General features: G+C 40.1%; 1 long non-coding RNA gene across 3 annotated transcripts; it reads right to left on the bottom strand.

The window, feature by feature from the left end:
• Window positions 1-30,677: 30,677 nt before the first annotated feature.
• On the bottom strand, window positions 30,678-56,503 carry LOC112981642 (uncharacterized). 3 transcript variants are annotated; one of them, XR_003258767.2, is made up of 4 exons: window positions 55,974-56,503; window positions 44,720-44,850; window positions 32,531-32,649; window positions 30,678-31,690 (listed from the first exon to the last, which is right to left on the bottom strand). It is a non-coding gene; the product is annotated as an uncharacterized LOC112981642 (long non-coding RNA). The 3 variants fall into 3 exon arrangements; XR_010386106.1 differs by having other exon boundaries at window positions 56,090-56,503; XR_003258769.2 differs by lacking the exon at window positions 55,974-56,503 and adding an exon at window positions 45,011-51,627.
• Between the last annotated feature and the right edge of the window lie 15,586 nt (window positions 56,504-72,089).

Genomic DNA, 72,089 nt, shown 5'->3' with positions numbered 1-72,089 from the left:
ATAACCCTTTCATAGAGATGCTACTTGTTTCTCTTATCTGACACTATTGCCAAAACACGTCTTAAGTGGTTGTCCAAATAATTAGGTTGAGAAAAATTATTGCTTTGTATTTAAGTATCACAGAATCACAGAACACTTGAGGCTGGAAGGGACCTCTGGAGATCATCTACTCCAATGCCCCTGCTCAGAGCAGGGCCAGCTGCAGCAGGTTGCTCAGGGATGTGTCCAGTCAGGGTTTAAATATCTCCAGGGATGGAGACAGCACAACCTCTCTGGGCAATCTGTTCTTGGGTTTGGCCCTGCCATCACAGTAAAAAGTTTTTCTTATGTTTATAGGAAATTTCTTGTATTTCTGTCTGTGCCCATTGCTTCTTGTTCTGGTTGCTTCTGGCTACCACTGAGAAGAGTCTGGATCCATCTTCCTTACACATACCCCCAGTTCAGGTATATATACACGATGATAAGATCCCCCCTGAGCATTCTCTTCTCCAGGCTGAACAGTCCCAGCTCTCTCAGCCTTCTCTTGTATGACAAGTGCTCCAGTCCCTTAATCATTTTTATGTCCCCTCACAGGTCTTGCTCCAGCAGGTCCATGTCTCCCTTGTACTGGGGAGCCCAGAACTGGACCTAGCACTCCAGACATGGCCTCGGCAGGACTGAACAGAGGGGAAGAATCACCTCCTTCCCCCTTCTGGCAACGATCTGCCTAATGCAGCCCAGGATAGCATTAGCCTTCTTTACTGTAAGGGCACATTGCTGGCTTGTGGTCAGCTTACCCACCAGGACCTCCAAGACCTTTTCTGTAAAGCTGCTTTCCAGCTCATTGGCCCCTAGCATGTATTACTGCATGGAGTTTTTCTTCTTCAGGTGCAGAACTTTGTATTTCACTTGGCATTTCCCTTTGTTGAACTTCATGAGATTGCTCTTGGCCCATTTCTCCAGACTGTTGAGGTCCCACTGAGTGGCAGCACAGCTCTCTGGTTTATCACCCACGCCTCCCAGTTTTTTTTCATCAGCAAATTTGCTGAGGCTGCACTCTGTCCCATCATCTAAGTCATTAATGAAGATGTTAAACACTATTTGCCATGATATTTACCCCTTTGAGATACCACAAATGGCTGGCCTTCAGCTAGACTTTGTGCCGCTGATCCCAGCACAGAACTTTTAGACTGGCAGTTCAGCCAATTTTCAGTCCACTTCACTGTCCCCTTATCTATCCTGTTCTTCATTAACTTGACCATGAGGATGTTATGGAACACAGTGTCAAAAGCCTTACTGAAGTCAAGATAAACAACATCCACCACTCTTCCCTCATCCAACATGCTAGTCATCTCATCATAGAAGGCTATCAGGTTGGTTAACCATAGTTTCCACTTCATAAAATCCATGCTGGCTACTTCTGATCACCTTCATATATTTGGAAATGGCTTCCAGGATTTTTCACTCCATTGTTTTCCGCAGAATAGAAAAGCTGGCTGTCCAGCCTATAGTGCGCAGGTCCTCCTTCTTGCCTTTCTTGAAGATCGGAGTGACATTTGCTTTCTTCTAGTCCTCAGGAACTTTCCTCCCATTACCATGACCTTTCAAAGATAATCAAGAGTGGCCTAGCAATGACAACAGCCAGCTCCCTCAGCATTTGTGGATACATCCCACTAGGGCCATACGACTTATTTCTTTAACTGCTCCCTGAGGTGATCTTCCTCCACTGAGGGTAAGTCTGCTTTGCTCCAGACTGCCCCACTGCTCTCAGGGATCAGGGATGCCTGACAGCCAGTTGTACCACTAAAGACTGAGGTTAAGAAGGCACTCAGTACCTCAGTCTTTTCTATGTCCTTTGTGGCCAGGTTTCCAACCCCATTTAGAAATAGGCCCACATTTTCCTTAATCTTCCTTCTGCTGCTGATGTATTTGCAGAAACCTTTTGTTGCCCTTCCTGTCCCTTGCCAGATCCAATTCCTAGCAGGCTTTGGTTTCCCTAACCCCACCCCTGTATGCTTAGGCAGTTTCTCTATATTCCTCCAAGGTCACTTGTCCCTGCTTCTACTTTCTGTATCCTTCCTTTTTACATTTGAGTTTAGTCAGGAGCTTCTTGTTCATCCATGCAGGCCTTCTGCCACTTTTGCTAGTTTTTCTGCTTATCAGGATGGACCATTCTTGAGCTTGGAGGAGGTGTTTCTCGAAAATCGACCAGCTTTCCTTGAACCTCTCCAGGGCTCCCATGGGATTCTTCTAAGCAGGTACCTGAACAGACCAAAGTCTGCTGTCCTCAAGTCTAGGGTGGTCATCCCACTTTTTGCCCTTCTCACTCCTCTCAGGATCCTGAACTCCACTATCTCATGGTCACTGCAGCCAAGGCTGCCCCTGACCTTCACATCCCCAACCAGTCCTTCCTTGTTTGTAATTATGAGGTCCAGCAGAGCCGCTCATCAACTGGTCAATCGTCTGTGTTAAGAAGTGTCATCGGTGCATTCCAGAAAGCTCCTGCATTGCTCGTGCCCTCTTATGTTACCCCTCCAGCAGATATCGGGGGTGACCAGGGCCTGTGATTGTGAGGCTTCTTTCAACTGTCTTGTCTACTTCCTGATCAGGTGGTCTGTAGCAGACACACACTGCAATGTCACCCACGGCGCTCTGCCCTCTAATCCTGACCCATTAGCTTTTGACTGGCCCATCACCAGGCAGAGCTCCAGGCATTCCCCCTGCTCCCTCAAGTAGAAGACAGCTGCCCTCCTTGCCGTCCTGGCCTGTCCTTCCTAAATAGCCTGTGTTCATCCACTGCAGCACTCCAGTCATGTGAGCTATCCCACCATGTCTCCATAATCCTAATGAGATCATAGCCCTGTGACCATGCACAGACCTCTAATTACTCCTGTTTGTTTCCTGCAGCGTGCATTACTGTACAGGCACTTCAGGTAAGTACCTAGTCACCCTGATTTCCCAGAAAGCATAGGAGAGCTTTCCCCATCAAGCTGTTTCCTCAGCACTTCCTTATTTGTTCAGATACACTTGGTGTTGTCCCCATCCTGCCCCCTGCATCACCCCACACCCCACACCCCAGTCTGGCCCACCCCTTCTTCATTGATTGTTGGTCATCCTCTCCCTCCCCGTTCTTCCTGTTTAATGCTCCCCTCCCCAAGCTGACCACCCTACTGGCAAAAGTGCTTTCGCCCCACTTAGTCAGGTGGATCCCACCTACTCCCAGCAGTCCCCAGTCCTCAAAGAGAGCCCTGTGGTCATAAAACCCGAAACCCTGTTGCCAACACCAGCTGCACAACCAATTGTTGACCCATAAGTAATGTTCCACTTTCACCGTATGATAAATTCTGAAGACTATATCTTCTCTCAAAACTAACTGTTGTCTATAAATGCAGGTATCTGATGATGGCATGGCATTTGTTACTAGTTCTTATTTTCCATGGAGTTTTTAGATCCTACGTGAAGCCAGCAGCTGCTTCTAAACCTTTTGCACTGTGTTGTGCTTCATACTACTTTTTGTTTCTAATCTGTGGGTTCAGGAAGAATGTCTCCTGATGGGAAGTCATCCTAGTGAAACTACTGATACCATTTCTTTACAATGTAGGGTTTGTCTTAATTGAGAAAATACTTTGATTTCAAGGCAATTTAAAAAATACCGAGGATTCTCCAAGGTTTAAGTAGCTGCATATTTCAGAAGGGATACATATTCACACACAGCACATACTGCACTGAATATAGCTGTCATACTAGAAAAAAAACACAGAGCTGAGTTTACAGTGCAGAATCCATGAATTGTGAATGCTTCATTTCACTTCTAGCCCCCTTCTCACACATGTGTAGTCAAAAGACAATGTTTTATTAGGATTTTGAAGTATGATTCTAACGCGGCACATAAACACAATTGACCTTAACCTATCTAGTCCTAGGCATATGTTGTATTACCTTTAGTAATTTAAATGGTGGCCTTTGAAAAAGAATAGTGAGAGACCTAGAAAGGAAGACATTTAGCAGATGGAAAAGTCAAGTTTGCAGAAAAATGTTATAATTCCATTTTAAATGAATACTTTGTAAATCTCAGGAAAATTCACCTTTTTTGCCTGTCCTAGTCTAGCATAAATAAAACCTGGAGATTCTGGACAGCAGTGGGAGTCTGTAAATGGAAAATATTTATTCCACTCCAGTCCAATGCTTCTGGCTGACCTGATCAAAATCCCGTTCATGTCAAATGAAACACACCCCCTCCTTTCACATCTCCCAGTTTCAGCAAGTACTCAGAGAGCCTGTAGTGACCTTTTCCAAAGAGGAGTTGTAACGGTCCTCCAAGAAGCAGATCTAGGAGAGTGAAAAAAGTCTGATGGGGCTTGGAAAAGATGCTTTGGACCATGTGAATGTTTGTCTGGGGGAATGCATTCACTGCTTGGTGTAGTGCCCTCCCGAGAAGGCTGTGTCCTCAGGACAACAGAGGCAGCCGGGTTATCCTAACCAGGGTAGATTACTGCAATACACCTAGCACAGCTCTACTGCTTCCTGTGCCTATGCTAGCTTTATTGTGCTTAAGGCACAGAAAATAACTGTTCAATGTCAAACCCAGTGCTGTCTTTGGCCCTTGAATCCACATGCAGAAAGAAGCAGCACAAGGTCAGCTGGGGTCATTTTCCAGAGCCCTGGGAATCTGTTCATGTTCACAATTTCTGTGGAAAGGGGGGGCAGCAGATTAAGCACACTGCCCTTGCGGCACTCCATCACAGTGCAGGGAGGCTTTTCAGCCCTTAGCAGAAAAGCACAAAGAAGGAAATAAAAATCTTCGGTTTGAATGAGAAGATGAGGGCAAGAAAAGCAGCTGCCAGAATTGAGCCCAAAGGCAGGAGGTCTGCTAGTGACAGAAGGTAGTTACCAAAAGCACTGCTGGAAGGAGAGAGCATATGTAATATTTATTTGAGGCTTAACAGTTTTTATGTCTGCTCCTAACAACTTGCCCATGACCAAGGTTCCCTTGGATATGGCTTTAATGATTCCTGCCCATCTACATGTCTTTGGTAGTGTATGCAGCGTCTGGTAAATGGAAATCCTTCTTAGTAAGAATTGTTGAACAGTATCTTAAGACCAGTTAGCCTTTAAGATCAGAAAAAATGGAGGCCAAATCACTGGTGCCATCATCATCTTTAGCAGCGGTATGAAAATATCCAGACCTCAGGTTCGCTGGCAGGAAGTCGACTGTAGGCCGAATAAAGTGAATGCTCCTACCTACCCCTCTGTTGTACAAAGCACACAGCTGTCATTGCATAAAATTGTGTTTATCTTGGTCAAATTTAACTATATTAAGTGTCATTTCTGGTCTAACTCCACCTAGATTTTCCTAGGCCCATAGCTCTCTGACAAAAGCCGTTTGAGGCTGGGGATGCTACACATGATAGGGCTGGGCTATTGGAACGGGGCAGCAGAGATTCTGTTGGGTCTTTGAATTAGTGAATTCTGCTAAATCCCTGCAACAGGCAGAGCTAGCACATAAAGTCTTACTTTAATTGATAGGTAAGATGATTTTAGTATGGTTACGTATGTCCGTTTCACAATTTTAACTCATTAAAAGAGAATCAATTAAAAAAATGAAAATTTTTATCCAATAGCTATCATCCTCCTGAAACAAAGCATTTAAAGTGCCAGCATACCTAACATACCATTTGCTGGTTTAGTTTTACCCAGACTTTTTGCTTTTCTAATCACCCTTTCAATTACCTCCTCTCCTGTGAGGAATCTCGAATCAACATCACTAAGAAGAATAAGAAAAAGTAATTGGTAGTTGATAGAATTGAGAAAATAATAGTGCTAACATAGGAAATAACAATGCTATTTCATCTTTAATTTATTACTTCTCTAATGTGCTTTGGTGATAGCCTTACTTACAGATCCCACTCCAAAAATGCTTTATCTAAGTGGTGGACATGGCAACTATTTAAAGCTTGCAAAACTCAACATGAGTTCTCAGTGGGAATTCAGAATAGCTTTGCGATTCAAATGACAGGTATATTTCACATTGACAGAATGTAATTTCATTGTGTGGAGTTTGGCCAAGATATCAGGGTCATGCTCTTATTCTTACAAAAAGAGTCTTGGGATTTTTAATCATTTCAAGCAGTTGGGAGCTTGGTTTTATTCCTGAATTAAATTTAAACACTTCCCTCAGGACCCTAAGACAATGCTGAAGCACCCGTTCGGTAAAGACTCAAACGCACTAGCAGAGCATCTCAATCTAACACTTCCTTCACTTGCTGAATTTTCATGCATGGTGCTGTTTCCTATCTTTACCAAGTGTGACCATACTCTGTATATGAAATCTGTGGGAGCAGCCCAGCATACCTGCAAGCAGAGGAAGCACATGCTGATGAAGATTTCTCTGCTTTCCACACCTAGCTAAACCTGCCTTTCAAACAGAGAAATTTTATTAGCAAGAGTCTCAAAATAAAAGCTCTATACTCCCAATTTGGCTAATCAGTACTAGCACAAACAAAGTAAAAATGCAGTCAGGCACAGCAGAACCAAGAAAGCGCATGCAATATAATGCTGAGAAATAGCACAGTGTGTCTTAGGGCAAAGAATAAGAAGAGGAAATATTTGTCAAACGGAAAGGATCTTCAGCATGCTGATCAAGAGCCCTTTTTGCAGTAATACAGGGAAAGGCCCTCAAGCCTTCAGCGCAATGTGCAGCTGTATGATGAAGGGAAACAGAAGGGTGGGTTGTACTGCTGGAGGAATACATTATCAATCAAAGCAAGGGCAAACCCAGGACACCTTCTGGGGAAATGCAAGTGCAGAGCAGACTCTCCTCCCTTTTCCCTGAGCTCCCTACCTCGCTCACTCATGAAATCCTTCGTAAAAACCTTCATCTTAAGCCTATCCTTTCTTTCTGGCAACAGTGGAGGTCAGCCCATGGTTTACACTCAGCTTCATCTCTGCTGCTGACTAAGAAGAGAAATCTGGGTTTTGGGGTATTTACTGCTCAGCCTCGCACCTCTGTCAGAGGTCCTGGGGGAGGGATAGAGAACATTTTTGCTATGTTTTAAAAGGTGTTAAACTAAGATAGTTTCAAAACCAGCCCAGATCATAGTACAAATCTGGTTATACCAGCAAAGTCCCATTTAAAACATAGTATTCAACAAGTAGAGCACTATCTTGGTACATCATCCATATGGTAGTAGTGCTGGATCATGTTAGTAGCTTAGTCCCTGCGAAAAGTGGGATACTTTGATGTGACATAATTCATAAGCTTAAAGAAACAGTTGACTTTGATCCAAGCAAAAGCTCCTTATATCAAGAGTATTAAAAACTCCCAAGGGGATGTCTGTGATGTACGAGACAACCAAGGACGAATGGTTTATGTATAAAAAGTAGTAAATCTAAACACACAGTTACTGGAAAGGGGATGGGGAGAATGACATGAATATCTGAATGGGCAAAGGAAGGAGCTAGGAAGTCTAAGTAAACATAATAAAGGAAATAAGATACTCCTCAAGACCAGCAACCTCTGTCCCTAGGACCTGATATTCTTTCATAGTGAATGTGCTTAAACCTCAGCTTTCAAAGGAAACTCCAAACAAGACCCGCAGACCCAAAGCTGTTTCCTGGTTATTAAGTTACCCCAGTGACACACTGATGGCACATAAGTGGACTATTTTCCATGCTCTGCAGAAGAGCTTTGAGGAAAGAGATTGGGGAAGTGGAAAGGAAACTGACTGCTGGCACTTCTTAGCTTAGCTATATAGCTACGTCGATGAGCAAAGAGGCAACCTGCCTTCACCCGCAGTGTGGGAAGGTAACCCTTTGTCTGATGGTGACTTGAAGAAAATGAGAACTCAGGTTAGGGAGAAGGATTTAAAAGACTGTTCTCAAGCCAGGCGGTAGCAGCTCACACTGAACAGAGATGGACAGGAGAGAATGAATCCATGAACTTAGTAGGAACATTTTGCTTGATCTATCCGAAGATCCTCCTTGCTGATACACATTAAGTTGGTAAAAATAGGCACTGAAGTATTCCTGTCACTCACAACTTCATGAGTAAGCTGGCCCTACTTGTCTTCAGGATGAAATAGGTATGGACTGACATCCTCTCAGCCCCTCAGAAGGAAAGGGGGCAGACATATTATTGAAGTTTGACTGTAAAGAGCATCTGGGGAGTAAGTTTATGCACGCTGATCAACTGAGCCTCTAAAGAAAATCTCATAATGGAAGGAAAAGCGTTAATCTGGGGAAAATGGGAGGGGACCACTGAACATAAAATAGGTTGCAGAGTAAATTTAGACCCTCAGCCTGGATCCCAAGTTCATAATACGCTCCAGCCACATGGCATCTGATTCACTTCAGACTCAGAGAGTTCTCAGTAAAACATGCAGTTAATAAGAGTCTAAATAAGAGGCAAACTGACTGTATTAAGGGCCAACAGAGCCCTTCTGAAATGATCTTGCAGTTCAGTCGTGCATTAAAATAAATATTAACATTGTGATCTATACTGTTTATATAACTTGACATTACACACATGCACTCATCAGCATCAGAGATGATGAAATGCAACATTGTCTCCAGGAAGCTTTTCTCAAAACTGCTGTTTTTCTGGAAAACACAAGCTAAGAACCCTAGCTTAATATACCAAATACCAAATACATCTACCCATTGGCTAAAAGGATACTGCTGGGATGCTGGCCTAGCTGTGAATGACTAGATCTGTCCTGTTATACCAACCAACCAAATAAACCATCCACAGTATTTAGGAGGAGTAAGCGCAGCAGTCTAAGAATTAAATTTAATGGGCAAATAATGAGCTCCAGATAGTAGTACTGACAATTTCCATATATTTTTTTTGCTGCCAACATCTTTTTTAAAGTTATGTCAGTGAGTCAGGATGGAATGAATAACATTTCTGGCTCACCTAGGTTGCTTCACACCTTCCTTCCAATCAGGGAGAATCCCAACCACTTTCAGGAAGCCCAGGAGAATGAAAGGGTTACAGTCCTAGTCTGGGCCCTGCAGTTCCCACAGAGGAATTGAGGGGCTGTGCTCACAGTCATGCAGGCATGGGCTTACAGTTGGTTTAGGATTCATCTCTGCCTCTTATGCTGCGATAGATGGATCCACCATAGTCTGGTCTTCCTTGGTGTATATGGGCCAACAGCAGGAACGTCTCTGATGGCCCAAAGGTGATTCCACGGCTGTTGCAGGTCTTCACCTCAGGAGAAGGTGGGAGCCCTCATATAGGAGATTATCTTCTTCCTAGATCCTCAGCAGTGTTTTAGACAGGTCCACAAGACCTGACCTTACACAGTGTTTGGAGCAGCAGCACAACTGGCAATGCAAAGAGCTATCTGCAGAGCTGCCTTCACATTGTAAACAGCTGTTGGGTCTAGAGATTTTTCCCTGCATTGCTCAGTGGAATACAGGGAGCATCCTTCATTTCCTCTTTCTGACCAACTTTCTGCAAAGCTCTCTAAATAGCTATACTCCAGGCCATACCACTGTTTAGCACTTCAGTATAAGCGGTCAGTCATTGTAATAACATTAACCATGACAAATTCTCTTAGTATTAGTGGATATAATACTGTGTACGATTCCACAGGAACTACCCATTTGTCTTGCTGATTGACACCTTTGAAATTCTCCGTATCATGCATTTTTCATGTGTCCTGATAAGCTTTGTAAATACATATATATATATATATATATATATATAAAAATTTCTCTGTTGAAAAAGAAACAGACACGCACACAAAACACAAAAACACACCCCAACATGTGCTCACACACACACACACACACACACACCAAGTCACCGAAGGAAGGGAAAAAAGGATGGGTAGTGTTGCTTATTTTTCATTCTTATAAATGATTATTTTGTGCTGTCAGATCCAATAATGGGCTCTAAGCTGCTGTCTACTTCTCCATGATCCCTTCATGAATCAAAGGAAGGAGGGGAACAAGCACAAAAATGCCACAGCCCTTTGCCAGCTTTTGCTACCCGCCAGCTTTTTTCTCAGAGAGGAACAATATGTCCAGGAATGAACTGCTGTCTCCTCTCTCTTTGAACCCCTCCACAGGCCGCTCTTCTTTCTGCAGGATCAAAGACAAGTGGTCTTTCCTCATGTTCAGTGCATCTCATAGTCTCGTACCACCTTACCAATCACACCTCATCCAGGCTGATTCCTACCCCTGGCTGGCCTGTGACTCACCCTCATGTCGCTTGTGCTACATTTTAAAAGAAGTATTTTCCTACTTTTTTCCACGCTGCTTCTTGCACTGGGGAGGAGCTTTTCCTTGGATGTCCATCATGTGGCTTCCTCATCACCTTTCAACTATTCTCATCAGACATGGATTTGAAACTTTATCATCTTTTGTTTCCCAAAAGAACAGAAAACAACACTTTACATTGCAGATGTGCGGAGACCACTGCCTCTCGTGCTCATTGTATCACTGCTTCCTTGTATTCTCTCATCTGTCTGTATCCATTCAGAGCATTATAAGTCCTCTGAGGCAAAAACAATCTCTTCGATTTTTGTTTGTACAATGTCTGAAACAACAGAGCTTCAGTCTGTGACAGCAGGCTAATACAAATAAGCAAATAAACAATAACAATTTATGAGGTGAGGACTTCTTTCTCATCCTGCCATACCTGTGATATGTGTAGGACATGAGTAACAAATGTCACAAAGAGAAAAATGTCAGCAAAATAGTATTCCTCTTCCATGAAATCTTTTTGTGTAAAAATATTTTTTTCTTTTTCTTTTTTTTATGCTGGATATTGTATGTGTGTCTGCTGTTTCTTGCTGGGATGCTCCCTGCATCCAGAGGAGGATGAAGGTAGTGTGGTAAGTGGACTTGGAATACAAAGAGGGAACTGATCTGTTGCATAGAAAATTGCTGTTTTAGCATAGCTACTTTTTGGAATAGAACTGAACTAGACTGAAATCACTGTTTTTATATTTTATCCCATTCGTCTCCTTCAGTACTTACTAATATGCGTACTGCTGCTGAAGATGGAAGTAAGAAAGAGTAATTTCTGCTACAGGAATTATAGGTGCTTTAAGAATGCATTTCCTCTGACAAATTCAAATCAGCAATTAATTAGCTATATATGGTAATTTCAGTTACTTAACCATTGTCAATATTTGGAAGCTTCTTTTATAGATTTGTGATTAACTTCTAATTATAGACTAATTACACTGTTCATTGTAATAGAGGATCTTGTGGGTTGACAGAGAATCTATAAATGATGCCCAGGAGACAGCAGCAGGTTTAATACATTGCAGTCCTGCCATCTCCTTTTACTAACCAAGAAAGCCTCAGGACACCTAGCGCTGGATTTGGAGAGCTATTCTTGCCTCCATTAAGGAACTGAGGAAGGATTTCACCTGCCAGCAAATGACATAGGTGAACTTTCTGCTTCCTTCAAGTTTAAGCAAGGTGATAAGAAAGAAAAAAAATGGGATACACTGACAGACAGCAGTAGCAAAAGTGAATTGCTGTAGTATGTGGTAGGGAATGGACTCAATGTGTCTGCCTGAAAAAGAGAGTCATCATTCCCCCTACTTTTTTCCCAGGAAAATAAAGCTGAAGGTTCGAAAGAACTGGGGATGATGTTATCTCTAGCAAGGGTGGTATTAAATCATATTTGGTATATTATTTTCTACTTTCTAACTTGCTACCTTACTCATTTTAGCTTATCTTCTGATATGTTCTCTTTTATTTTGTAAATATTTCCATCTACTGCTGTTCACTCTCTATTGCCCTAGAAAGTTTTGCTCTCTCTAAAACTTATATTTTGCTTCATGTTTCAATTAGCCTTCTTATAAATACTGTAGCATTTTGCACTCTCATTGGATCAGAATGCAAAATCATTGTCCTGCACTGGTAAGAACAGTTTGCCATTTTTAGCTTGGCAGCTGGTTTTGTTCCTCCTCCACGTTTGCAAAATATTGGTGCGAGTACATCCCTCTTCAGACTGCAACTAGAAAGTGTTTCTCATAGTTTGTGATGGTCTAAGGGCAAAGTCAGCAAAAGACAATGGGGATAATCATCTCTGAAAGGAGGACACCCAACAGATACCCAGTACGATCGTAACAGGCTCAGATGAAGCCTCATACTGACTAGGTAATAGCTATGGACCAGCTGTAATAACAGCTTCCACAGACTAGCGTGCACACACACTGGGACACTGATAAGGAATATATTGAAATTAAAGATTTGCTGGTTATGTCTACAGCTGTCTTAGGAAAAAAGGGACAATCAGACTAAAAAAAGGAAAAAAGCAAACATGAAACAGAATCCTACTCTCCACGACCTGCTCTGCAAATCATACACTTCCCATAGGACAAAAAACCACACACCCTTTTGCGGTGACAAAATTAAACATTACACAAACTAAGGGCAAATTAAGAGGAAAAAGGGCAAGTTAGGGGACAGATAAAGTGTCTCGGGCCCAGGAGCCCTGCCTGGCAGGGTGTGCACGTTCCCACCTGGCGCAGGAATGGGGCCCCACCTCTGCAAGCCCTGCTCACCCCTGATTTAGATCAGGGCTGTACCTTGGCCACAGACTTAACGTAAAGGGTACACGTGTTGTGGGGGCTACGTTTTGAGCCTGGCAAAGCTCAAATCTGTGAGTTTTGAAGAAATCCCATGTCTGATGGGCTGATCACTCTGAGGCTTTGACACTTGACTTGTCACTATGGGATAAAGAACAAATGCCTCGCCCTTCTTTGACACAGAAAAGCATGATAATACCTGTTTTGTCTGAGACACCACTAACAATGCTAAAATTTGAAGGTGCAGAGGTATATCTAATTCATGTTCTTCTTTCTGCTATGCTTTGATCACTAACAAAGCACGAACAATTCACTCCTCTGTGGTATATTATTTTGGCCTCTTTAAAAAAGCAAGCAGATGCTGCTGTTATTAGTCACATTCAATTTAGATTAGTATTGCCTCTTTTTTCTTCTCTCCAGATGTCAAGACTAATGGTGTTTTGGGGAAAAGAAAAAAGGTTTTTGTGCCAGAAGACTGGTTCTACTGTGGGAGACAGTGCTCGCATGCTCCTGGGAGAGGGAGCAGACTGCAAACCCCTTCAGTTCGAATACTTTGCTTCCTTTGAAGTTACACACTCTAACAGAGTGTATCTAATAACAGTATTTGCTAAGCCTGGCACAGCCTGGGATGTGCAGTCCCAGGGGACTCTCAGGCTTGACCACTGCACTCTGCTCAGCCAACTCTGGAGTTTCAGCTGGTGAACCTCATGAGAGGACACAGGCAGCGCAAGTCCTTCACTCTCACAAGACCAGGGAGGGGAAGCTGGCAAGAGAGCTTCATCCTAAATACTCTGCCTGGCAGCTTTCTCTTTTGTCAAATTACGTCCTGTTTGTAGGTCTTTTCAACCCCTTCCTCTCGGATCAGTTGGCTACTATCACTCTAAGTCAAACATCTGAAAGTAAAGAGACTATCCAACATTCAGGAAAAACCTCAAAAGTAACCAGGAGGACAGAAGGAAATGTATAAGAGGAATTAGAGAAAAAAGAATGATCTTTTATCTGGGGAGGAAAGAAAACCATAAATATTTACTTTCGGGAGAGGGAGAAATGTAACTGGTTAGGCAGTAAGAATAGATATTCTGTTTTGGCAAGGCAAAACATTTCAGTACTGAAAAAAAAGCAGTTCAGAAGAGAGGGCTGTCCTTGACTTTTGTGTGTCTTTGTAATGTCCTTATAGTGTCGAAGATGGAGGTACTTTTTAAAAACTATTGTATGCACAGATATCAAAGATATTGTCACAGAGGGATCTGGAGCAAAATCAGCCACAAGAGCAGAACCCTACCACTTCAGCCACATAAAGTCTAAGATTTATTTACTAAGTGTGATGGGTATAAAGGGGCAGAATGTGATTTCTGTTCTATCACATAGGCATGTACACACAGGCATGCTCTGCACAGAACCCACTCACACCTACCAACACCACCAGTCCAGCCTTGACCAGTACCCAGAGTTGGTGGAGCAGGACACTGGCTCTGACCTCTCCACGCGTCCGAGCCCAGCTGGCAGCCTAGCTTCCCCAAGCAGCAGCTCCACCTCAGGCTCAGCCTTCCGCACGCTGCTGGGTGTCCCTGGATTTGTTCTCCCGAGGCACTACTGTTTTCACTATTTTCTGCTTTCTAACTCAGGTGGCCAGAGCAAGCCTCCAATGTCCTCATGAGTAACATTATCCCAAGCAAGTTTCTGAGACTTTCTGCATGAATGCAGCCTATTAGTGGTTGTTACATGGGTCATTACTTGTTCCAAGGATGTCACTTGTTGCAAGGATATAAAGCTGCTAATGTCCAGCTGTGCTTCTTTGTTTCTCCCATGTCATACCCAACCATTACAATAGGGCAGGTGTAGCCTGGAGCAGGTGTGAGCATTCCCCATAACAATTATCTTCCCCACACTTATCAAAATCATCTAATGAGTTACAGCCAGGCAGATGTAGTCAAGGTCTCACTTATCTGAGTGGGGCTTTCATTTAGACAGTTTTCACCTTGGAACAGATATCCACAGTCTTTTAAAAAATATATCATCACTCCCATCTATGAATACCTCATACTGCAAAATTTTCCTCCTCTGAGGTTATTTCACCATCCCACTAGTCATACAAATTATTCACTATTTAGAGGAGTTATGAACTGTCAGTTGGCACTTGCCCATTGAGCTTTGGCTCAGAGTCAGTTTGCCATAGTTGAGAGAAATCAGATGGGATCTGATTCAAACTACAGATACTCAGCTGAGATTGAGTGCTGCACCTGTGACATGACATAATGTGTGAGGGTAAACTCAGAGAGTAATTAAAACATAAATCCATCAATAAAGTGTCTCCAGAGTTAAATAGACCGGCTGTTTGAAGTTACAGAGCATTTGATAGCATGAGAACCAGGTGGCTTAGCACATGTATGCAAGGCAAAGAACACCATTTCAACACTCTTAAATCTTATTCATTCAGGAGTTTCAAAAATATCTGTTCTTCTTCTAACAAAATGTTCAGAACCCCCATTGACCATCCATCTGTACCCTCTAAAACAGCAGAATTTCAACTTTCAGTCTTCACCTAACATTACATCTGCTAAGAGGAAGTATTGATCCTTCCTTCCTAAGGGACCAATTCTCTAAATATCACAGAATCACAGAATGGTCGAGGTCGGAAGGGACCTCTGGAGATCATCTAGTCCAACCCCTCTGCTCAAGCGGGGTCACCTAGAGCACATTCCCAAGGACTGTGTCCAGATGACTTTTCAATATCTCCAGAGAAGGGGCCCCACAACCTCGCTGGGCAACCTGTTCAAGTGCTCAGTCACCCTTACAGTAAAGTTTTTCTCATTCTCAGATGGAGCTTTCTATGTTTCAGTTTGAGCCCATTGCTTCCCATCCTATCTCTGAGCACCACCTAGAAGAATCTGGCCTCATCCTCTCTACAACCTCCCTTCAGATACTTATACACATTGATAATATCCCCCCTCAGCCTTCTCTTCTCCAGGCTGAACAGGCCCAGCTTTCTCAGCCTTTCCTCATAGGAGAGATGCTCCAGTCTCTTCCTGACATTAGCAGCCCTTTGCTGGACTCCTTCCAGGAGCTCCATGTCTCTCTTGTACTGGGGAGCCCAGCACAGGACCCAGCACTCCAGGTGTTGCCTCACAGGGCTGAGGGGAGGGGGAGGATCACCTCCCTCAACCTGCTGGCAAGGCTCTGCCTAATGCAGCCCAGGATACCATTGGCCTTCTTGGCCACAAGGGCCCATTGCTGGCTCATGGTCAGCCTGCAGTCCACCAGGACCCCCAGGTTCTTCTCTGCAGAGCTGCTTTCCAGCAGGTCAGCCCCCAGGATTAAGAAATCTGGCATTTAGAGTTGTCCATTGTTTGCATAATGTGCTCTCTCCTTAGGCTGAGGAATTGAAGCTTGAGATACCCCACAGAGATGCCTGTTGCACATGACTGTGGAAGACACTGAAAGATTTGTGCCTACCTGTGCTTACCTGATAGTTTCATTCCAATATTTAAACACAGGTCTTACTGGCAACTACCTGAAAAGCCTTTTTCCAAATGGATCCTAATGCACTTGTCAACATACAGCATGTATACTCCATTATGAAGAAGTAGAACTTTAGTTTTTGAATGTTTGATTGTGGGAGCCGTTCTTCGCAAGGACGTATTGAAGTCCCAGGTCCACAAGATAGCCCTGTTGTCTGATATACTCTATACGGGGTAAAGACACACCAGTGGTTAAATTAAAAAAAAAAAAAAATGAAGAAGAAGAAGGCAGACAGACCTAATTTTCATGGCTAATCACAAGTGTATTGAAATTTGTTTTTCCTGTGAACATTCACATGAACTGAAAGCAGTCTGAGGAGGAGACAGCAATGTCTGATGAACAGCAATTCATTCGCTTATGATCAGGTGTTGCAGGTGTTGACATTGGAATCAGCAATAAAAAAATGAACTGTGGATCAGTAGCACAAAAATAGTACATTAATGAAACATACAAGTGATACCACAAAATTTTTTAAACACCAATATTAAAGAAAAATGGTATCAGAAGCTACATACCACTTCTACTCTTCCAGTGATCTGCAGCACAGAGATTTTTGAAGCAGAATTTATATTGTTGTGCTTGACAGACCTCTCTGGATTTTTCACCCATTTATTTGTTTAAATGTTTTTGAACCAACAGAGACCTTGAGCAACCACAACACCCTATGACAGCCAGGTGTTTAGTCTGAGAGTCTCCTGCATGAAAGGGTGCTCCTTTTGTTGATTTCCAAGCTGCCACCCAAAAGATTAGCTTCATACCTGTTTTACATATGGTGGAGGAAGCACGACAAGAGGGTAAGTCAGGAAGTGATGAAGTTGCCACAGAACTGAGTGCCAAGAGATGGATTAAGGTGAGCTCTGAAATCACATGCTTTGGGTGCACGCAACTGCGAAAGAAAAGCAACCGAGAAGCTCTGAATACCTTCTTTCTTTCCTCTGCCCACCTGTGCCTGTTTGTACTCAGCTGGAGAAAACATCTTGAGAAGTGAAACAAAGAGATTTCAGATAAAAGAGACAATGACAAGGAAGTTTCAGAAACGTTTGCTGGATGAAGGATAGCTATCTGCGCAAAGCATTCCTCAAATCAAATTCCTATTTGCAGAGGGAAGCAGAGCAAGAAATGGGCTGTTCAGGAAACGACTGAAGAACAGTGGGAAACAAGACTGCAAGGTGCGATTAGCCCCTTAAAGGCCTTAGACAGTGAGAAGGCAGGATATAACCAGTTTTAATGCAAAGGAGCCACAAAAGTAAATGATAAAAACAAATAAAATTTCTCTACAGCAATATTCACTAGATCCCAAGGAAAGCCTGGAATTCCTAGCTTTTGTGTGTGCCAGTGCTGATGGTAATACTATTTTATATTATTCTGTAGAGAATGGTATTACTGTGACAAAGAAGGAAGCCCAGTACCTCAGAGTTTCTTTTAATAGTGTGAGATTTTTATATCCTCTTTGGCCATAGGTGGTGGAGATGGTGGAGATGGCTGTAGATGCTGGAAATACCGTGTGTGCAAAATGTGTAAAGCATATTGGGTGAACACCTCAGAACATGCTGCTAAAAACAAATTATCTATTTTAAGCGGAACCTTTCCAGTGACAGGAAGAGAGAATACAGCAAAGATTTTGTCTTCTGAAGATATCTGCAGGAAATTATAGACTGTGAAAATACTTGCTCAGGAGATACAGAGTCAAGAATTACCTATCTGTCAATCACACACACACACACTGGTTAATGACAGTTCCTGAGACAGAGGGTTCGCTAAGATCTGAGGATACAACTGTGGTTTGAGTCATCTTTTGTTGCATTCTGGAACAAGAAAAGTGCTTCAGCAAGTATAAGCAAATCTATGAATTAATTTCATCCATGTGATTCTGTAAATTAAATTTCTACTTCCATTTTTCAATGATGTATGGTATTTGCCCATGTAAATAGCACTAATGAATGCTGTTAAGCAGCCTCTCAAAATTCAGTTTGCCTGTTCACCAGGGATACATATATTCTGTTCAAGGAAAGTAAAATGTAATTCATTTCTGTATTATTGTTATTGGTGTAGCAGTATGGGGAGAACATTTTGAGCCTGGACTTTTTGTTGCAATAGTTGTTTTTCAATGGATAAATTCAGCTCATCCATTTTAGAAGCTGCTTTTCAGGTCATCCTGTCTTAACAGAAAAGGATGTAAAAAATCCCAAATTGCTCAGCAGCGCATAGTGAAATCCTTATCCTATTTCAAAATAATACAGTTAGATGTCATCACTGTGTAATGAACTAAGTTCCTGTGGACATACAGAGGAGTTCAAAAGGACACAGGCAAACTATGAGGCCACCCAAGAGACAGACAGTAAAAATGATTTATTCCTTTATAAAATAAAAACATAATTTAGCAAAATTGCACAACCTTTTTTTTTTTAAACTCAAAGACTCTTAACACAAATCTTTAAAGTCTCGCCTCTTGAATGATGGACTCAGATCTGCTGAAATAATGCTTCCATTGCTCAGATAGCGTGCTTGGAAAGAGCAGCTTGGAACCAGCTAATAGAAACAAGTTTTGCTCTGAAAAAATCACAATCTATCTTCTTAAAAGTTAAAACCTGTGAGATACCATTTCACTAGCTTCAGCTCTTAGAATCAAGGGGTTGCAAGGTGAATAACTTAAAAACAATTTTCCAGATATCCCAGTTTTAGAGAAAATCTGTAAAAGGTAATGAAACATAGTCAAAATTACACAAACAAAAAAGCTTTGAATAAGGAGATTTAGTTATAAAAGAGAAAAAAAAACCATGACTTTTTAAATTCATGTCAAGATTTTGGGAGTTTAATTTGTGATTCTTTTAGATGAATGTGAGGGCTGGGTAAAGGGAGGCTCATGGCAGGGTTAGCCTGGGGTTTAGTGTTGAACTCCTTTGCACTCCATTCCTGTAGGTTAGCTTGAGAGATGCAGGACCTTGCTGTGGTGTTGCAGACAGCAAAGGTTTGAATAGCACAGTGGAGTGAAGGCAAAGCAGTTCACAGTGAATAGCAGGAAAATTTCTGCATATCTGTGTTATGAAAATCCTTCCAGAGGTATTTATGGTCACTCCATTCTTAACTGCTTCCTTAAAGACACTCAGCAGAAAATTAGAAAAATCTACCAATATAAGAAAAAAAAATATATCAATGAAATACTGATTAAAAGCTACAATTTTCCTGAAACCTTGCAAATACATGTAAATGTGCATGGTGTTTTAAAAAATAGAAATTCAAGTTCTCTGGGCCAAAAGCTTTATATGATCTTTTGTTTCCACATTGCTTAGCATGATGTTTAGCAGTGACTGACCTCTAGCTAGGAGCACATAGAAAGCACAGGTCCCTCTAATATAATGGACAGCACGGCTGGACCAGACTGCACATACCTTCTTCTAGCACAGCTCTTGCAAATTGCATGGGAAATTAGTTTGAGCCTTCAGTGAGTTCAAAAGGTGATGTTACCTGTGCACAGTGGATTTTACACACAGATTGTTCAGGATCATTCCAGTTCTTTACAACATTAAGCACCAGCCAGTCTTACTTACAATCAGCTTAAAAATCCACTGGACTTTCATATCTTTCACCGTAATATTGTGATTCTATTACTGTTTCAGTCAAGTATTTCCTCACAGAAACAGCAGCAGTAAATACAGAAAATTTCCTGATTTTTTGTATTCTAGATAACTAATGTTTTTCTTCTCTTTTTATCCCACACACACTTAGCTAGGTTTGCACTGGCTTTCAGTTAAAACAGGCCTGTGTTATATTATGACTCTGCTATAGTGACTTGCTATAGTGACTTGTGTGGGTTCCTGTTGTGTGGCATTGCAACAGTTTTCTTCTTTTCTTTTCATTTTGACACAGAACTGAAGCACGTAAAACATAGTTACTTCATTAGCTTAATGCTGATAGCTGAGTCAAATTGAGAATATTCTAGTATTCATCATACATAGTGCAGAAACAGCAGTACTTGCCCCATCTACTAATCTATAAAGAGGCTGAAAGAGAAATGCATTATATCTGCTTGTCCTAGGTAGAGTTAGTTCGGCAGAAAATATTTTTTTCCAAAGTATTCAAACACAGTATATTTTCTCAACTTAGTCCAGAACTTAAAGTCCCAAATACAGGAATGACATCAGCTTAAAACCAATGTAAGATACATGTAGACCTCTAAGTCACTAATAAAACTAGATAAATTTGTTATTTAGTAACTAAGGAGCATAGAAAAGAATCTATATCTGAGAAAGCTGAGCCATGGTTTTGGTTACAGCTATGTATTTCCTATCATTTTTGTTTTTAGTTTTCCCTACCGGGTACATGTTTTGCCACTTACAAAAAAGCAGACTAATAAGATGGAGGCCATTTTTGAAATTATAATGAGTTACTTTGAATGTTTACATCTATTAATGGCGTTGGGATTATTTAAAGAGCTGTGATACTTCCCTTTCCAAGTACATAAAGCCCCTACTTCTAACCCTGAGAAATCATGAATATTGGAACTCAGATCTGTTTCCAGTCCAGGCCTAAGTTTTGTCCAGCCTGGGTGCATTCCAGTGTAATTTTGGTTCAGGAAAAGAAAACATTCCTCTAGCAAGTTTATATTTAAAGAGTGACAGCTGTTTGAGGATACTTCAGGGTGTAGGATGAATCCCATGAGAGCTGCATTCGTGGGCAGAGGGACAGTGATGGAGTCAAAGCTGCATGACAAATACACATTTTCATATGGCTCTGATATTTATTACGTGGATATTACACTCACACGTGCTATCTGCACACACGTGTAGAATATAATTTTAGGCAGTGAACATTTGCTTTATCTTTTATCTTTCATATGTTTTCCATATCTAAGTTTTCTTACTCTCCTCCAGCTGTGAATACTTTTCATGCCAGAATTTCAGTACCTTTCTAATGGACACCTCGATGACATATATCTGTGACATCTCTGAATAATGAATCTTTTATAAAGTCTCAATTAATAGGAAACACTGCACAAGCTGAGAACTCATTGAATAAATCTTTTAATGTGAGATTTTCACTGATTTATTTAGTTTTTATGTATACACCAATACTTTGGAGAATGAAATTGGAAGAAAGAGGGCATATTATATTCAGCCAACATTCTGTTAAAAATAATTTCTTTTGAGAATTTTTATAGCTGCAGAATCACTATCTCATTTTATACTGTACAGTTTTCACAAGGTTGTCCCCTGAAATTCAAGATAAGGATATGCATACATACACTGCTTCTCTGACATATGAACTAGAACTGACAGAATTCACTGAATCAAAAATTAAAATAATTTAGGAAATATTCATTAATTTTATCATACAGTATTTAGCGCACTGGGTTGTGTTGAATAGAGCCATTAACAATGTCAATGTTTAGAATGTTTAGAATGTGTGAAGCCTGGAAGGTTTGAAGTCTGAAGAAAAAACAAATGTGGTTCCTGTCTTTAAAAACATAAAGAAAGAAGGGAAGTCATGGAATCAGACACCAATCATTCTAACTTCAGAACCCAGAATAACATGGAAAAAAAAGAAAAAGAACAATCTCATAGTAAATAGTTGAGGTATAGCAGGCCTTTTTCATAAGGAAAAACGAGAAACAGTTGTTAACAAATGTCCTGACTTTAGTAAGATTTTTTCACCCTATCTTTCCTGGCATTTTCTCAAAGAATCCAGGAAAATGTAATCTATTTGAATCTATTATTGTGTGTGTGACAAAATGGCTGAAAAATCTTAGCAATTTCCAAATGAAAAGTTATACTTCGTGGGTTACAGGTCACTTGTCCTAGATTTGGGCCTATTGAATATTTTATCAATGGCCTGTATGGAGTAGTAGTAATAATATGCTTATTAAATTTGCTGATCACACTATAAATATGCTGGGGAATGGGATTTAAATATAAAGTAGTCCTGACAAATTTGAGAACTAGTCTGTAAAAGCAGTATCCAGTTCACGAAGCTTGATAAATTCATAGAGAATAACTTCAGGAATGACACAGTCATTATTCATTAACTACCTGGCACAGCACTTAGGCAGGATCTGCAATAACTGACTAGACAGAAATTACAGAGAAATGATTTAAGAGCTACAGAAGTTGTATATGGGTAAGCCATGCAGTAGGGCTTCAGCAAAAGCATATGTTACCCTGTGAAGCTTTAGCAGGAACATAGGCTGTAAGATGTGCAAAAAAATACTTGCAGTGTACTCAGCAAGGCACCTCCACTGGCACCTCATGTGCTTTGCAACACCATAGATGGAACATATCAAGAACAAAATGAAAAGAATCCAGGAGAAAGCAGCTAGACATATAAGGGCTACAGAAAGCATGCAAAAAAAAAGGATTAATGGGATAGGGTTGTTCAACTCCAAATATACCAGGGAAGGACTTACTAACTGTGAGAACGGTGAATTACCAGCATAGGTTATCCTGGGAGGCTGTGAAGTTTCCAACCAGTGAAATATCTGTTGAAAATGACATGAGGTAGGTTGATCCTGCTGTAGGGCAAGTAGATGAAATGCATGATTTTCCTGAGATCCTTTCCCATAATTGGTTCTTCTACACGGCAATGCTTCCTGTATGTCTTCTCAGAGGAGGAGTAATACTCTCCTGGCATGACCATCAGAAGGCAAAAACTGAAGAAAAACCATGCAACCAGAGGTAAATGCCAACAGTCCAGTTTCTCTGTCACTCTTTATGTATGCATCCACTTTTAAACTGTTATATATTGCTAGAAGAAAAAAAAAGGGGAAAGAAGGGGAGCTCAGTTGGATTAAATATTCCTAGTATGTATATGTGGAGATTTTATAGCAGTATTCCATTTTCTGTCACTCTTCTTGTAAAAGTTCATGTTTCCTAGCTGGGATCAGCTACAGGTAACTTGGATAATTTCAGTGAATACTTTTCAAACAAGTAATACACAACCAAAATTCAATGCTCATGTGTCATTTGAAATGAACGTGTTAAATTTTGAAAAATCAAAATCCATTCACAGCCAACTTGTGAACAGAATTTTTAAAAGACCACAAATTCATGACATTAATTTTTGGCTACAAATGAGAAGTCCTTTTTTCCCAAACTCCATTTACAAGCAGGGTGCTCATCACAAAACATAATCTTTTGATTGTCATAATGAGAAATAGCTGTGAGCCAGATCTTGAAATCTCTTGTGCAGTCAATAGACCATCTGATTGAGTATAGTTGAGTAAAGGATTCAAGATAATTGCGTGGTATGAAGGAGAAACAGAATCAACTACCACATGTACATTTTCAGAAAGAACAGAATATAAGCCTGGAAAATCACAGAAGCTCAAAGAGGGTTTAAAATCCTGCTTCTGCTAAAAGGCATATTGGGTATTCTGGGAATGTGAGCCAAGCACCAACCGAAAAATTCATTCCAACCAACACCTTGTTCAGATTATCAGATCAAACCAAAGTTATATTGAAATTAAATGTGTTTAACAGTTGCATTAACACAATTATCAGAAGATGTTATTAAAAATGGTCTGTTTCATTTTAGAGAGTTATAAAACCATTGGTAGCAAGTGCCAGAGTTGTTAAGTTTATGACTGTGATCAACCATTTCAAAGTAGATCAAAGATTAATAGCACAGCTCATCAGAAGGCTTGATTCAGCCATGAAAACTGTAGCTAGATAATGGTAATGATTAGTAATCGCACAGGGCATGAGGCCTATCAGCAGTGATGATGCAGCACTTTGTATTAACACCGTTAACACTCAGATGTTTTGCATGGGGAACTAGAGGAATCACTGAACATGCCCAAGGCCTTGTAAAGATAACCTCACCCTACCAGAATCAGATAATCTAATCTACAATTTCAGCTCCACTCTGGAACTCTCCTGCCTCACAAAATATACAGAATAAATGCAAGTGGAGTGCATATCCTCATGGTTCAGTCTGTGCTGCCCTCAGAAGGTACATTTCTTGTTTTTAAACCATGTGGTGTTTTACAGAGTTTCAGTAGCCTTGGTGTTGCACATCAGCCACTGAGAATTCACACCTCATGAGAAAGCATTTGCATTGTTCCCCCTTTTCCAAGGATGACACTGTTGCTATTTCTATTAGCACAGAAAAAAATAACTATTTCCTTTCAGGAATTTTAGAAAGGAGCAAATAAACAGAAATTATCCCACTGAATAGGATGGCAATATTCCTTACCATCCCCTGCAGTATGATATATAAATGCATTATGAATATAAGAATACATTGCAATGAATCATAATTAAGTATCCTCTTAAAATTTGTTTCTGACGGGCAGGGTAAAAAGCCAAGCAATAGAAAAAGCAAACCAACCTTCTTCTCCCTCTCTTCTCTAAGAGCGATAGAGGATATTACCTTGATAATGTCAGCTCATGTACGCAGGCATGCACGCATGCCCACCCACACTCACACACACGAAACATGCGTCCAATTTCTGTTTCCTGAGATAAGCACTCATAAATCAGAGATGGATCCATCTGCCTAAGGACAGAGTTTGGCTCACAAGATCAAAAACACTGAAGTGTTAGATTTCTAGTTTCAGGGTTGTCCCAACCTTTAGCTACAGGTATTTTGTGGATTCCCAGGAAACCTTGTTCTAAATAAAGCTGAAAAAAACATGACATTTCAGGTCATTCTTTTCACCTCTTTATGACTTCTGCAAATAAAGAAGAAAAGTCATCTCTTCCCTCTCCCTGAAAAATGTTTAACTAGAAGCAGAGTTTCTCTGTTATGGCTCAGAGGAAAGCGAATGTGGTATCCAGTTGCTTAAGTGGCACAAAGTGCCATCCAGGTGCTAAATGGCACAAAGTGTGATTTTTTTATATCCTTGCACATGCAGCCTGGATCCTACTGCTCCTCTGGTAGGTCGCAGACCTCCTGCAGGTCCTGTGATATATCTGCCCATGCAGATATCTGCACATTTTGCTTTTAAAGGTTTAAAATTATTACGGTGTTAATATCCAGTGAGGACAGGAGCAGCTAACATGTCAAAAGATACTATTTAGAGATATAGCTTCTGCTTACATATGATCCTGTAGTGCCTGTCCATCCAAACCTTGCAGTGACTTCTCTGGAAATTTTGGGAAGAACAAAGAATTAGAGGTATTTAAATCATTATATTTCGAACCGCATATTTAGATCTCTCCAGTTTCCCAGTGAGAGTTGAGGTACCATCTTGCCATACATTTTGAAACCACAGCCATGTCATTATCTACTACCCTCCAATGGCCTGAGTTTTTTCAGAGTATGTTGCTCCTGAACATAAAAATAGACATTCATAGAGGTTTCGTTTGTTGAGAAAACTTGAAATGAATGTACATGAGGTAACCAAAAGCCCTTACAAAACTATGCCTCAGTGAATACCTAGTAGTATATAGCCAGGCCATGGGAAAATCAGGAACATACTCTATATAGTTTGTCATTTGATTCTGTTTTTTATGAAGATATCTGTTTCTTTTTTTTGGGGGGCGGGGGGGCGGGAGTTATTCAGTAGAACTATCCATCATTCAGCATACCTTAGTGAGAATACAGTATGCTATTTTCACATGTGTATCTGAAATATCAAAATACCTTTCTTAAGCACAAAAAAGTGCTATAAACCTTGAAAGTTAAAGAATACCTTAGCAACTTTAAACATAAATTATACATATCTTGCATCATTGAAAAAAATTACATATCTTTAATCCAAGCAGCAATATATAATTAAGTTGACATCTACTGCAAAATTCTAGGAGGGCTGAATCAACACTGAAATCACTATTGACAGGCTCCAGGTTTTCATACTTCTTTTCTTATGGTAACTCAAGAGCATTTCCTGCTTAAAAAACATTAAATGGACTCTAGGCCTTATACATTTGGAGGCCAATGGCTAACGAAGGTGTCTATTCAGATGGGGATGTGATTATTAATGAGTTAAAAAGCTATCTTCCTGAAGTTGTTCTCATTATGCTGAAGTTTTTAATTAAATATCCAAATTTCAAATAAAAAGAAAAATGATTGTACAAACTAGCAAAAGTGCTTGACAGACTGCTTAAGGGGAACAAAAGGGCTTAAAAACTTTGCTTCTCAGTGTCATTATCTGCCTTTTTATTTTAATTTTCTGTTCCTCAGTTCTTTCTTCACTCACTTTCCAGTCCTGCCTTGCTCCATCCTCTGACCTCAAATGAGCTTAGCAAGGTGCTTTTCCACAAATAGGCAGAAATCTTACTTTCTGCCAAGAGTGATTAAAGAGGATAAATGGTTACACTTATATACGGTGGTTGTTGTAGGGACACAAAACCCACCAATGTACAGTAACTACTGGAAAGTTTGAGGGAATACTATTCCTATGAGGAATATGGGTCTTTATTTGAAAACAAATGACTTCTCCACTACCTCATAGGTATAACTAAACTTCTTTCCCCATGCATTTTTATGTTTGCCTAGGAACTTTTTTTTTAATTTTCATCAAAAAAGGGAGGTGCAGAAGCCACATGTTTGTTGCTGGCAAATATTTCTGTCACTTGTACCCCAAGTGTAAGAATCAGCCAGGCCAGATGGCACCGTTTTTAAAGGTGCTGAGCTTGGAAGTAGCTTCCATTGACTTCAAAGGGACCTCCAGATATTTAGTATACTTCACACATTTAGGTCAAGAGCTACACTAACAGATTGAGTTTGGAGATTTGCATATTCACAGTGTAGTCAATGAGATTGTACAGCAGTTATGCAAGTCACTCTCCTCTGGATGGTTAGCAACAATTGTAAGACAATCAGAGTACATGGATTTGCACATTGTAAGACAATTAATAAACATGGTGTTTATATAACAGACAGACAGCAGGGAAATACATAACGGGGAAAAAATGCGCAGTTATATATCATTATGCTAACTGTACAGCAATCTGGGGAAGACAATTCCATTTCAGTATAATATCCAGTGAGCACTTAGTTTCATCATAACCCATAAAATATATTTTTTCCACCCCAAATTATACGAATTTTGGCAGGAAAAGAAGCATTAACTTCCACCTCAAGCTGTCAGATTCTTTTTTTTTTTTTTTTAATCGAATCATTTCCTTCTACGATAAGTCACAAGGGACAAATCTGGAAATGTACAGGGCCAAGTCTGAGTCAACTTACACCCTTTTCAACCCCATTAACTTCAATGGTATTGGCCAGGGTTGTACATTAACTTGGAATTTGGCCCATGGAAAGAATTCTCTTTCCAACATGATTTTTTTTCCTTTTTTTCTACTGTGTATGGTACAGCATTTTTTAGAACTGAAATGTTCAAAAGATAGGGTTTAATTAAGGATGTGAAGTAGAAATTACACAATTCATTTCATTTAGCTCCCGAGATTCAATAGAATATGTGTATCATCTCTGCAAATGAGGCAATGTTCTCTTTCAAGCATCAGTTTATTAAATTATGCTACATTGACAAGAGGCTGTTCCCAGAACTGTAAGCAGTCTTTTTCAGGTACTTCTTGTTGAGGAACTCAAAAATATCTGCAGAAAGCTTTTTCTCTGTAGGAATCACATCTGGGGAATCCAGACAGTAAGCCAACCCGGGCAGCTTGGTGGAAAACATATAGCCCAATTTTCACTCCTATCCCAGCACCAAGGGGCACGAGGTCATGGTGCCTGTCTGACCACCCTGTTCATTTCTGCAGTTTCCATGAGACCATTCACTTCCATTTAACATCATGATTTCACTTAGTTCCAGCTACAGTCAGAAGATCAGTATTTTTGTGCTTTCAAGGGTAAAGCAATCTCAGATTACAGGCAAATGTGCACTGTTTTTATGGTGTAAATCTCCACTTCATTCCTACCACTAGCTCAGGATTCCTCTTTCAGTTTGTTTGCTGCACGCCAGGCCTGAGGAAGCAATAACAACGGCACAGAGCAACAGCCGGGGACGGAAAGCATTGTCCCCCGTGGAACGAGACTTCTGACAAACTATTTCCTGATTTGATTTTGGCCATATTATTTTTCTGTGGAATATAAAGAACTATCTTGGGGGATTTTAAAATTGTCTCTGAAGTCTGAAGAATGTCTTGAGGAGCCTTTCTGTTCCCACTAATACAGGGAAATTCTCTACAAAGCAACCAGACATTTACCTTTTGGGAAACCATAATTAAGATGACTTGAAACTCCGAGATTCAGCTGTGCTTTCTTTTTGTCCTCTCCAGAAGTTTACTAAGCTATAGGCATAAATTCATAAAGTGCCTGCTGCAAGCTGCAGAGAACAAGAGTTGTCATGGGGTTTGCACAGGCATTTGCTTTTTAACGTAGCAGCGCTCTAAGAGATTGTATAAACATATTGCTGCATGGTCTTGCCATTTGCAAAACAGGACTTTTCTAACCAAGTGTGGCAGTGGCAGCTCATAGTTCTTGCTTCCCCTGTTCCTTGGACTTGGGCCAACTGTAAATATAGTGATTAGACTCCCTCCCCTTTCCCTGAGGGCTTTTTGGAGTTTACAGTCCTATTGTGTTCTTTACTCAGCACATTCCTTTGGTTTAAACAATCTTTTTGCTGCCTCCAGCACTTTCATGGTTGTGGTGAGACTTTATAAATCATATATCCTCATAACAAATACCTACAGAAATGACTTTATAATATCACTGAAATTAGCTGATGCCTAGTAGCATAAATAGAGCAAACGTGGGATTAACTGAAAACAGATTTGAGGACTAGGTTTTAGGACTGTTTCAGAGACCTCCATTACTCAGGGCAGAGTCTCTGCAGCCTTCTTTTCTTCTGTGTGTGTGCACAAACATGCACATTTAGCCTTTCCTATGAAAGTTTTTCATCGATCCCCAATTTTTTGGTCATAATTGCACTTATCTCAGCAGGTATGTGCTAAGAATATAGATTTGTTCATTCCAAATGATTTATAGAAACATAGTTTGATACTTTAACTTGCAACTGTTTCCTGTAGGAGTTTGTAATATCATCCGGATTATGTGATTTTGAGGAACAGGTATTCAAATTTGCACTTGTACATTATGCAGCTATTAATTTAAAAAAAAAATTTTTTAAAGAAGTCCAAGATCTGTCCTCAAAAATATGTCAAGAAGTCTCCTTTTTCAACTTAAGAGTTACTGGGCTGCATATATAGATGTTGTAGAGGAGACTGCTCCTTATATATTTATATCCTTTCAGTCATCAGTGTGTCTAAACATTTTGCAAAGCTTATAGAAATGAAAATAGTCTAGACTCTCTCCTACTGTATTAAGTTGAACCAGTCTAAAAAATAGTTTATTCTATTATTAGAAAATCTTGGGTTGTCCTTTTTTTGTCTCTTTTAGATGTCTTACATAAAGAAAAAACAAAGAAAAAAATGTTAGATAGATGCTGGGCTAAGTGATGTAATTTGAATGAGTTTGCTAAAAAGTCAGGAAATGTTGTACAGCATTCTTTGAATATACTTTATTTTTAACAGTGGATTAATAACAAATATTTCTGGAAGAAGGTGAGGTATTTATTTTTACTGGTTGTTGCTGTTATTGTTACTAAGTTTGTATATGAGACTAACTGAAATCCTGCCTCAGAAGTTGCTCAAACAAGAGGCTCAAATGCACATTTTCTTCTTCTAGAATACATATCATCATTTTAAAAACTAGCATCAGTAAAAGGAAGTTGGCTCTATGCCACTAGGTGTAACGGTTCTTGAAAATTTAAAAAAGAAAAAAATCATAAATGCCACACCAGCAAAACTCACTGGGAATTTTGCTGCTGCTTAGTACTGTGGAAAGGCAATCCGTTACATCTCAGATTGGACAGCTTGGCTGCAGCAACATGGGATTTCCCAGTGGTCTTCAATTTGTTCTCCATCAGGAGTCATCTGTCAGCAAGTCCTTTATGGCAGTGAATCAGAGCAAAACTCTTGTGCCAATAAAAGACATACTGGATGTGAGATGCAAAGGTTTCTTTGGGGTGAGAGAAATAATTCAGATAAGCCCATTTATAGGGGAAAACTCAGTCTGGTATAACCAGTCCATGCAAGGTCCCACAGAGCACTTAAACATCACTTGAATGAAATTTGAGTATGCATTCCCTGTGCAGTTTGGGTAGGAAAATATCCTTTATGGTCAAAGGCAAAGTGCAGAGAAGTCAAAGGTCCATAGAAAGCAAATGAAAAGAAGCCAAAAGAAAACCAGACTCCATGAGTCAGTGAAGGGTCTTCTCTGCCTGCCCAGACATTACCCCTGGACACTTCAGCGCAGTTGTGAAAGTTCAGGGAACCTGCCTCAGGAAGACAAGACTTTCACTGTAACAGACGAAAACAGCGTTACGTAACCACCTAATCATGCAGTTAGTGAGCTAAAGAATAAAGCAATACAGATAGGACATAGCATATTCCTGTACTGTCATAGTTTAAAATGCGTGCAAATAATGATTATGTGAATACAGAATGAAAATAAAAAATAAAAATAAATATGAAAAATAAAGGCATTTTTCAAAAATAACAGTAAGGATTATTCCAAAGGAGCACTAGCAGAGAAATCACTTCTTAGGACAAAATTTTACATAACATTTCTGAGTTCCACAAATAAGTTTCCAGAAGGTTTTAAGTACCTGCAAATGAGAAATTCTGTATGAATAAAAATCAAAGGGCAGAGAAACACAGCCAGGATGCCATTTCCATCTTTTATTATCTTAATTAATAATACAAAATATCTCAGATTACATAAAGTAACTATGTCTGACCTGGAACAGGTGCCCATAGAGGTCGTGGAAGCTCCTCAGAGGTACTCAAAATTTGACTGAACAAGGCCGTGAGTAACCGGAGCATAGCCTAAGTCAGACGTGATTTGAGCACAGACGAGGCTAGATGAACTTCAGAGGTCCCTTTCAACATTAGTATTCTATCAGCTCAGTCTAAATAAGATAAAAATTATGTTTATTGACTATTCTATTTTCAAGTGGTATCTTCACATTGTTTGTCTGTGGAATAGGAAGGAATACTTTGATTCATCTCAGCCTCTCACCTTCAGTGTTTTATGTTCCAATAAATCCTATTTATTTTCACCAGAACTAAGTTAACTTAAGCTAGCTGTAATAGCAGTACCACTCACACTCTTATCTTGTTCTATCATCTTCAGTGGTTATCGAATAGCATTGTCTGCGTTATGTAACACTAAATGCAATATGGAGACACAGCTGAAAAGCCGCTAGTATTAAATAACAGCCCTACGTTTGGCAGAGAGAAGACTGAATTTTGATTCCCCAGTAATGCATTTCACCCAAACCCTGCCTCGTGCAAACACAAAGCAGCCTTGATACTGCATGTCCTCGCTGGGCTGGCCAGTGTACATAGCGTGCTGGTTTATACCACATGTGAACTGAGCTTCCACGGGCTCTGCCGGTCTGCCCTTTGCCAGCACGGGTGTTATCTGGACCGAGCACTGCAGCTGGGCGCCGCCAGCTCCTCCTCCCTCCCGGCGTGGCTGCTTCCCAGCAGTAAAGCCGAGCTGCTCCTACGTGCCCATGTCGAGCTGAGATCTGAGCCTGCCTCTGGGGTCAGGTTAGGGAATGAAGACCTTCACCCTGGACGACTCAACGTCCCCTCTTCCCGCGAGGCCTTCACAGAGAAGCACACACCTTGCATAGGGTCTCGGTTCCCAGGGACAGATGGGGATGTCTGTTAAAACACAGAAAATAATTAACCCTGGTGTTCACTCCCGAGCGTTGGGCTGTGCACCTGTTCTCCCTGACAGGTTAATCTAGACAAAGCCGTTTCAGGGCCCAGGGTAGGAAGGACTCAACAGCCCTGCTGTAGGGGTCTACCCAGGGACACAGAAGACACACTAGGGCTCACATACTAGGTTACATCGTAGGTGCCATTCCCTGAATCCTGTTCTCTCATCCCTCTCTACAGTCTCACAGCTTCAACAGTAGGATTAGCAATATCACTTCCTTGGCTTAACACATAGGCTTTATCAGGAAAGTGAAGTTTCATAAGGTGGAGTTTTCCCAAACTGAGGTACACACAGACTCCAAATATCTCATTTCCTGGACACCTCACTAAAGATGCTGAGAACATCTGAGGAGCTGCTGTCTGCTACTGCAGACGTGACATTTGTCATACCACAAGCTGCTAGAGAAGTGCTTCATGAAGCAGAGATTTGTCTATATGTAAATGCTTTACTAATAATGAACGTATCAATATGTGGGGCTCAGTGTTCCTAACTTTTATAGGACACATACATTACAGCTGCATTATAAATGACTCCTTGCCAAAATGCTTTTCAAGAAAAATTGCACCACAAAACAGCTGCTGTATTTCATATAATGCTAAAGAGATTGCCACGCTGTGCCACGCACAGTACATGTACTCAAGTCTATTCTTATAAAAACGTCTCGGACTCTTCAGGAAGAAAGGAACTACAAAAATAAAACTTAGCACTTATGGCACTGCATGATCACTTCAGAAAAGGCTTTAACAATTTAAGATAGATTTTAGCTCTTAGCTGGATCTTACCTCCTTTCATCTGAATCACAGTGACATATCTTGTGAATGCTCATAGTCTGCTCCAGTGCAAAATAAGCTGGTTTAACTTGAACCAGTCTGTCAGAGATGAGATTCTCCATTTGTTTAGGCTGGAGATTCAAAAAATGAAGAGGGGAGTGAATGTTCCAGTCATTGGTACAAAAACAAGTATAATTCCTGAAGAAAGCTGGTTTTTACCCTTGAGGCTAAATTTGTGTCACTTCAAATATGAACTAGGGCCATATTAGATAAAAGAAATAGATAAAAAGACCGTGAACTTAAGGGTTTTTAAAAGTGATTTCAGAAGGTAAAGCCCACCCAAGAGTTACCACCAGCCAATACATTATAATCATGTGTTACCATGTGTCCAGGATAGCAGTATTTACAGACTTTCTGTTCTGCCTTCATTACTGCAATCATAAGATTAGAAATCACTCCATAACACTCTTGAGCCAAATTCCTTGTCAACATCCACACTGATGTGTTCAATATACTTTACATTTTTACAGTCACTGGTAGAATCCAGATATGTCACAGCTGCATAATAAAACACTCAGAAAGACAGCTCACATTCTTTAGTTGCACTTTATGAGTTAACTGGAGGAGTGCATATATATTTAATCTATAACTAACTGTAAGCAGTTTGAATGTTTTTCATCAGTGCAAACTAAAAAAATTCCCAGTATCTGTAAAACTTAACAATCTCACTGAAACAATATTTCATAGAGCCTTTATGAAATACTGTCCTCAGAGACTTCAAGATCATGCTAGGAAAGACTGATATAAACATTTCATAAATGGAAAAGACTGTGACCCCCTGTCTTGCTTCAGAAATACATGTACTTCACTGACTGAATATAAATACTGGTATCTTAGATTTTTTATTAAAACCTTCTATGAAGGGTTAGATGACTTAAAACACTGATAATTACCTCCAGAAGTTTCTCATCTGGAATACCAGCTCAAAGTTCAGCATAAAGCAGATAATGTTAAAATATGCTTGGTGGCAATCAAATGGAGGAGTTCAGGAGCCCTGAAAATATGATTTGGATTCAAACAAGTGCTCAGATTTGTAAATTTTGAGTCCCTTTACTAATAAGGTTGCTCCTCATCCCCAGGATTATTTTGTATCTATTTCTAACACCCAATTTTTGTCTCAGGAAATTGATACCAGGGCTGCATTAGCAGGCAAGTCATTTCTCTGCAGTCCTAACAATATTGACAATTAACTCTGTCTTTGATAAAAAGCAGTGGAGCCACCATTTAAGGGGATTTTTTTCCTTTTCTTTCTCACTGATGAGCCTACTACAAAGGTCTCTGAAATTTCCACTGGGAAATCCCAGATGAAAACACAGGCTAGCGCACTGTGCAGTGTGCATCCAGCAGCTCGGATACACCCGCGTGTGCCGCACGAGTTCACGTACACACACATCGCACCGGCATCAGCGTCCCCCACACTGAGCCTGACACATCCCAGGCACATTGCCCCTACTGAAAATGTGCATCGCCCCGTTCCTCCTGCGCCGCATGGCCAGTGTGCCCCAGACTTCACGGGTCACCCTTGCAGAGGTCCGCTCCAAATGTCCAGTTCCCATCTGACCCAGCTTCCCGAAATCAGGGCAGCCCAGCTGGAGCTTTTGCTTTGCCTGAGCTGATATCCAAAAATTCTGGAAGAATTCTTCTTTTTTTGGCAAGAAACGATTTTGGCATGAGGGAAAAACCTGCGTCCAGGAAGTTTTTGAGACAAGGCAGCCCAAGTTCTGTGTCTTGGGGATGGAGCATCACCTCCTCAAAAAGGGTGGCCTACTACATGCTTAGTGCCTCTCAGGTATTTTTACATTTAGAATAACGTCTCATCAATCTCTGTAAGGAGCTTTTCAACTATTTCAACTTTCCCTGATGTTACCCTAATGAAGATAAATGGGACACAACATTTGCCTTTTCTTTGTTCCTTTCTTCGTCTTCCCCAGAGCAGAACTTAACTCCTAAGTTTTTCCAATTCAAGCTGAACTTTCATTTCTGTAATACTTGAACGTGCCTAAACTGAACACATGCACGTGCACATGCGCATGCACACACACACACACACATACAGAGCTTTTTCTTGAGCTAGAAGTTGCTTGGTGAATTGAATTACAGATCATAACTACCTTCTAGTGAACACAGGTCAAAGAGTATTTGGCGCTGATATTCACATGCCCTAACAGTGTAGGCACTGTTAAGTACTAATGTAGGGAATCTTGCTCATGCTGTGCTCCTTCCATGCACATAATGCAGTTTCATTCCTTGAGACTGAAAATCTGATTTTTTTCATTAGTTTAAGTTTTGTTCTTTAAGTCATTCTTTCTTAAACCACAATGCTGTATTCAGGCACCATTGTTGCCAAAATATCTGTGGTGACTATAAAGGGCTTCAATAGAACTTCCCGTATTTATTACTGACTGGAAGAAATTTTGTGGTAATTTTACATATAGCTCTCAACTAATATTTAGGAGTTCCCTTTCCTCCCTAACAACATCCTAGGGTCCATAAACTGTACATTAACTTACAGCAGATGTGAAGCAATCCAAAGCAGCTGTAAGGCCTCAGCTGTTGTTTTGTGAGCAGTTCTGGATAATACACTTCAAAAACAAACAAAAAAATGTGAAATGTGAAACTTTGGGAGATACATATATACATACATATACACTTTTTTCTCAGATGATGAAAGTTTAAGGAATATGGTGGCAAAAGAACAGAAAGGAACTATTACTGTTCTCATCCAAGCAGTGAAAACTGAAAGTAATTCTAAGGGGACACTAGAGAAAGTACAATAATTGTAAAAATAGTGAATACTGCCTGGGATGTTCATAGAATCTCTGTCATTGGATCTTCTGGATTCTTTGAACAAAAGTCTGCCAGGAATGAAAAACATATAGAAGATCTCCCTTGGGGCAGGAGGATGAACTTGAACTCTAATTCTATAATGACAAAACTGTTAAAGACAATGGTTTCACCAAGCAGATGGAAAACCCTGCAGTTATTTTAATTATTCTGCCATAGATCTTAAGAAATGCTGCATTTTTTTTCTCATATTCATTTGGCCAAGGAAAACAATGTGGTCTCATCCTCTAGAGTCCATCAAATGCGCAAGAGTGAATTGCGTGAAAATACTAGATGACATTACTTCCCTTTCAGAAATATCTCTGCAACACACAGTGCCCTAATTCCATATTTCTGCAGAAAGCTTTTGCTTTGCAACTAGTGTTTTCACACAGTGAAAACAGTCACAGTGTCTGTTACTCTTAGCACAATCTATTTCTTGCTATATCAGTGAAGTCATCAGACCCTTCCTTAAACTGTAACAGCCAAAACATGACATATATGGTGAATTTATCATTTTTTGAAATGCTTGGCTTATTACTGACACTCCATACTACCAAAGACCCAAGCAAAATGCTATATGCTGAAGGAGTTGTTCTGTTTTTATTTTGTGATCTAAGTTTTTCTACTGATAATTTATGATTTTGTATTCACAGAGACATTACGGAAGCTCTCTGCTTATTTCCTTTTCTTAAACCATCTAAATAAATTATGCATATTTCATTATACTACCTCACTAATTATAAACAGGCCTCCAAAGCATGTTTTTTCTTTTCCTTCTGCTTAGGAACATTGAAAGCTATTTGTAAGTAGAGAGGTTAATTCACCACATAGGTAGGAGAAAGCCACCAGGCTATGTTTTTACCTAGCAGAATGTATTTACTGGTTTGCTATCTCGGGGACTGTGCTGAATGCAAGAGAAGACGATAAAAATGCTGGAGAGAAACACCTATTCCACCTACAACATGTGCATATTATTCTTTCTTGTTCCTGTTGTTATTTGGCTAATTTGTTTTCCTGCATACCATTCTGATTTCATGATAGCAGCTTTGAATTACTTCTAAAGAATAGCTGGATTTTTTAAAGTAATAGTATCTCATGGTTGGTTTCCCTTCCAATCACATCTGACTAAGGCTACTGAAAACATGTCTGAAGGTAGTATCTAGATTCATCAAAATAATAAAAGATATTCTCTATCAATTTTGTTTATTAAATAGATTATCTTAATCCTACTAACCCTGCATACAGCCCTACAAATACTTTTTCCTTTCTTTTTCCTTTCTCGATAGCCACTCCTGATTTTTCTTTTTTTTTTAAAGGACAAATCTTTAACTGGAATCTACCAAATTAAAACACAGATATCTTACACTTCAGTAGTGATGATACCACAGCTGCTGTTGTTAAAACATTTTATTCAAATCCAGCCTAGCACTACTGTTCACAGAATCACAGGACAGTTGGAGTTGGAGAGGACCTGTGGAGATGATCCAGTCCAACTGCCCTGCTCAAGCAAGGTCAGCCATAGCAGGTTGCCCAGGACCATGTCCAGTCAGGGCTTCGAATATCTCCAAGGACAGAGAATCCACAACCTCTCTGGGCAACCTGTCCCAGTATTCAGCCACCCTCACAGTGAGGAGGAGTTTCCTTGTGTTCAGGTACAGTTTTCTGTATTTCAGTTTATGCCCATTGCCTCTTGTCTTGTCACTGGGCACCACTGAGAAGAGTCCGGCCCCATCCACTTTACAGCCTCTCATCAGATACTTATACACATGGATAAGATCTCCCACGAGCCTCCTCTTCTCCGGGATGAACAGCCCCAGCTCTCTCAGCCTCTCCTCATATAAGAGGGGCTCCTGACTCTTAATCAGCTTTCTGGCCCTTCTCGATCCACCAGGTTCACATCTCCCTTTTACTGGGGAGTCCAGCACTGGACCCGGCACTACAGGTGTGTCTTACCAGTGCTGAGCAGAGGGGAAGGGTCATCTCCCTCTGCCAGCTGACAATGTTCTGCCTGATGCAGCCCAAGAGGCTGGCAGCCTTCTTTTTCACAAGGGCACATTGCTGGTTCATGGTCAACTCAGTGTCCACTAGGACTCCCATGGCTTTTTCTGCAAAGCTGGTCTCCAGCTGCAGGGCCTCCAACACACACTGGTGCATGGGGTTGTTCCTGCCCGGGTGCTTTGCACTTCCCTCTGTTGAACTTCGTGAGATTCCTGTTGGCCCATTTTCCAGCCTGTCAAGGTCCATTTGAATAGCAGCACAATGGTTTGTTTCATCATCCTCTCCTCCCTGTTCTGCATCATCTGCAAACTTGCTGACATCAGCCAGTCCCACTACCAAGGTCATTACTGAAGAAGTTAAACCATATAGGCCCCAGTACTGATCCCTAGGGGACACCGCTATTGACCAACCTCCAGCTGGATTTCACACCGCTGATCACAGCTCTCTGAGGCCAGCAGTTCAGCCAGTTTTCAGTCCACCTTACTGTCTGTCTGCTTATCTAGCCTGTACATCACCAGCTTGTCTATGAGGCTGTTATGAGAGACACAGTGTCAAAAGCCTTACTAAAGTCAAGGTAAACAGAATCCACTGCCCTCCCCTCATCCACCAAGCTAGTCATCTCATCACGGAGGGCTGACCTCTAGTCACTGACCTCGCGGTGACATTGGCCAGCTCCCTCAATGTTTGTGGGTGCCTCTCATCAGAGCCCTAGGACGTGTGCGTGTCCAGTTTATTTAACTGTTCCCCAGCCTGATCCTCCTCCAGCAAGGGTCAGTCTGCTTTGCTCTGGACTTTCTCACTACTCTACGGGATCTGCATTCTGGACTGGACTGTACTAAAGTCCAATCTTACCAGTAAAGATATGCTGACTACTCCTGACCACCTTTCTGTCCTTCATGTGTCTGAAGATGGTATCCAGGATTAGCTGTTCCACCAGCTTCCCACTGACAGGGGTGAGGTTGACCAGCCTGTAGTTCCCTGGAACTTCTGTTTTGCCCTTCTTAAAGACATGGGTGATATTTGCTTTCTATATGAAAGCTAGGGTTGACATTTGCTTTCTTCCAGTTCCCTGGAGCTCAGCAGAGATGGTTTAAATTAAGTGTGTTGTTAGGATGTTCCTGAAGAGCTTTTCTGGGCAACTGTGGTTCCTCCTCCTTCACTCCAGTTTGTCCTATTACAGCAGCGGGGTCTTTTTATTAGCTTCTTGATAGACATTCATTTAGTGGGCTGTAAACCTCTGCCTCTTTGGTAGAAGTGTCATTTCACATCATTCAGAGCAGTAAGTAAAACTTCTCCAGCCGACAGAGGCTGGAAAATTGTTGTACATTTTGTGTTAAAAGGATGGAAATCTGGTTGGAATTACAAAGGTGACTATTCTTTCTATCCCTTCCTCATTTAAGACTATCAATAAAAACAGCCATCAAGGAAAATACCAACAGATATTCCTCTCCAGCACCCACTGACTGATTCCTGGGCCACCGCTGGGCAGATTTGTTCCTAGGATAATGATCAGTGACATCATCCTGGGCCTTCTCTACTCATTTCACTGTGCCTTTTCACAAAAAAAAAAAAAAAAAAAAAAAAAAAAAAAAAAAAAAAGCTCTAGCTGCAGCATGTACTGCACATGACAGCAACATCTTCCCCCTGTGAACTTAGTGATTCACTAATGCAAAACGAAAAGAATTAAAGTTAAAATCCATGAGCATGAAGGAAATGGACCCAAATTCACACCATCAGATAAGTTTGTTGGCCTTATTAATGCCTCACCCTGTGCTAGTGTCATGTCTGCTCAAAACACTGTCTGTTACCTTGTCTATTATTTAAGATTGCTTTCTAGAGTGTAACTGTCACATTTGAACTGAAGATACAGACAAATACATGCAAAAAACTAGCTACGGAATGCAGAGCAATACGGCAAAACTGTTGCCAAGATGACAGTCTGGTAGGCCCAGGATGCTTTTGATTAACTCTTACACATAAAACTTTAACTTAGGCATGTCACACCAACCTGAAACCTAGTGATTGCCAGTAAACCTGCCATCTCCTAAGCCCAGCTTATCAGACCTGTCTAGTTCAGTGATATTTACTGTCCCCAGACAAAATCTTAGTCATGTAGCATATAAAAAGCAGAGGCCTTATCTAGTTTGACTGACGTTTGAGGACACAGTAATAAATCTACGTTTGTCTCTCATGGAACTGAATTCTGACCTTTGCACAACCCTGTCTTTCTCTACCACTTGTTCCTGCCAGACCTATCACTAAGCACGGCTCGCTGGATTTTACTGGCACCAGCTCTGCCACTGATTTAAGCTCAGTGGTCCCAGGCAGCCCCAGACTTTAGCCAGATCACCTACAATGAATTCAGTCCTAACCCTAATCCAATAAGAGAGGCTGGATGAGGCAATAAATCCAGTTCACTTACGACTGCTAGACTAAACCCATATCTTAACCCCAACCTTAACAAGAGCTCTAATGATACATGAGCAGGTTCTGATCATCCCAGGACAAAACTAGTCAGCTTCAGCTCTAATCTGAGTCAAACTGACCCCTCTGAATCTGATAGTATATATAGCTCATTGCTCCCTGCGAACCTGAATCACAAGCTCTAGCACTAGATAACTAGGTATCTCAGCCTTACTCCAAAAGATCCATCTTATCAACCTTAAAAAATCCTTGCCACAACTATAACTTAGATACTCCTTTTTCACTCTGCCTCTGTGCTAATGCTATCTATGTGACACCAGACCTGACTGAGCTCTATGGTCTCTGTTAGATCTAGCAGTAGACGTACTTATTGATCACTCTTGGTCTAAATCCAACCAAATTCCAACAGCAGTCCCAAAGCTAACGTAGGATGCCCTCCAAGCCTCTGATTTAAATTTAGGCATCCCATTTCTCTCTAATGAGTTCCCTATGACACTCTCAAAAAGAAGCATACCTCTTCTTCCACGTCCCTGATCATAGCCTGGTATGATTCAACTATCACCAGGAAAACAGGATGGGGGAGGTAAGAGGGAAGCACAAGTAAGTCTGGAGTAAAACACAAAAGTAGATTCCCTCCCTTTCTAGACTTTTCCACTGTAAGCCCTAATTTTCAGGCCAGCCCTATATCTGTCCTATGCCTTTGACCAGAAAGTGTTACTCACATGTGACCAGAAATATCCACAGGCAACTAAATTTACCAAGTTATTACAGCAGCAGACTCCAAAATTACTTTAATTCAATGTGATGGATTTACTTGAACCTAACCCAGACCCTGTCCCTATCCTGGGCACTCTACATAGCCCTAAAACACCCAACGCTGAAAACACTACTGTCTTAAGCCAACATTGGGATCTGATTGTGAGTGGAACTCTTATAACTCCTTACCTTCAAATTTATGAAATCCTAGCACTAAATTAGTCAGTGTGCAGGAAAACCCTGCACAAGTACAACTAATAGTCTCATTCAGAGTTTTAAAGGCTAATGTTCTTAATACCTTTGGTATATGCAGGCCAAGCCCACTCTTACTTGCTCCTCCACAAGGACTGCTTTATTAAGCCCTATTTGCAAAGCCAGCTCAAACCCTGTTGCAATTACTGTTGAATGGCAGAGATGACTTACAACCCAGGTATGACAGAAAATCTGTGCCTTTCTGGAGAGGCAGCTGGAGGCCAGGCAGGATGACATAGATTATCTCAGGTGATGATAGACACTTTTGTTTAGGCAACTGAATTGAGCACTTACTGACAATCATAGCTGCTACTGCAATAAAGGTGAACCCTGACTTAACATTATCCACAATAATAACAAACACTAGCATTCCCTGATTCCACCCTGAAAATTCCAACGATTATTGCCCTACGCTTCTTTCTGAGCTTTGTTTTAAATTCTCATTTTTACTGACACTCTAGAGAGTCTACTAAATCCCAGCCATAACTCCAAGATTAAATTAGGTTCATTGACAACTATGCGAAACATCACTCCTAATTTTCACACAGAGAAACCAAATGGCTCCTGTTCTAAATTTATTTTGTGGCATGCATTTTAATTGTGCTGATACTGTCACACTGCAGAATACACATCCCAAAACTCTAGCACTAGGCAAAGGCTTGACTAGATCAATATACCCAGAGCAGTGACAGTCCTAATTTTTTCACTGAGAAATCTAATGACCAGTGACACACAATGTCACTCCAGAGCTTCTCATTTACCAGTCCTTAACCAAGGCTCAAGCAAAGGTAAGTCATATGAATGACATGGCAAAAGAGAAATTTAACCATGACCGTATTAAACGTACTTTGAAATCTAATTTCAAATGCTGCCCATGTCTCTCTCAGCAGTTTCTCATTTACTAAAACCTAACAAAAGCCATAGACTACGCTCTCTGATAGCCCATGAAAATCCAGACCCACCAGGTCACACAAGCTGGTGTGGATTGCAGGAGGTCCCCATCCAACCTCCCACCCAGAGGTGGGTCAGCAGTGCATTCAGGCCAGATCACTTAGAGCTTTATCCAGTCAGGATCTGAAATTTCCAAGGACGGAGGTTTCACAGCCTCTCTGGGCAGCCTGTTTCACTGCTTAATTATCCTCATCACAAACCATTTTCCCCTCATCTCCCACCAGAGCCCCTGGCACTCCTCCTGCGCCAGCTGCCCCTGCCCTGTGCAGGCTGTGCCAAGCCTGGCCGCATCTCCCCGACCCCCTGCTCATGGGTGCTGAGGCTGCTGGCAGGTGCCCGTGGCTGACCCTGCCAGTGAGCGGACCCCAGCCCCACAGCCCTTCCTCACAGCGCTAGGCTTCTCTTCCTCACCATCTCACTGGCCCCCATGGACTGCACGCAATATTGCGGATGTGGTCTAACCCAAATATCTGCTGAAGAGGAATAATCCTTTCCCTCGATCTACTAGATATGCTGATGATGATTTAGACCTGTTGTTTGCCTTCATCACTGCCAGGGCACACTGTGGACGCATGTTCAGCCAGCTGCTCACCAGGGCTGCCAGAACCTTCTCAGTAGAGCTGCTACTGAGCAGTGCTAGGTAGTCAGTGCTGTACTACTGCAGGTGTTAGCCTGTCCCAGGGGTATGCATATCACATTAAATTTAGTCCCAAGGTCTCCTGAACCTCAGTCATTTTGTGTGGAATAATACACATTTCTGTCCAGCTTTTATCCCTGACTCGGACTACACACAAGGTACTCCTCAGATTCTGTTTCTCACTGTCTTCCCAAGAAAACTCATGACTACTGTCTACACGTCTTCTGGGATGTATGTGCAGTGCCACGCCTAATCTTGCCCTAATCTATTTCTAGGGTCAGCCTTTTGAGGGCATGCTTTGTGTTGCTCTACCAATTTCACTACTTGTTACAGTGACACTAATCTAAACCCACTTCTGAGCTGCAGACTTATAGGCTCTCCCTAAATCTAGGTTCCCCTCAGGCTCAGTAATACCTTATAACATTTTTCATTTTGTCACAGAGAGCCCTAATGACTACTATCCTGTATTTCCTCTAGGATAATCTTTTCAAAGACCTTCTCACTCTCATTCCTTAATTTTCTAATTTAATAAACTTAAACCCTAACTGAACCCTAACCCTACATCTCCACAACACTCTAGAAATCTTTAAGAAACTACTTTCTTCTTTTCAATGAGAAACCTAAAAACTATTTTTCCACACTACCTTTTGGGTTTGCTTCAGAACTATGCATTCACTGTCACTCCAAGCAATTTTATCACTTCATTACTGAGAAGCATAATGCCAAATGTTTTAATATTTTTTATTATCTCTTTTTCTGTGACCTTCTTATTGTGGAGCCACAGCTTCTAGTGTATTCAGCCTTAAACTGGGTTTAGTGACAGTGCTAATATTGTCACTGAGATACTAAGCTCCCGCTGTTCTGAACTTATTTTTGGCCCTATCTGAAATTCACTGCTACTGCCATTTTATAGATCCTAATTTATAAAGCCCTAATCCAAATTCTTGGTTTAGGATGAACTCAGTAACCCTCTAAGGAACCCAATAATCACTGTCCTAAACATAGCTTGGGGCTGTCTACCAATAATACTGTTACTGTATTTTCATAGCTTCAGCTTTTCTCAGTCATAACCCTTGTCCTAATCCTAGCCAGAATGACAATTAGACAGCGTTCCTAATGTGGGCAGTGGAGAATGGAATCGCCACTGTTCTGACCTTTGTGGTTCACTTCTTAAAAATTCATTTTTATTGTAAATAGCTCCTAATTTATTACATCTAAGCCATAACCCTTAGTTTAAATGAGCCTCAGTCACACAATGCAGGACATTACTCCCCTTTTTCTGACCAAGAATTTATTTCTGTAATCTGCTTTCCCACGACACTCTTGCTGTCAGTTTATAGCTGCTACTTTATTAAACCCTAATCCCTACCATACACTTTTACTAGCCTCAGTGGTGCCCTCAGAAAGGGACTGCTAGTTTTCACTACTGAGAAGCTAATAGCCAGTATTCAAAGTTTCTTCAAGATGCTGTAGGATTGCTTTGAGGTCAGCTCTTGTTCCCTAGTACTAAGCTCTGGCTTCATGATACCTGATGGAAGATATCATGAGCCCCTGAGTCTGTTCCTAGGAAGCTCTACATTTGCTATCCTAAAATAATCTTGTGTCTCTCTTGAAATGGTACTATTACTTTTACTTCCTAACTTCCTAACAGTTAGGGTGGTTACTCAATCCTAACCCAAATCCTGGGTTTTAAGTGGTATTAATGAAAACCTATGGAATTACAGACCTAATTTTCTCACACAGAAACAGAATGACTACTGACTTATTTTTTGTCCTTTCCCCCCCCCCCCCCCCCCCAAAATTACCAGCTAGATACATAATCAAAGCTAGGAATCCCTACCAATCCCCAGGTGGGGAACTGTACATGCAGCCACACACACACATTTACCTTTAGGACTGCACTCTAACTCCATGCTAAACTTTCTAGTTCATAGACTCCCCCACAGCTGCAAGACCTACATGTTCTTAAATTATCCACAGCCCCATGGTAGCAGCCAATACTGGATTCATAAAAGTTTCAACAACCATGTGATCAAACTTTGCTGCCTCGAATTTCAGTGCGAATTATGGTACAGAAATCATTGCCACTCGAGATCTAAATTTATCCAAGCAGCCTATTAAAAGAACAGGTCCATCTCCTACTAGGAATCCATACATTTTAGTGTTATACCAGTAGCAACTCCGTAGCTTTGTCTAAGACAGTTTGGGATCACCTAGAGATGACAGAAGTCAAAAATTCAGACAGTCAAGCAGTTTTCCAAAATTAAAATATCAAGTTGTGAGAACAAGATTCATACCTCAGTGTTCTGCAACTCTCTCCCGCTTAGTCTTTGCTTAGATGAGCTGTGGCACTGCCAGACGAAACCTTCACTAGCTCATAGATCACCATATTTTGGTGGTCTACGTAACCATTTGGATTTTGATGTCCCTGAAGTCAAGACAGAAGTAAAACATGATAAATCATTTATTATAAATATAGTATCCATTTACATTTTCTTTCTACATGAGACTTTCAATATCAAGATGAGAAATCATTTCCTAAGAGATTTGGATTTATGATTCCATATCTTCATCTTGAGCTGCCCTACCTTGCCCTCTTCAGTACTCTTTTCATTCTAAAGATTAAAACCCTTCTGATGAGTGACTAATAAAGCTGATTTGGTCAAAACTCAAAGCAAAATGCGCAGCATACTTCACTGATGAATCCTACAGTTAAAGAAAATAAGAACATCATAAGTAGTTATTCTGAACCATTTGCAGTGTGATTATTTAGTATACTTTACTATACATAAACATTTGTAAAACAATCATCTTATTTTCAAATCTTTCATCTTGTTTTCAAATGAATCATCCACTATTCTCAATTCTTCTCCATTTGACCGTCAGCCTGTATTCATGGGTACAACTGTGTCACTGTGTTGTCACTGAGAGAGGGATTTAATTACTTGCACCTGTGCAAAATGTGTATCTGAAATTCCATTACATGCCTGTAAAGAGCTCTGAAGTCCTCAGATATACGACTACATTTGATCTTCATATTTATCCCTACTGCTCAGTCATAACTTAAAAATCAAACTTGCAGCTTTCAAGATTTACAGTTATTACACAGTGTATCATCGATGGGAAATCTGTAAAATGTCAGTGAAAAAAACATGCCAAATATTTAAGCAAGTGCAGTATACTACTTAGGTGGCATTTGAATTAGGATAGGAATAGCTAGGCTTCTCCAATGGAAAAATTACAAACTTCATACAAGAAAGAGGCAAAAAAATTTTTTTGTAAAAGAATCAAGTTTTTCAAAGAAAAGTAGAAATTTCAGAGGAAAGAAAATCTTGTACGGATATTTTTGCTTTGTTGATTCCCAACCTTTCAATTTCTATTCCATATACTGAGACACAGGGATTTTTGTTTGTTTATTTGTCTTTATCTATCTGCCATACTACAAGTTTTTGAAATCAGAAATTCCTCGTATGACACAGTTCATATATACCATTACTTTAAGGCATCTTAGCAAAGAGGAGGAGACTGAACTCCATTGGCCTTCTCCTTTCAGAAAGATAGTCAGAATCTTTTCCTGGGTAGCAAATCCACATAGAGAACGTGAAATTGATTTATCATCCATTTGGATTTTTTTCCATGTATTTTACACTTTTGTGATTTAAAAAGTTTTTCTCTCCCTCACCTTTGGTTTAATCAGGTCCCTTTAAGATCTGTTACAGAAAAAGAAGAAAAGAATGCAAGTAAACATAGCTATGCTAAGTCATCCCATAATTGGAGCGTTCAGAAATGAACTAGTCTCAGTTAGTGCCTTGCACATTTCTATGCTGCGCAAGTCCTCTGGTCCTTTCCCTTCTTTCTCAGAAGAAGTAGAAAAACAAAGCAGAGAGTACTACCACTAGTAACAGCTGTTACCACTGACACATGCCGTTTTCCTAGGTATTCAGGATTGACAGAATATCCCTCTACTGGCTTCATATTCCAAAGTAATAGAACCCAGAAGTATCAAAAATTCTTATTTATTGTTGGTTCCATTACTTTCATTAATCACTGGACGTAAAGCAAAAGAGGAAAGGACCAGATAAACGAATATGTAGAACACTTAGATGTTTTAAGATAACTTCAACAAGATGAACTTAACCTTAGGAGACTAAAAACAGTCTGTTGAACTGTTAGAATCACCAGAGAGTCACTCTGAGATCTCATAAGAGATGGATGAGAAAACCAGGAAAAGGGGAATGTGTTGTCTTTCTTTCAAAGGAGGCAGCAGTGAGATAACTATCTTAATCTGAATACCTGGAAATAATCAAGAGTAAATAGCCTATTAGTAAGCAAATGAAACAAACAATGCTGAAAAGAGGTACAGCAAAAGTAGATTTACCAAGAAAAAAAAACGTCTAAATGAGGATAGTTTCCTTATACAAGAGACTGAGGGAACTAGGATTATTTAGCCTGGAGAAGGCTGAGGGGGGTCTTATCCATGTGTACAAACACCTGGTGGGAAGATGTAAAGCAGACAGAGCCAGACTCTTCTCAGTGGTGGCCAGTGACAGGACAAGAGACAAATAGGCACAGACTGAAATGTAGGAACTTGCACTGAAACGTAAGAAAACACTTCTTCGCTGTCAGGGTGATCAAACACTGGGATATGTTGCTCGGAGATGCTGTGCAGGCTCCATCCTTAGAGATATTCAGCCCCGGACTGGACATGGGGCGACCTGCTGCAGCTCACCCTGCTGTAGCCGACGCTGCCGGGGGGGCTGGACCAGCTGATCCCCAGAGGTCCCTTCCAGCCTCATCTCTTCTGTGATTCTGTGGCACAGCAGGTTAACAGGATTTACAAACTTTGGTAAAGTTTCTGGTGCTATTTCATGTAACGTTCTCATAAACAAATTAAAGCAACTGGATCTTAACGGAAATCATTTAAGATGAGCCCAGACTCATGACTTCCATACTGAGTGAATAGTCATTAATGTTTGACTGGCAATGGATAGATGTATTAATGGGATTTTGTGAAGGCCTAATTTGGTCCTACATCTACCTCATATCTCACAAATGAACTGAAGGTAGCTAGAGAGAGTGTTCTTGTTACATATAAAAACATATTTATATAGAATGTAAATATATTTACATTCTATATTATATAGGAAAATAGGCAAGGCTGGAGGAGTAGGATTACAATTCCAAAGGACATTGACAGTTTAAAGAAAGAATATAAACCCAATTCATTAAGGAGAAGTTCGTGGTAGTCCCTTAGGCAGGAACAAACTGGCTGGGAAGCAGTTCTTCTGAAAAGGAACTGTATAGATTATAGATTACTCTATGCTGAATGGCAGCTCTTGAAGACCTGCTGTCAGGTAAGGCAAACATTAAATTGGAATGTATAAACAGGAGTACAGAATGCAAAATACATGAAATAACTCTTCCACTTAGCTCAGAATTGGTAGCACTTAGCCTCAAGCATTAAATCCATTGATCTGAAAAGAACAAATCTTCCATCCATTTATATGAAACCTTGTTCAACAGGGTCACCATGATTATGCACATTACTTCATAAAGCAAGCACTTTGGATATCTCAAAAAAAGTTTTAAAAAAAACACAAAAAGCCTTCATTTACATTTTGATCTATTCTCTTTTTTTTTTAAGTTTTGTCATATATTAATTGAATTGTAATGATGTAAGGTCTTTGTAAAAAATAAGTAAATATAAAAGATAGCAACGTGGTTTGGTCTCACAGACAGAAAAAGAAAAGCTTTGGTTCACCCCTCTCCTTCTCTGAAGACTTACTTGCAGGAAGACAAAATCCACTGACGCACTGTCAGTAGAAATTAGAAACATCTAATAAAATGGTCTTTACGAGCACAGACCAACTGTTGGAGCTCTGTAATATAGTCAGAATCAGCAAGGAAGTGGAATCAAGCAGCTGTGCCTTTCCGCTGTTTTACACCACTATCGTTGCAACATCTAGAAGAGAGGGAACAACCACAGGCAGCATTTACGCTCCTACAACAGCACAATTTGCTCGACTCTCTCTCTGAAACAGCTCTGTGTGTGCCTTGTAAAGACAGGGTGGGACAGTTTCTGTTGTCTTGCTTCTGTTCCACACTTAGCTTCCCTTCCATATTCCACAGAAATGGAGAAAACATCAATCTTTTTTTTTTTTCTCCTGATAGCAAGGCAAAATGGACTGTTTTGTAATATTCAGTCAGTTTATGTGCATTTCTAAGTCATACAGAGAGCTGCCTCGGATCCCAGAGGCACAGTTCCATCTTAAAGTTAAAATGATTTACCAAAAAAAGAAAGAAGAATCTTGTGATTTTTTTTCTTAATCTAAAAATGCTGTCTACGGCCAAACAAACCAGGAACAAATGATCCATAAACAATAACAGGGAATTTATACTTGAGAAAGATTTCTGAAGAGCCTCTTTGTAAAGACACTAATCATGCCCGGTGATAAAAAGGACCATCTGAGATAAAGCCCTGGAAAGACTGTCCACGCAGTGGTACTGAATGCTAATGAGCGCCACTTTACATAGAGGACAGTGCTGAACTTCAGAAATGAAGCAAATGATTCCTCTCCATTGCTGCTGACAAATATTTCAGCCATAAGACCTGATTAAGTACTAATTGCTGCCCGGCAGTGAATGCTTTCTGTGGCATCTTGAAATGAAAATGAGGATGTGTAACCAACCAAGAAATTCACTAGCTTGGCAATGACCTGTTCAGAGAATCCAATGGACATTTAGTGATACTTTTAACCATTTTCATGCTGTAGTGTTTTTTATATTCTGATCATCTGAATGAAAAGATTCTGTAATAGAAGAAAATAGAAATAGCAGAAAACAGAAATTCTCTGACTGGTTTGTTTAGAATTTCCATAGGGTAAATGTCACTCCAATTTAGCTTATTGTCCTGAAGAATATTTTGACATACGTGGCACCCTATAATATGAATGATTATGGCTTGAAGAAAAAAACATTAATAAAACACTTTTATGAATATGCATTTATGAAAAATTCCATCACACATGTACACCCAAAAAACACATTAAACTCAAAATATGGGACCTTTAATGAGCAGGTCAGATTACTCACCACAGATAATTCATCTGACAAATGTAGTTCACTTCTTTGTTCATAAATCATTCATGAATCCACCCCAATTATATAGAAATAAATTGGGAAAGATTCATGAGTGATTATAAACGTATATTAACTATCCATGAGCGTATCCTGAACAGATTATGCAAACAAATTTTGGCTCCTGAGTTGTTCACATAATGGTGCCTCCATCTGTTCCAGGCATTTGTTTGGTTACATAGGACACAGGGCTATTGTTTCTGCTCTCCCATAAGAAGACAGGAAATTGATGAAAGCCAAGAAAAGAACAGAGAATAACTGATAAAGAATAGCAAATATTTCTGTCCATTGCCAAGTAATTTGCTTCCATGGACGTTTATGTAAGAAACAGTACTTCCCTGAATACTTCAGCATGTGGGTCTAACATTAGCAGAACAAAATATGCCTGTGTTTAAATGCTATAGAAGCATGATAATGAATACATAAGGATTTTTAAAGAAAATCTGGAGCTATTCTACAATATAAAAATACACATATCTGTCTAAAACAGCAAGTTACAGTGCAGCACATTTTCATTATATTCATTTCATCCTTAGTAACAACTCGATATTTCCCTCCCTGCTCATCCCTTTCCTATGCTTCTTATGTGGAGCATAACATGTCATGATCCTGAAGGCCTGAATTATGTGCTCTTTGGTTATAACCTTGCCTTCTACCTTGGGACAGACCTGTAGCAAAATGTACATAGCAGCAGCAGTTACCTCTTTCTGTCTTTAATTTCTCAGGAGAGAGTGGGGACCATTGGATTTCATTTTTTTTCTGAAGCTGATTTTTTCCAGATTCTACCTCTTCTAATGTTAAACAGCTTCAGTTCATCATTCCTGTTTTAAGTGATTCTGAAGCTACAAATCTTTTCAGGAAAATTCTGCGTATGTTGAATGGTATGACACTACTTCTTTTCAACCTTTAGCTTGGCTTCCTACCTAAAATATTGTCTGCTCCAGAGAAAGAAATCACTTTTATTTCCCAGGAAGCTAAGAGAAAGAAACTCTATCTAGATCACTCAGAAAAAACAACATTAAATAAGAGGAAAAGATTAGCAAAATTTCCATGCTGAAGAAGAACTCTGATAACAATTGCCTATGAAAAGTTGATACTGCAGACAGTCATTTTTATAAAATATAAAGCAGAGAGACTATACTCAAAGATGACTTTGGATTTAAAGCAAATAAGCACTTACAGAAGAACTGGTCACAAAAAGTTACCATGGATGAATGTTGTAATTATAATTCCCAAGCTGACTCAGTTTCATTGATACGTAATCACAAACAGAAGTGCATGTGAAACTGAGCAGACAGCCCCACATTGTTGTAAAATCTCCTTCCCTGAAAGTTTTCAAGACGTGTTTGACTGACCTGACCTGGTCTTGGCTTTGTACCCACGTACGGAGGGCGGCGGGACAAGGGGACTTCCCAAGGTCCCTCCTAGCCAACACATCGCGATTCAAAGACATTGACTGCTTTAAGCTATTGTCACTCTCCAATTTGTAACCATCCATTTAGCTGAGAGACAATAACTAATTGTGGAAGTCCATTTCTGTACGAAGTGAAACAGACAGATTTAAAAGGCTGCTAAGGGAAGTTTAAGCAAACCTGTTCCACTTTGTTCTGAAATGGACTGGAAATGCTCATGCCATCAGTTATCAGTCCCCATAGCTGAGGTTCCAACAATTTCAAACAACTGAAGGGTATTAATGAATAGCCATAGGGTAATGACATCTTAAATTGCTAAATCCATTTCAGAAATGAATGTATGACTGTGCCCTAAGGTTCCCAATTTCAAAAGGATAGATTATGAGAAATTAAGAGTATTGGTTGGTAAAGACAGCTGCACTGACAAGAGTACAAAAACAATGTAAAATTTATACCCCAGCCAAGGGGAAAAACTTCCAGAGAGGGTTTTCAGATCTAATTAGCTAAATAATCTCTTGAAAAAGGGTATTAAATGCAAGTAGAATGACTATAAAGATTGGCATAAAGGATTGTTCAAAAAAGAAAGGCTATATTTTAGTCATCAGAAAGCATAGGGAATACCTAAAAGTCAAGTTGACATGGCTAAGAACGAGATTAAAATACAAGAGGATTTTTTAGAGAAAAATCATAGAGCCTTCTCAGTAAGAAGAGGTTAAAATTACTGGTAATTTAGATAAGCTTCAAAAGCTAAACTAACAGTTTTCCTCAGTTTCAGCTAGGATAAGTGTATAAGCATGGTATGAAAGGTAGGAGAGCTAATGGAAGTGAAGAGATAGGAGAGGTAAATAATACAGTGGAAAAATATTGTAGATAAAAGACAGTGCCGGCAGAAGAAGAGCTGAACATAAACAGGTCATTTAAGACTTTGTCCTCTACTAGGAGCCATGGTAACTACTAAGATACTTCTCAGGGTATCAAGGATTCAATGACCAACTTCAGAAAGCCCAAATTCCTTCAAATGTATATGCATATTTTAAAAAATTAGGCTTTTTAGATGGGTCTCAAAACTTCCTGTGATGTGTCTTATACTTTTCAATGTTGATGTAGATAAAATTGCAACTACCCACCCAAAATACAGACTAATATTCATTCTTAGTTTCTCCCCCATTGTTTTTTGCCATTTACCTTCTCTTCTTTCTTCTTTCTTTTTTTTCCATTCATCAGGAACAAAGAGCCTTCACATGCGTATGTTCATAAGCACATGCATGTAAATACATCTTCCATAGGTAAACTAAGCTGAAGGAACCTCATCAAGAATGTTATACTATTCACAGTTTTATGGAGAAAACTGCTTAAATAATTGATATAGTCCCAGTAATAATGAGTGGCCCTTTGAAGATGTGTGCTACTACCATACCTATCCGAACATGTCAATTACAGGAAATTATTTGGAATTATAGGAATTATTTGCTGAAAAATACAGCTATATTAAGAAATGAAAATGGCCAGAGAACTACTAAAGAATGAATACCTTGTTATGCTCACATGCGTGCACTCACACACACACACACACACACACACACACACACAGCTTGGCAAGCTCTTTTGGGGGATTACACAGTGTCATAACCTAGCAGGCTTAGTACATTAATGAAGCTTTCTTCTCTTTTAGCATATGCAATCACTTTGACCAGTTTAGCTGAGATAAATAGTGGTATACATTAATTAGCAAGCAGTGCCATGTAGAGGCTTACCCAATTAAAAACGTAGGTTTTGGAATTTGTTTTTTCATTTGTTTTTAACTCCTTTGCTCAAGTTATTTCTCTCAAATGTCTCACTATAAAAATGTGTATAAGGAATATCTGGGCTAATTCAGAGACATCAGGTGAAACACTGGACAAAAAATGTCTAAATGGGGTAGTTTACAAATGAAAGTTTAATGGAAACATTAAAAAGAGAATAAAATAAAATAAAATAAAACAATTTAAAATAAAATAAAACCCATCAGCAGAATTATGTAAGAAGGTATGCATTGCAGTATAAAATGAATTAATAGTGCTGCAGATGTAGATGTTTCTGGATCAATGAAACTAAAACAGACTGCAATGCCTAACAGAACAATCAAAACATTAGCACTTACCTGTAATTTTTATGTCAGGAACATAAAGCTGACGGAAAAAGGGAGCTGTAAGGACTGGAAAAGAGTTCATATCCCTTACTGTGAGCATTGACCTCAAATGCAACAATTGAGATAAAAAATGCATCAGCATTTGAATGTTGTTCAGTAAACTATGAAATAAGCCTGGTGGATCTCAGTTTGGTTTGAATGGCTGTATTACCACTGCAAAAATTTGCAGAGACATGAAGGATGAACAGGCCTGAAAATTATATTATGTGCTAGACATAAGAGGTGACATGCCCACCACACCAATGACTAAAACATGTGCCTGAATTCTACTGTTACACAGTACCCACTGTAGATGTGGTTATCCAATAAATATTTTCTACTATGAATAAATTTATTTTCATGTGAACAGTTCCTCTGCCTGTTTCCCAAAAAGAGGATGTTTGTACTCTTGTTGGCACACTGCTTTTAAGTGATAAAAATGGCAGCACAGGTCTCTCAGGAGATAACCATACCCCTCCTATTTCAGAAGCTGTGCCAATACTGGGGACACAGCACCAATCCATGTCACTGTGCCCTCTTGCCTTTAACAGGCTGCTCCACCTGAGGCCATACCCTCAGGAACTGAGCACCCACACGATCACCAGAGGTTCTCCTCAGCAACACACAGCAGGACAACTTCATAAAAATGAAATGTGGTAAAAGGGGAAACAGCAGTTCCGAAAACCCCTCAAACAGAAAAGAAAATTAGAACAGATGAGTCAAAACCAGGGAAAAGCAAGTCTCTCTCTGTTTTTCGTCTTTCTGTATAATAACTTCAAAATGATCATTGTGTAGGAGCACATTTGTAATCAGAAGGCTTTGTCAGACTGGAGGATAGGACGGAGCACAAAGTTCTGTTTTCTAGAGACCAGCTGCTAAAATTCTGACTCAGGTCATATTAATGGAGATAAATTTGTTAATCTCCATGCTAATGGATATTTGTGAATGTCAGAAAACATGTCTAATGGACAGAAGTGACAGTCTCTGGTCAACTGAAAATTAGCAGCTATATAGGTCAAATTTGAATGGCACTGAAGATGAAAGATGAAAGCTTGCACATTATTAAGTCATATTACAGCAGAATCTCACAAATATCTTTTTCTGTGATTTTAAATTCACTCACAGGTATTTAAAAAGAGATTATACAGGAGCATATAGGTAGGGAAGAATTCTCATCACATCAGAATAAAACTAAGTAAAAGAAAAGTGAAGTTTACAAGCTAATTTTTGGAGGCATACTAAATATTTTAATTCCCAAACCTGTAAACATATCAGAAGCTCCACTACAGGGACAATCAAAATTGTTAAGGGATTAAATAAAACTGTGTTTAGTTGTACATGGATTTTTACTTTTCTCCATGAGTCACAGTTTTGCTATATCTGAACCCAGATTTAGTACTGAACGTGAATGTCTGTGCCTGAAGCAAGCCTACAAGAATGATAGGCTATTGTATACACATGGCTATTCAGAGATAGGAGGTACATATACCTAGCAAAAATGTAAGTATACATAGTGTCTGTGCTTGCAATGTCAAATGTTATATATCTTACATACTGTAGGATTTATGAGAAATGTCAAAATGACAATAATACAATGTCCAGAGGATAAGAAGAAGGATAACTTCGAGCATGATTCGGTTGCCTCAGACATAAGCATCTGGGACCATTTCAGATGCTCTGGGACTTGTCCGGGGCATGCATACATACGGGGCTGCAAGGTATGGCTGGTGGTCTGGAAGACCCGCGCCTTTCTGAAGAGGCAGCCGTAACCAGCAGCATACCCTAATGCACCTGAAATGGCCACAGACAACTATGTGGAGGCAACTGAATCATGTTCATTGTGACTAAGATATCTGACGTAGGTTTTATAGGCATAACTTGCTACAGTTCTACCTACAGTCGTTCAACATGGCTTTGAAACAGTCACCATCTGTAAAAGAGGGTTGATAAAAGTCTCTACCTCAGACAATATTTCAGCCGTTATGCATAACAGCTGATCATTTCATGTGCATGAGGTTTCACAGGCAATTTAGTCAAGAGGAATGCAGAAAGCCTATAGAAGTCTATCTGTTTGCACTCTGGAGCCCTACAACAGAAACAAATGTTCAAACATGGCAAAGTACTTCTTAATAAAGGCTTCAAAATGGATTAGCACTTTTCTAAGAGTTAAAATAACTAGCTCTCTAATGCAGTCCAATTATAGCAGAAGCGTTCTCGTGGGAATGAAGATTTGACTGGCCCTCAGAATAGTTATTTAAATATTTGTGACTCACAGGACTGAGTTCAATTTGCTGGACTTTTAATTTTATAAGCATTCTGACAAATGTTTGATATCCACACAGATATTTATGAACCCAGCATAAATCCTCTCTGTCAAGATAGCTTCATGACCACCACAGTTACAGTATCTTCCTGAAGCCTGAAAATTCATATTAGAATATGTTGTGGCTGCAGGCAAAGGCGTAGCCCTTTGATTAAACCTTGGCCTGAGGTTACATTAACTGAATAAGACATGGAAAACTACTGGATATGACACAAGAAATTGTTGAACATAACAAGTAGCAGCGAGAAGCCAACAAAAGCTACAGATGGTGCCGCGAGGCTCTCACAGCTGGATCTCACAGGTGGCTAAGGGGAAGTTAGGTGAGAAACAAGCCAAACTCCACAGCGGTGTGCACTGGGGCTCTTTTAGTAAGTGCAGTCCTGCAACGTCAATGACATCAGTTAATAATTTATAAGACTAAGATTGCCTAGGTAACAGTATCAGAAATACCAAAATTGGATACAGAAAAAGAAGAAAAATAATTTAAGAAAAGTAACTTACTGGTTACTTACCTGGGAGGAGACTTGGGTGGGAAAGGGAGGTACAGGGCAGCAAAAGGGATGTTCAAGAAGCGGTAAAAGTGGTAATAAGGCATACAAATCATATGAGCACTGCTGTCCGGGGGTACCTGTGAGACAGCCCTGGACTTGATCACTGCAGCTGGAGCAAGACAACAAACTAAACCCATTTTTCCGACTGTAGTCTCAGAGTCAGGCTGGTTTCCATGTTCAGGCAGACCTGGGTGGTGGTGGAGAGGGTGCTTCCCCTGGCTGGCAAGGCAGCACCCGGACAGATGGATCGAGCACCCTGGTCCCACCCTGTCCGTGCTCTTCCAGGTCTCCTGGCACCAGCAGCAGCTACCCATCACATTAAAACAGAAAATTTGCAGCTAGCCACTGTCCGAAAGCCTCCAGCCCTCTGGCAGGAAAGCCCAAGTGATACTATCAGATTCAGGTTACACAGTCACATCTCATGTAGAGGAAACAGCAAGTAGCCAAAAAGCCAGAGTTTCACCAAATGAGTCTAAAAAGTTTTTGCTCATTCAGTGACTCACCAAAAGAAAACAGGTTGTTTCCTGAACAATATGTTATTCTACGTGTGACTAATTTGGGTATTAGGATTGTTTGTAATGAATATTCAACTCGAGTTGATTAGCATCTAAACATTAGCATAGAATTCAGAGTAGGCAGAACTGTTTTACCAGTTGCATGACGACTTAAATGAGGACCTACTGGAGCAGAATTTTACTATGGTTCTTATACAAATATAGCTACTTTCCTACAGATTTACATCCCTGTAAAATGCAGAGTATCTGCAACACGGTAGCTAATTTTTATGAACATAATCTTGTGCTTCACTACTTTGGCATTAAGAAAATAAAAACAACTAGAATCCTTACATGCTGCCGAGGTTGTGTGTCTATATTGCACAAGTATAAAACTAATGTTCCCCCAATGAAGAGGCAACCGTGTTGTTTCAAACTGTCAGCATGCATGACATCCATTTCAGTTACAAGAAGCCTTTTGCTGAAACTGCGCTCCATGCTGATTGCACTGCAATTGTCTCTGTCTGGAAAAGAAAGGGAATATGTAGCCCCAGCAATAATACCATGCTGGGGGAATTGGGAAAGGGCAAAGAGTGCTGGAGAACTTAGACTGGCACTGAAAATTCACTGTTATTTAGAGGCAAAGCAGAGAGCTCTTGGGAAAAGAAAATGACTGGTGGATTTTCTGAAGTGAAGCCTGTGGTGTAAGAACAACAAACATCTCGGTGAGGCTCCCGTTTTCTGCCCATCCTCTCTTCGTTCCACTGCAACAGCAGGCTAGTGCTTTTTGAGACAGCTCATTATTTGCTTTTTTCCCAGAACCCCAACCTTGGGCTTGGAAAATTGCAGACAGTATTTTTGGAAAACATGGGGCATATCTACTCTTTATCTTATCCTTGAGCAGATCTCAAGGAATGAGCTGTAGCAACAGTAACAACAACAAACCAGAGCTATACTGATGGGCTCCAAAGAGAGAAGCAGTGACACACTTGATATAGGAGGGATTGCCATGGCTCAGGCTCTCTGTGTTTGGTAAAGTGCATTAAAAAAAAGACACAAAATAGGAGGATGCAACAAAGCCCTACCAGCTGTCCAGAAAGATGATAATCTACTAGTATAATATTGCGACAAAAGCAGTTGGAAAGTATGGAGAACAGTTTGACTCCACACCTATAATAATGGCATTACTTAGCATTTATAGAGTATTTCTCAGCTGCACAGCTAAAGCTCTTTACAAAAGATAGGGATCATTATCCTAATTTGGCATTTGGGAAATGAATATGTAGGGAGTTTAAGCCAAAATTTTAAGAGTTGGCTCATTTGGGGGTTCTGAACTTGGATCAACCAAAGTATCCAATTCATAGAGGCACCAAGCATCTGCAACTCCAGTTAGAAAGGCTGCTGGCTGCAGGTGCTCATCAGCAAGAAAACCATGTTGCAAATGCATCAGGTTGTAGATTTGCAGATGCTTTTGGAAAGTTAGCTTGTATGGTGTGGCAAAGGTTACGTGTAAAGCTGAATGACAGGAATAGCATCCTGGTCTCCAGACTCCCAGCATACGTAGTACTACCCACTGAACCACAGCGTCTGTACTAAAATAACCTCCAGCAGATGCAATGAAAACTTTTCTTTTTCTAGCTTACCTAATAGTATCAAGAAGTAGGGATAAAGTGTGAATAGTAAAGGAGGCAGATGCCTTAATCAAGGTTGGTTTTTTCCTTGTATTTACTCCATAGCTAATAGTGGGAAACTGGTAAACTGTAAGAACATAACAATGGGATGGTCAAGCTCCACTTGAATATCCAGGCTAAATGATCTCATACAGATCCCAGGAGCACAACAGCCACACTAGCAAGATTTCATATCCAACCTAGCTCAGGTGGAAGACCAAATTACTGTGGTTATTATGGTCCCAATACTCTAACCAGTTTGTTAGGAGTTGGATGGGGTACATAAAACATCAGACATTGTGCCACATAGATATAGTTTAACGTTTACTGTAAGCACATCACTATCACCAGACAAAGAGAGAAGGGAAAGGCGACATTTGCAGAAAATTAATGAAGTTGAGTTCACTAATCCCCTCTCGGATTAGAGGCTTCCAAGTATCTCAAGGCTCTGGAAAAAAAAGATGCAATTATTATAGAGAAGGCTAGGTCCCAACAAAATTTCCAACCCTGTCCCTATTATAATAACTACTAATGCCCTTGCTACAGTTTGCATCTGTTCCAGTGTGCAGCTCACTACAGAAAAAGCTTCCTCTGGAGAACAATCTCATAAGGCAGAAGCAGCTGCTCTTGTTCCTCCTGCTCTCCCTCTTCAATTCTTCGGAGTCATGTCACTAAATTTCAAACGATAAGTTTGCTTTATTACTTTAGCTTTCAGTGGAGGTTGGGTTCAAGTTGGTAGCAAGGCTTAGACTTCATGCTGTAATGCATGAAAGGACAGCCCTGCAGCCAAGGCCCGGCCCTGCCTCCTCCAAACCTTAGATTTGTTTAACTAATAAAATTAATTTGCCTGTTTAAAATTTAAAATAACAAGATGTTTCGATTTTTCAATAATCTATGTTGGCAAAAATGAAAGGATGTTATTTGTATGCTGATTTAGCTGGTGAAAAGCCAAACTGCAGATAATTTGGCCTAGTGCCAGCCTGAGTTGTTTCATTTCTTCCCTTCCCCCAGCTCAGTACAGACAAGATAGCTACTGTGCACCAGTGGCTGGGCCAAAAACCTAAAGAAATGGAAGTATAAGAGAGAAGGCCAAGAAGCAGCAGCCAGCAAAATAGCTATCTTGCCACAGTAGCCATATCAGGCCTAACATTAAAGTATATTATTTGCTTGCTACAACACCAGTAATTGCACCACAATTGGTTTTGTGCATTTATGACTCCTGTTTTTTGCACATTGAAACAATTCTCTTTTATGTTTACCACTGTTTTTTCAGCTAGTTATCAGCAAGGAAAAAAATTGCAGACTTCAATAAATCTACGTGTCCACAACGTAACAAATGCACAACGGATTAATCCTGAAACGCACCATCAATTCTCAGTTTTTTAAATCAATAACTGGACTGCAAAAACACAGCAGCTATGGCAAAAAGTAATGCCGTAGCTACAGAGTGCTCTCCTAGATCGATCGCCTCAAAGCTTCAAGCCGGATGTGCCCAGCCTTGCTCTTAAGTGAGCCCCTCAGAGAGGCTGAAAGGCTTCAGAACGGTGCTTTATTTGAATAAAAACTGGAAACTTAACTTTTTAAACAGAGAAAGGGTAGAGGAGACAGCAAAGAAGTAAGAAGAGCCCTTGTTTCTGGTTTAGTCACTGCAAGTTGAAGCAAGTCCTGCCCAGACCCTGAGGACTGTCCTACCTCTCCTGCAGCCTAATTGCTCACTCCCTACTGCATTTGGTCGTTTCTCCAACTCTCTACCTGAGTTGCAGATTCCCAGCTGTTGCTGTGACTTTCTCATTTCCTTTTGCCCATTACACCCAGTGTTCTCCAAAATCTTCACATCCTGAATAGGTTAGTTCATTTTCCATGAGCCTCTCTTCCTCTCATGAGCCAGTGCTTTTGAAGGAGCATAGCACATAAAACCAAAAACAATCAAAGCAGGCATCGTCCATCCCAAAAGGTAAACCACAGATGAGAGAAACAAGGTTCTGCAGTTTTAGATAAAGCCTTTGTCCTTTGGCCACCAAGCGTATGTAGGGTGCATCTGCACCATCGACTGGTGTGTGGCAAATGGGAGAAGGACTAGTATTTGAATTGTGGCAATCTGCAATAGTTCCAGTACCACCTGTGTATATTGGCTCTTTATCTGCAATTAAGTTGGCACCAGTAGCCAGTCTTCTATGCATGCCACGCAGGCGTAGAGAGCTAACCGCTGGGCGACCTTGCACCCACATTGCAAGTGGGAGGCTCTAACCAGTGCTCTGCTGCACAACTTCAGCCCAGCTTCCACCGGGACAGAAATCATTTTGAGAGCACCAGCAATGTGCTTAGTTGCATATACAAGACTACAAGTATAGACAAAAAGCAAATTTGCACCAGAAAAGAACACCTCCAAAACTGAAATTCACTAGACACAGCCATCATGCAACAGATTATGCTGTGAAATCACTTTACGCATCAAAAACAGAACAAGAGCTGACTCTACAGCCTTGCCTCTTCCCTGACTACTTGAACACCAGCAATCAGGAGTGAAGAGGGGCACAAAACAGAGCATGTTCATGTTCTCATGTAGCAATGAACACAAGCTGACAGGATGTTCACAAACAAGTATGTGCTTTGCAAATCTAAAGATAGATAATTGGCTTTTCTGCTGTGACTGTTCAGCTGGATCATACCCAGGCCCCCACCATCATCACCACCACCCCTAATAGAAGCCCCACATGATCTACATGATCAAACCTTTCTGATGATTGGCTTAACTATTTGGATAAAGGTCACCCATTCTCTCTCATTGGAGAAAAAAACTGAGTCTGGACCAGGAAAAATCCAAACTAGCAAGGGTATGAGTGAAAGCCAATCTGATCTAAGGCACACAGAGCAATTACATGAGCTCTCACAACAAAGCTGCTCAGCAGAATTTCATTCTCAGCATTTCTAGGTCAAAACCTGATTGCTTGGACACTGGAATCACTCGACGCAGAGAAGATGGTTTGTTCACTCTCTGGAAAGTGGCTGAACAACTTAGATTTATCAAACCGCTTTGTTCTAAACAATCTCGAAGTCAATTTTAAAGCAAGGATGCTTCAGCACCCTGTGGAGAGGAACAGTCCTGAGCTTGCTCCCCAGGGCATCCTGAGAGGGCAGTGGCAGTTTCTAGGCAGCTGAGGTTGGAAGTTTTAGGTGGGCAAAACAAGGTATCTCTAACAATGAAGACACTTACCCGGAAAGCAGAGTTAGAATCTTTAATGACTACAGGTTGCTAAGATACTAAGTCTGGACATAAACCATCATCCAAAAGACAACATTTGCAAAAACAGATGCCTCAAAGGCCTGCTAGGGTGGGTGCAAAGTTAGAGAGAAGTGACACAACTGAATTACAGAAAACCAGTCAGCAGCTATACCTAAGCAGCTATTAATTGTGACGTGGCTCACTGTATATGCGATAATGTGTTTCTAACTACATAACATTAATCACTTCTTTTTTCCTTATGTTTCCTAAGAATTACTTACAAATTACCAAGTAACTGCCACCAATATTTATTAATTTTAATTGCAGAACCAACATATTTCCAGGGAAAGATGTCATCCATAAATATAAAACTAAATATATTGCTGAGTACAGGAAATGTATTATTTAATTACCAGCAATTGCTATAAGTAATTGTCAAGTGCTAACCACTACTACAAATCTCATGTAAAAATTGGAAACTTCATGTGTTGCTGCTAATAATTTAAATTACTAAACTTACACTTTTGCATTCTACGTAGAAGAACGGACCAGATAAAATACAATGATTGCTTTACACAACAAAAGCTAGGCATGAACAACACCTTTACATTGCAAACCCAGAATGAATAACACTGCAGCTAAGAACAGTAGCTCACAGAGGCATGAATATGTGCAGTTAAAATCAATATAATCTTGCTATTCATTCCAACAGCAAAATGCTTAATATGGAAAGTATCATAAGGTTACTACTTCAACATCAAAAATAAAAACAGCAAAAACACCAGCAGCATTTCATTGTCTTAATTTTGATACACCATTTCAGTTAGGACAGTAAAAGTATGTAAGTCTATGAAAACTTTTTTGCTGATGTTTCTCCTGGAATTTATAAGTGTTCCCCTTAAGCCTTGTGAGCAAAGTTTCCATCTGCTGTGTTACTAGAAATACTAAATAGACATTTACCAAGCTGTGCCACTGATGTGAGCAAAAGGAGCTGAGTAATAACCATGGTATTTCACTCAATTTCAGAATTGAGTGTTCATGTGTGTTCAAAATGCTAGCAGACAATTACTCAATTAGGTACAGCATTAGATTGTTACCGAAAGGCCTGCATTTGTGTGTCCTCTCGGTCAAACTCTGCCTGGTATCCATTATATGATGGACAGGAGAAAATAGATGGAAATGAGGAGACAAAGGGAAGACTGATCAGATTATTGTAAATATTATGGCACAAGGGATATTACTGGGAATTTAGAAGGAGCATACGAAGGATGGGAACCAGATGGGGAGCAATGATGAGATATAAGGCATTTCTACCTCTACGTCATTGATCCATTGACAGCAAGCCAGTGACTAATGAATGTTAAAACAATAATTTGTACTTATTTGTACCATCTCAGGAATGCCTATGAAATGATCTCCCATCCTAGCTGTCATAACTGGACCTCTCTTGGGAATCTCAAGCTTTAAAGTGGTGTAGAAACTGATTACCTTTCTACTGTAAATGTAGACTCTCCAAGTCACCATTGCAGACACCAATCCTGTGATATACATGAAAGTAATATTACATGAACTCTGATACAAAATTTCCCCAAGGCCTTTATTTGCATGATATTTTGATGACATTTGCCCGAGCATTTCTCTAGTTATGCATCTATGTTTCTGATATGCATCAACAGACCTACAGCATTTGGCTAGATACTAACGCAAATTCTTTTCCCACATATCCAAGAAAGTTTACAGAAGAAAGTCTGAGCTTTGAACTTTTCCACCCCAGCAGTTTCATCTGCACACTTATTGAGCTGGTGGCAGAACAACCATGGATATTCAGTATCTAATTCCTCCAAACACTCAAACATGTCAAAGAAAAACACATCTTCACTTACATAACCACAGGAATTTCTACTTGTTAAGGGACTTTCCAAAGCAAATTCTGATTTTATATTTTTACTGTTATGAGAGTCAAGGTGTTCTTTGGAGATAAAAAAAATCCTTCCATGTTTTTTTATATATCTTATATAAAAACATCTTTCTGGCCTTCTTCAGATTCAAATGGAGTAATTATGTATGTTCAGACAAAAAAAATAAAAATAATCACCAAGAAGAAGGTAATGAATTGAAAAAAATATCCTCTCGGATACAAAATTTGGAAAGGGCCTAAAAATAAGGAGGTTAAAATGAGAAGATTGTAAGACTTTGCTTTTTTTATAATAATAGAAATTTAGTTTATGAGTAAAGCTCAGTGCTTGCCATGGCTCTCAGACAGCAACGTGTAGGTGTCGGATGAGAGTTCCTTTCACTTCCAAGCAAAAGTCAAGATACAGAGCAAAACGGTATTCAATTAGCAACGCCATTTGATGTGATGGTATAAAACATCTCACAGGCTTAGGCTAACTGCTCAAGCCAATCACAGAACATTCTTCAGATATATTTTCCAACTGTGTCTGAGGAAATGCAGACACAAAGCATTTTGTCTCTTTTCCTCTCAGGCACCAAAAAGTTAAAACACCACATTGATCTTTCCAGGCTCTCACCTGTACGCTCCTCTCTTCTTGGAGAATGGGCAAGCAGGAGACTGCTCCTTAGGAAACTGGGCCTAGGCAATCATGCTGTATCTTTCTGCTCTCCCTCTCCTCCCCATAAATTTTCAATCCAGAGGCCAGTTTCAATTAAAATTGACAGAAGTAGAGCTCTCAAAGATATTAAACCCCTGTGAATTTCATGAAAATTGGATGACTAGAAAAGAAAGACACATATATTGCCGTCATCAAGGGAAAGAGCACAGCATGTTTTCAGCCCGTTTTAGACATCAAATAATCCACCCAGGAGAGCACCACAATCAATGGAACCTGTTTTCCAACGCGTTTGTATCTCATGGCTGATTAACGCTGTGGCTGAAGTAACCAAGGGCAATGATCAGAGCGCAGCATATATTAACCATGGGAGAATCTACACCAATCAGCACTACTCTGCATTCCTTAACTGTGGAAAAAAAAAAAAAAACAGTGAGTTTATGCCACTTATTATACACCAGAGAACATGTCTTCATGTTGACAGCACTCCCCATTGTGGAGTCTCTAGTGCCTAATAAAGTTTCGGTGCAGCCTGAGACTCTTTTTCTGTGGGTTATTCACAACCCCTTTGTCTCTCTCTCTCTCGCATTCTGACACTCTTTCCTGCCTTTCTTCCAGGTGGAGTATCAGATGTTTATTAAAGCATGAGCTCATCCTCTAACCATAGGATACCTGAGCTAAATTTGTCCTTCAACTAGCGGGGAAATCCACTGAAAACCAGGCTTTGCCAATGACTGTTGCTTTTTTGGGGAAGAAGGTGTTTTCAGTGAGCTGGGACACAAAAATATTTCAAAACCTTTACCTTGAAATAATTTATAACATCTTATCTGTCATAATGATTGAAATGCTACACTAGGTAATCAGAAAGATCTGTTTACAAAATTCCAGTGACTTCTATGCAGATACACACACACAACACACAACCCCCTGATGCTCATGAAACCATGAATGACAGCCAGTCCAAGTTCTTCGTAACACCTGATTTCTTCACAGCTGCCATGCTGAAAAGTTGTAAGATTCATGAAGAGCTCATTTGAAAATGACACAGCAAGTTTTCTGCCATTTGAATTTCTGGCTGTTTTAGACAGGAGTTTCAATTTGGCTTCTTCCTGACATATTCCTTATTAGCAATATGACAAGTGGCAGAAAGAACCCATCTTCTTCTGTTATGGTCCTCTGCACGAGAGGTGTATAGGAAAGATTTTTTTCCCTTCAATAAAAAAAAACCAAGCATCTCGTTAAACAACAAAAAGAGAAGCTGGAATTCTTTTATTAATATTACTATTTTAAATCAAGTCCCCAAAATTTCTGTGAAAATGCCTATTTCATCTTAAAGATGTCACCTACAAAAAAACAGTTTACAGGATGTTGTGTATTAGCTCTATTGTTCCCTATGTCAGCCTAAGCCCTTAGAGAATGTCTGGCCTAAATTTCATCTCACCTCCTTACTTTTTTTATATCAGCATAGCACCACTGACAACAGTGAAATCATGCAGTTAAACTGAGGGAAGAATCAGGTCCATGTTATCCCAGATAGGTTTAACAGAAGTCATTATTCATCCACTAATGATCTGACTCATAGCCTGAGAATCCTAAGAGTTACATTATGAATTCCACTGTATTGACTACAGAATCACACTACTTAAGTAATGTAGCCTCGTTTTTTCTCAGTTGTATATCATGAAATTAATACAGTTCTTCCTATCTAGGTATGATGAGCACTTATTCTCTTGCCAAGGTATCTCTAACTTCTGATAGATGTGACAGTTCAAGTAAAACATCCTGAAACTCTGCCAAAACTCTGAATTGCAGTGAATGCAACTTTACGCTCAGAAGAATTCCATTAACTTTCGTCTGACTTGCTTTTTTTCCACTTGTTTCCAACAGACACTCATAGCAAAAACTCAGAGAATAAAACATGAAAAATTATTCTTGGTATATATTGGACATGATTAGAAGCACTAGGAAGCACTGAAAACCTTCCAAAAATCCTGAAATTTCCCAGAATTCTATGTTTTTATATAGAAAAGCTAGATATAGGTGATTCTAGATTTCTGCCTAATTACAAATGTCATTGAAGAAGCACCCACCCTTGCAGCACTCAAGGAATTTAGAGCAAAAGGGAGATTTTAAGCAATTAGGTGAAATATTTTATACATACGGAAATGGTCTGCAAAGTTATTTACCCATTAGAAGTTATTCTGTCTATCAAAAGAGGAAAAATCTTGCCAGATATGACTTGTGATTTGAATCATTACTTTTACAACATGCTCAGATCAATTGGCAGGGCAATGACCTGTATTCTGCTTCAGTCTTACGTTTCTTTCTGGAAGACTGAAATCAAGATCAGAGCAAAGATTTGCTTTGTGAAGTTAGTGGCTGTGCAATGAGTTGCTTGAGATTTGGATTAAAAAAAATATGATAATATAGAAGATAAATAGACCATTTGAAATTGCACATATTTTCTTAGGGTATGACTGTGACACTCTGCCACAACACCACATAGAAACTTGTAGAGTTCCTGCTGCCTGCATGCCCAAGGACTAGATACTTTAGCACAAACCACAGAAGTTCACAACTCTAAGTCAAGACATTCACAGGTTCAGTCCCTAAAAAAAAATCTGACAGTTCTTCCAATTGTGTGTGTCAATAAAAGACAGTGATTAGTAAAACCCTGAACAAATTCCTACTATGCAAGGTAGGAATTCCTACAGTGCAAGGGTGTGTTTCCCAGTGTGTATCTCCCGCGCTATCAACAAATTAAATGGATTTAAAATGAAATGGATTTGTCTTCAACCTTTGAGTTGGCAATCCACTATAGACAATAGATCGTCGCCCTCTATGTCTTTGCTGTGAAAATGGTTGGGATACACACATTTCTCAGCAGAATTGAAAGCGTTTCTCTCATGGAAGAAATTCAATGGAGACATCCTCCACCAAAGTAAACTCTTTCAAGACAAAGCACTGGACAGTCAACTCCAGTGCTGGGCAGGACTGCATCAAAGGAAAGCAGTAGATTCCTCTGTATTTGTTTGATCGCCTATATGATCCCAAGCCCTAACAGCTAATGGCAGGCACCTAGCCTAAGACTCCTTCAGTCTCCTAGGCCTGAGGCAGTCTCAGCTATGGTGTGTAAACAGCCCCCAACACACACATTTTTCCGGGAATCTCAGCGGGCATCTACGTAGCATAATGAGCCAAGGTGAACTCTGTGTCTGACCCATGTCTTCACCTGGTCATGTTACGGGAATTCAAAGGTACCAAATGCAGCTGACCGAGACTAGTTTGGACTGCTGCAAGGCCACCCTGCATGGTGACCCTGTCACATGCTCACCCATGAGGGCAGTGGGACCAGACCAGCCAGAAGAAGTAGGAGGGACTCCATCACAAACCTGGCCATCTTCGTGGCCAGGACAAGGGGCAGCCTGATCAGCCGGCATGCCCACAGCACAGAAGAAGCCATACCACCACAGCACAGAGAGGAGCCATCTGGATCAAGTAGCTTGTTGTTAAAATAGTAACAAATCAGTCTTGTTAATTTTAAGATTCTAGCTTTCTGTTTCACTTTCCATCAGGAACCAGTAGTGTAATCCCAAAGGTAAGGTACACTTCTCCTGTTCTGGACGATGCTCTTGAGGAGCTTTTCTCCCTCCATTGGCTGTGCACAAAACCAAAGGAGACCAGCCTTCTAGCCCTGGTGCCCTAAGTTACACAAAAAAACAACAAGCCTCTCCTTTAGCCAGGCCACGCTTGTGGCTGACGTTCACTTCCTCTGCACTTCCTGAAAGAAACCCCACATGAGGACATTCACAGTTCATACCCAGCAGGAGGTATGCACTCCGTTTTTAGGAAACCTTCACCATTTTTTTTTCCTCTGCACTACCTGCAGCTGCTACACTGTGCTGACACTGTGCCTGAAGTTTGCATAGCTACATGTATACAACAGCTACATGTGTACAATAGCTCAGGATTGGAAATGACAGGTTTAGCAACGTTTGCATGCAAACTATCCGAAACTCTCCACTCTGAAAAATGAGAATATACATTCTGATTAAAATGAGCTTGACAAGTTTCTGCCACTACCTTCTGCATACTGAAAGTGACCAGCCTTTCAGCTGTGGTGGACATTCGTATGGACACATGCTAAGGTCTCCTGATTGCCTGACATCAGGGTGCATCTACCTGATTTGTTGACTGTACAAAGGCCACCAGATGAAATTTTTTGTTTCCGTTGATGCAAGAGAGACAAAGAAGGCCCATAGGCGGACCAGGATGGGACAGGTCTTTCCAGAAAGAATGTGGCAGAATTATTAATGCTGTGATTTTGAAATCAATAAATCAGTAAGGAAAAGATTCATTGTGTACGGAAACAGCTACTGTATGTTTAGATTCAGGCAAGGTTGAAACTTCAAGCAAAACTGAGGATTTCCAACCCCCATTTCTCAGAACTTCTGGCACAGCTTTATGAATCCCATATAACCTTCCACCAGCAAGAAGAAAAAAAGGTAATAAATAAATCTCTCAATGTCTTTCCACAGGGTTAATGATTATTTCCAGTATACAAGAACAGCTGCTAAGCTATCCCACAAAGGAGAAAAAAAGTCATATTTTTATAAACTATTTAATGGAAGATTATGTGCAAAATAAGTTTTAATCATTCAAAGTCACTAACTTTCATACTATTTTAAAAATGCAGTTTGATGTATACCACACGGACCTTCACGATTAATCCCATATGGGCTTTTTTCCCTCTTGTTTGACATATAATTAAAATAGGTAGATTTTCCAGGGGAATTGTAATACTACATTTTTATTTGACCCGTCTACACTCCTTGACACTACAGTCAAGTCTTAGACACTTACAGTCTCTGGAAGTCTAGTCTTCCAGTCAACTGGAAATAGTGGTAATTTCCATGTTTTGCTAAGTTGATACTTGCTGAGCTTATTTTTGCTGAAAACACTTGATCTGGTTATCACTCTTCTCATCCTGCAACACACTCTCTTATGGAAACCTTCAAGTTCCAGTTTCTGCTAATAACAAATCTCAGAGCGTTTTCTGTTGCTATCCTAGCCTTTCTTTCTTCCCTAAGTACTTTGATCCTTGGAATGCATTTTCCAGCAAATAGTTCATATGGAGAGAAATGAAATCAAGCTTGCAAATCTTATGTGGCTTTAGAAATCTGCGTGGATTTTGATGGTTCCAAAATGATAAAGAGGGATTTTATTCTCAAATAAGAGGTTTTCATGAGACTTTGAAAGTAACAACCACAATAGCTGAGGTACAAGCTTTTCCAGCTCAGAGAAGAGAGTATCACCTATGACTCTAGTATTTCATAGTCTCCAGACAACTTTTACATTTTATTACTGAGTTACCTTGTACCCATTTTGCGGTAGTTGTGGCAGTGCAGTAATTTACTGCCTTGCTGTCCTTAGCCCTTGTAACAGGCACTAAGTGGTCATCACAACCCAGTGGTTTTGGAAGAGTCTTGAAGGCGCCCTGCATTAGGCCTGGGCTGTAGCTGACCCCTGACCAAGATCAGGAATGCATTTAACATCTACTTTTATCCACATCTATTCCCCTGCCTGGTCTGGGCTTAAACACAGAGGAATACAGCACCAGGAAATGCACTTCTGCTGTATTTTAACAAATCACCAGACCTCCTAGCTTATGGCAATACCACTCTAAGTGACTGCTTGCAGAAAGATGGGCAGAAGCACATATTACAGTGACTGGCAAAGACAAGGCTGGTGTATTTTGCAAAAGCTTTTCATTTTTAATGAGCTATTCACTTTTTGTACTCATTTTATTTAATAGCTTAGCCTTCTAACTCTCTCTTCTCTCTGGTAGTGAATTACTTTCCAGAAATAATAGGGAATTTTAAGCATCATCGTGTTGCTGGTATTGTCACTTGAAAATGTGGGTCGCCATCACCTCATCACCCCATCCTGGTTTGCTCATTAGTGGCGCTCTGTATGGAAAACCTCTAAAGATCATTACCACTGTAGTCTAAAGCCAATGTGCCAGCATAATGAAAAACAATTCAGCAGTTCCCTATGCTCTGTTAGTTGTGTTTGTCATAAATGAGTTGTGGAGATTTGGAGTGAATGATCCATATCATATTGAACTGTCCTTTTTATCGCTGACAATTGAAGGTGACTGAAAAGCTGGGTCAGTGTCAGACTGTATCTAATTGGAAACCTTTCCTCATTAACATTCGATGTTGACTTGTATTAGTTGATGAAATTAGGAGCACAGTGGAATGGATTTTATTACACAGAATGAGCTGGTTGAGCTCTCTTCCATTTCAGTGTTATTTTAACCCCACCCCTGGCTGCTGAGAAAGGAATCCAGAAGCAAGGGAGCTGTGAGTGAGGCAGGATTAAGAGGAAATAGGGTAAAAATGTCAGTGCTGCTCAGGAAATTGAAACCATGTGCATATTTATGCCACATTTACTCCAGCAAATCTGTTGTAAAAATACTTCCTTATAGATCATCTGGGGTTATTTTGGGGGGTTTGAATCAGAAGGGGGAGAGGAATGCTTCCCAGGTAAAAAGGAAATGGCAAATCTGGGGGAAAAAAAAAGTATACTTGCTTTCTGGAAAGCACACACAAAAAAATTATTTTCTTCTGATTTAGGTACTCACTTTTGCCATATGAGACATGCAGAGCTCTTTTCTCTACCCTCCACCCTGAATAACCCATTTTCCTGTTTACTAGCTCCTGCAAAATGTTGTTAATTGAAGGAAACAAAGACAAATCTGTAACACTAGAAGTGTTAAATATAACAGCCTGAGCCTAGAGAAAATATGCAGGAGCCAGGCTAACAAGACAGACAAGACACAATATACATTAAATTTTTTTGCAAACATTTTGATGACTTTAAAAAAGCAGTAATATTGAGAAGTTCAGTTAAGGTGCAAATTATTGCAGCTAGGTTGATCTTAAGGCAATTTTATATAGGATCATGATGCCTATAGACTCTCAGATAACAGTAGATTCTGCCATTGCAGAAGAACAGATTTACAAGGGATTCTCAGGATCCAGTGCCTTGCTATCACAAAAACTCTGCTAAATGATTTTGTCTTCTAACCTACAATCTCTTCTTAAATATAGTCCTTTTTTTGTACTTCAGCAGTAATTCATTAAAACTCAGTACACAAGGGCCAGTCTGCTGTCAACTCCTTGTAATGTATCCTGTAAGCCCATAAGTCACTGCTAATTATGGACAGAACCTCAAAACATACTGGGAATGAGATTTTCAGATCTGTTCTGAAAAGAGCAAGGGCTTGCTTTTCCAGGCCACTTGTCTGAATCTCTCAGAGGTTTCAACTTGTATTTAACTGATGATTCATGGCTTTTTGCCCCAGAAGTCTTCCCACAAACCAAAAACACGTAAGTGGACCCAAAATTTCATTTATGTATGTCTATAGCTCAAAGTCATGCCAAAATCACCACGCAAATAGCCTCACGTCTATGATCTCAGAAATTCCACTTCTGATCAGAACCACTGAAATCAAAACAAACAGCTCTATAAACTGCTTTCAAGTCTCAAAAATTGATTCAGCCTGATTCAGACAGTAGTCTGAGCTGTTTTGTCAATGTCTCCCCTTTGTGTAGTCAAAGAGGCTGACCCACCCTTGCTACAAACAGTAGGTTCCTGTAGCTATGCTAATTTGTAATCATAAACACCATCTTATAAAAAGATACAAAAAACTGATGGTTTAATTGGTGAGAAAGAGAAATATATCAATAATACAGCAATATTAAATGTTCTTTTAACAAAAGATGACTCAGTAACAAATTATCTTGGTGTACTGCTGAAGCTTTATCTTGGTCACATTCTCTATTCATTCATTTAGAAATTAAGCTAAACAGTTTTGGTATGTCTTTCAGTACACTTTTATGTTTGTATTTTATAAATGTATGTTTCAAGATTTTTGAATAAAGATAAACATTGGGTGTAACTGGAGAAAAACTAATAGGTCTTTTTCCTCTGTTCTGGTTAAGAAGAAAACACAGAAACCTGCCCATTATTGCAAGAAAACTTGCATTATAAATCCCCAAATGTATCTTATACACTGGAGTGACAATTTCAGAGGTTATACCTAGCTACCAGTA

This window comes from Dromaius novaehollandiae, chromosome Z, assembly GCF_036370855.1.
Source record: "Dromaius novaehollandiae isolate bDroNov1 chromosome Z, bDroNov1.hap1, whole genome shotgun sequence".
NCBI classification, from domain to species: domain Eukaryota; kingdom Metazoa; phylum Chordata; class Aves; order Casuariiformes; family Dromaiidae; genus Dromaius; species Dromaius novaehollandiae.
Note: the sequence above shows the minus strand (reverse complement) of the source record. Positions and strands in the feature narration are given on the sequence as shown.